The sequence below is a fragment of the Phragmites australis genome, chromosome 1 (genome assembly GCF_958298935.1).
Source record: "Phragmites australis chromosome 1, lpPhrAust1.1, whole genome shotgun sequence".
In the NCBI taxonomy this organism is placed as follows: Eukaryota; Viridiplantae; Streptophyta; class Magnoliopsida; order Poales; family Poaceae; genus Phragmites; species Phragmites australis.
This window is the reverse complement of record NC_084921.1, coordinates 50147666-50211379: the sequence shown is the minus strand read 5'-3', so window position 1 is coordinate 50211379 and position 63714 is coordinate 50147666. Positions and strand designations below refer to the sequence as shown.

Genomic DNA, 63714 nt, shown 5'->3' with positions numbered 1-63714 from the left:
TGACACAAATGAGCAAAAGGGCTGAGGTGGTGGCTGAGGTGGATGGGTGACATGGCATGACTGCTGATTGTGTTAAGTGGCCACACATGGCAGCTACTGATTGGTTGACCGAAGGGGTACGATTAGATCTAATCTGGGTCGATGAGGTTAGATCCAACGGCTGAGCTCAAAGGGGATGGTCGGAGGAGAGGTTTTCGGCGGAGCCGAGCTCGGGCACGGCGGCGACTCACCGGCGATAAGCGCAAACCTCGTCGCCGGTCTCGGATCACGACGACAAGCGGCGGAAAAGCATCAGGAGGGAACGGCGATCTCGTTTTGGAGCTTACCGAAGGCTGCGCGGCACGGGAAGGTGGTCAGCGACGGAAGGGGGCTGCGGCGGCTTCGGGAACTCGTCGGAGAAGACTCTCCGGCGGCGCAGAGATCAAATCGACGATGGGAAAAGCTTCTGTGGTGGCAGGCACTCGCGATGGTGGGCTCAGGATGCACTGCAAGGCTCTGGAACGGCGTGGCGGCGAGCTCGGTCGAAGCGGCGACGAGGGCAGCGCGGCGAGCTTTGAACTAGGCGTCTAAGGCTCGGGTTTTGGCGAATTCTGGTTGAGATGCGTTCGGGGTGGGATGCTCTACTTATATAGGAAGCTCGGGGTGTCCAGGGCGACAGCGCAACGCGTTTGACTCGGTCACGGCGGCGGAGGACCAAATCCGAGCTCGGTTTCCCCGTTTAAACGCGGAATCCTTAGAGATATGGTAGGTTAGAGATAGAGGGGATCCCGGGGTTTTGATTTGGCATCTCTCTAGAAGCTCTCGGGTTCGGTTTGGCCTCGGATTCGGACAGAGATCGGCGGCAAGCGCGTTCCCGTCTCTGAGTCGGAGTCCGACTGAGGAGGAGGAAGGTCCTGACATGCGGGACTCGCATGTCAGCGACTCGGGTGTGGGCTGCTCGGCGCGGCGTCTTCGGCTGGCGCGCGGGAGTGGGCCGAGGCAGGGCACGGCCCAGGCGGGAGGGGAAAGCCGGGGCGGCTGGGTCGAAGCCGAGGAGTTGGGCCGAAAAGGAGAAAGGCAGCCCAGAAGAAGTTTTATTCTTTTTCATTTTCATATGAATTCAAATCCAAATTTTAAATTCAAAAACCAGGCAAAATCTCTTCAAATAAATTCATCAAAAATTCAAATAAAATACTACTTGCCTAATTCAGCATGAATGCAAAATATTCACTTATATCCTATGTCATTTCCTTTTTCTTTCATATAAAGTAGGGTTTTCTCTCTTTTAAAATAAAATATTAAATTCATTTGAACTTTAACAAATATTGAGAAAAATTTGGAATTAGAAAAATTAGGGTGTTACAACAAGCTTGTAGACTCGGAGACGACCTTTATACGACGACCACCAATGTAGCTTAATCGGAGGTAGCCCGAGAGATGAGCATAATTAACCAGAGGCTTCACAAGGCCAAGAGAACTAGGATGACGCAGTCACTAGATCGGAAGCTCTAGTTTGATAGTGTGTGCGTATGTGTGGAGCAAAATGTGTAATCGACGAAACTTGTACTTTATGAGTTCATAATGAATGAATGAAGTTCAGTGTTTCTATTACATTGCTCTACTATTTCTTTCATATACTTTACGTATATTGGCCCGCCCGTAAATGATCTATTCCAAGTTTATACAATAAACAGTTCGAAAGTTGAGTTTCAAATCCGCGAAATAGATTTCGAATGAGCGAAACACCCACGTCAGAGTCCTTCGGCACGTCTTCTTCTCCAATCACCTAGTCAGCCACTTGAACAAGGATTGTCTCAACTGCTTTTGATATAGCCTCGTCAACAAGAGAAGCCATATACCCCTCCGTTACAGGAACAGATGAATCAGCGGCTGATGTGATCAACACTGCAGTACATGCACCATCAACTTTTTGCACGACATCCACCGTTTGTAGAATTTAATCATCCTCCTGCATAGCATCTTCCTTGTGAGTATTCTTCTGTGACTCTGAAGAGTCTCACTTTTCATTGGTTTTCGGTCATTTTGGATCTCCATCGGAATCCTTGTAATTGTCTTTGCCATTCGGATCTTCCAGGTCATCGTCTCCATGATTCAAGTCTGGATCAACAGACCCACCACCACCATGAACAATCGATTCCACCTTGAAAAATATCTCATAGATGACATCGTCCACCATAATGTATGTAGCTTCTAGAATATGTTTAGCAACTGTTACCGTAACCAGGAGACGCACCACTCCAATATTTCTAGTGGTCACCATATCAACCTTTTGTGTGGCACCTAAAATGGTGCCAACAACCCATAAAGATAAGAACGATCGAATTTCAAATGATACCCCATACATTGTGACCCAAACCTTCTGCAGATACTCAGTAGGCTCAATCTTTTGATCCCATTCCTCAAAAACCATTACGCCTTCATCTTTGTCTATCTTGATTTTCTTGACTGCAATCATCTGTTGGAGTTCCACTTTGCATAGAAAAGACATCACATGCATATTTTTACCATGCTCCTAAACCTACAATTGCCATATTACAGGGATCAGCCGCTTCTACTCCGCCTTAACCAAAGCAACAGGTACATCCCCATCCATAATGTGAATCAAAGCCGTAGCTAACTCCCTTTTAGGTTTCTTTGCAGCACCATTGTATGGAATTTGGAAGAACCCAGGCCATCCCAGCGAATCCATAGAAAGTTAACACTGGTTTTGGCCCATGCAACAAAGGACAAGTTGGGATAAAGTGTTTCTCTTCACATATGTCGTAGTAGATCACGAGCTTTTTCTCCGTGCCCTTATTGCCCTGCTCGAAGTTATCTCAGGCCTTAGAAGGAACATCCAGACCAGAGCCTGCGCCTTTCTCATTGTTGGCTGCCATCGCCATACCGTTGCTTCGGTCCCTGCCAAATGCATGCAAGTGTGTAAACTATAGTACCACTGTTCGTGTTGACATTATGGTATCAGTATTCGTAATCATTGATAGCTCAGCTGCTAGACAGGCACTCCGGTGGACGGTGGTCTATGGGCACCATGTACGATCAGGAGTCCAGGCGTCCAGCACTACTACGTACCGGCCGCCATATGCATCTGCCATGTTGTCTTTTACTCTACCACTTCTTTACTCGATCCATCGCGTAGTGCTCAGTTCGCTAAGGCAGATATGATGGATGAATGCTCTGAACCCTGAAGCTCTCAAGTCTCACAGAGTCAGCTCATGCAAAGTGTTAATCCGAATAGCAGGTGAATCAGTATAGGTACGTGGATCATCTGGACATTTAACACAGTACACAGTACTTAAGCATGACGAAATTAAGACGTCCATAAGCAAACAACGGAGGTTAGTTTACCTAAATAGAAGATAAGAGGTTATTATTACACGGTGAGTACTCCAGCTTTTGAATCCTTCTCCGGCACCTCCAACTCTCCTGCCGGGAACGTGCAAGAAGAGCTCCGGGAAGAGCATGCCTCCCGAGCTGGGTCGGCTATGGCGAAGACGACGTCGATGAACGCCGCCACGATGGCGCAGTGCGTGTCCTTGTCGTTGGCGCGCAGATACCACCCCAGCATCTCCTCCAGCCAGTCCCAGTCGCCGACCCCGTGCGCGGCCACCATCTCCTCCATGGACGCCCGGAAGTCCACGTACGGGTCCGCCGAATCGAACGCGACCGGCACGCCACCGACGAACGCTTCTCTGGCGCCCGCGCCCGCGGCCTTCTCCTCGAGTATGGAGCTCGTGGCTGACGCGCCCGGGTCGAAGAGGAGCCGGTCGGAGCGGAGCCCGCGCACGACGGCGTCGTCCGCCGGGTCGCCCGCCGCCGACGCCTCGGACGCCGTGGAGAGGCTGTCGGAGCAGTCCTGCCGCGCGGAGGAGGTCGTGAAGGAGGACTCCGCAGAGTCAAGGAAGATGGAGGCGATGGTCCTGGCGCCCGGCGGCTGCGTGGCGCGGGTGGACTGCGTTCTTGGGTTCTTGCAGGACGGCCACGGCCACGCAGCCGCGATGGCCGTAGCGGGAAACGTCGAAGTGTACCTGGGCTTGCTATAAAACAGGGAGCTCAGGGCCAGCCTCCTTGTCACCATTGTGGTAGTGTTCGAGCTAAGCCGGAGTAGGAGGACGACGAGGGACGAGATCGAGGAGCTAGAAGGAAAGGTTAGTGCGTGACTTCAAAAAATGGGTTGGCATGGCGTAGGCTGTGCAGCTTGGTTTTAAAGGAGTTTGGGAGGGAAAAGGTGAGCAGGAAATGGGCGAGGATCTTCTACGACAAAGATGCACGGTTCCACCTTGAGAATCCTGGGCATGCGTGCACTAGTAGAAGTTCTGATTCACAGCTCTAGTGTACCACTAATCTTTATACAGAGGATCCAGACTACTGGGAGGCAAGACCCACACATGTGCATGCAAGTTGCAACACAAGCAGGACGCAGGGACAGGACAATGCTGATATGCAGCCATTGAAGCTTGAAAGGCTACCCTGTCTCGTAAGCAGAGAGACAGCATTGTCTTTTTACCATGATGCATGTAAAAGGGCTGACTTCGTTCAGCGAATGTTCGTCAAACCTTCATTTCAATCCCTCGCAAGAGCTTCACTCCGGCTGCATTGCTCTTTCATGGGCTTGTGCAAGATGGGCGGTCATGACGTTGCCTTCTACACCATTTCAGCGATGTTGGAGTATGAAAACGTGTCCCAAACAGAATACGACGAGAGTCTCTCCTTACAAAAGAGGCTGAAGCTTAGAGAAAATTAGAGAGCTGAGATTAGGGAGAGAGAGGGGGAGAATTATTGTAATAGGTGGAGAATTGCGACTCCTCTTCCTCTACCGTGTGAGGGCATATTTATATATTGAATAGGCGCAGTTATTACCACCTTGCCCTAAAGATATAATGTATAATCATGTGCGTAGGAGGGCATTCTGGATATTTTACCCTTTTACATTCACATGGTAACAGGGATATTCTGATCGTTATAGTAATGCCACATTAAACAATCTAAATATCTTAGGTTGCAGCGTTTCCCCCACACTACCCCATCATCCGATGATTCTAAGGTTTTGAGGTACGAGCGGATGCACAATGAATTAGCTCCATTCTCTTTCGGAGACAGAATACCCTGGATGGCCTTCTGTTGCTGCAGCACGGACATCTTGAATCAAGAGTGAGGGTAGCAAGGTTCGCGGGTGGTGCGGATGAGACTCGATGGAGGCGACAGAGTAGACATCGAGGAAGCTCAACGGAGGCAATGTCGTAGAGGTTACAAACACCGCGTAGTCCGGAGCCTCGCAGTTGTGGCCGAAGGCATAGTTAGAGGCGTGGCTGAGGGAGGAAGTCTGCGACCCTCTCAGCGCTAGCCACGACGAGCTCGAACGAAGACAGTGCCATCCAGAGCTGCACGACGATGGCCGAAGATGAAATTGACAGCAAGGCTGAGGGAGGAAGTCGCGACCCCCTCAGTGGTAAACGCGACAAGGCTCGACGGAGGTAGTGCCATCCGGAGCTTTGCGGCGGAAGCCATAGATGAAGTCGATGGTGAGGTTGAGGGTGGTAGTCCGCTACCACCTCAGCGGGTAGACATGACGAGGCTCGACGGAGGCAGGGACGTTCGGAACCCTGTGGTGGAGGCCGGAGGCAAAGTTGATTGCGAGGTTAGGGGAGGCAGTTCACTACCCTCTCAACAGGTAGACACGGTGAGGCACGACAGAGGTAGTGTTGTCCAGAGCCCCGCGATGATGGCTGGAGACGAAGTCCACAATGAGGCTGAGGGAGTTGGTCCGCTACTCCCTCAGCGAATAGACGTGGTGAGACTTGACGGAGGCAGGAGCCGTCCGGAGCCTCGTGACAGAGGCTGGAGGTGGAGCTAACGATGAGGCTAAGGGAGGAAGTCGTGACCCCCTCAGTGGTAAATGCGGTGAGGCTCGATGAAGACAAGGCTGCCCAGAGCCTCAAGATGATGTCCGGTGGCATAGTCGGTGGCATGGCTGAGGAAGGAAGTCTGTGACCCCCTGAGTGCTAGCCACGGCGAGGCTCGATAGAGATAAGGCCAATGGAGCCGCACGACGATGGCCGGAGATGAAGTTGACGATGAGGCTGAGGGAGGAAGTCACGACCCCCTCAGTGGGAGACATGGTGAGGCTCGACGGAGGCGATCGTGACACCCTCAATAGTAGACGCGGTGAGGCTCGACAGAGGTAGTGCCGTCCAGAGCCCCACGACGGAGGCCGGAGATGAAGTTGAAGGCAAGTCTATGGGAGGTAGTCGGCTACCCTCTCAACAGGTAGATGCGACAAAGCTTGATGGAGGCAGGTTCGTCCAGAGCTCTGCGGCGAGGCCGTAGATGAAGTCGACAGCGAGGCTAGGGGAGGTAGTCCGCTACCCCCTCAACGGGTAGATGCGACGAGGCTCGACAGAGGTAGGGTTGTCCGGAGCTCCGTAGCGGAGGCCGAAGATGAAGTCGATGGTGAGCCTAGGGGAGGTAGTCCGGTCCCCCCTCAGTGGGTAGATGCGGTGAGGCTCGACAGAGGTAGTGACGTCTGGAGCTCCACAGTGATGGTCGGAGATGAAGTCCATGGTGAGGTTGAGGGAGGGAGTCTGCTACCCCCTCAGCAAGTAGATGTGGTGAGGCTCGATGGAGGTAGGCTGTCTGGAGCTCCGCGACGGAAGCCGAAGGTGGAGTCGACGACAAAGCTGAGGGAGGAAGTCACGACCCCATCAACAATAAATGCGACAAGGCTTGACGAAGACAAGGCTGCCTAGAGCCTTGTGGTGCTAGCCAGAGGCATAGTCAGTGCGTGGCTGAGGAAGGAAGTTTGCGACCCCCTGAGCGTTAGCCACGGTGAGGCTTGACGGAGATAAGGCTGCCCGAAGCTGCATGGTAATGGCTGGAGACATAGTCGGTGGCCTGGCTGCGGGAGGAATTATGCGATGCCCTCAGTGCTAGCCATGGTGAGGCTTGACAGAGACAAGGCTACCTAAAGCCGTGTGATGATGACCGGAGATGAAGTCGACGATGAGGCTAAGGGAGGAAGTCACGACCCCCTCAACGGTAGACGTGGCAAGGCTCGATGAAGACGATCGCAGCCCCCTCATCGGTAGACACAACGAGGCTCGACGGAGGCAGTGCCATCCGGAGCCCCGTGGCAGAGGCTGGAGATGAAGTTGAAGGCAAGGGTAGGCGAGGTAGTCCGCTACCCCCTCAACGGGTAGACGCGGTGAAGCTCGATGGAGGCAGGGCTGTCTGGAGCTCCATGGCAGAGGCCGGAGATGAAGTCGACAATGAGGTTGGGGGAGGTAGTATGCTACCCCCTCAGCGGGCAGACGCGGGGAGGCTCAACGGAAGCAGGGCCATCTGGAGCTCCACGGAAGAGGCCGGAGATAAAGTCGATGGTGAGGTTAGGGAGGTAGTCCACTACCCCCTCAATGGGTAGACACAGCGAGGCTCGATAGAGGCAGTGCCGTCCAGAGCCCCTCAGTGATGGCTGGAGATGAAGTCCACGGTGAGGCTGAGGGAGGTAGTCCGCTACCCCCTCAGCAAGTAGACGCGACAAGGCTCGACGGAGGCTGGGCGTCCGGAGCCTTGCTGGTGGATCTCGATTCTTGCACGGGTCCTGTAATTGCTTTGGAAATAAAGTGTTTTGACAGAGTTAATGTAATCCTAAAAATTGTGCAGGTTTGGTCAGGCTTTTTGACTCCCTGGCCCCTTAGTGCTTTTTGGCCACAAGCGAGCAAAGGGCGCGTCTCGCATCTTGTGCACAATGTGTATCTTGCGCAGAGCGCGACTGTAGGGACCCTTAGGTGCGACTAGAGCAACTACATAGCAACCCAGTGTTCCTATTGTGAGGTTCTTGCCCTCATAGTTGTGGATCAACGTGACGTAGGCCTACAACGTTCGATGTGGTGAAGGAATTTATGCTTGATGCGATGGAGGTCCACAGCCTTTGAGGTTGCAGAGGGATTTATGCTCGATGCGACAGAGACATACGACTTTTCGAGGTGGTGGAGCTAGTGCCTTTGTGATAGAATTATTTATGCCATCATTGTGGGCTTTTATCGAGGCACATGGCCGTTGAGGCAGTGCGTCACATGATCGAGGCTCATAGCCTACGAGGTGCGGTATTAGTGCCACTATGATAGGCTTATTGCCATCATCGTGGGCTTTGACCGAGGCACAAGGCCATCGAGGCAGTGCATCACGCGACCGAGGCTCATAGCCTACGAGGTGCGGTATTAGTGCCACTATGATAGGCTTATTGCCATCATCGTGGGCTTTGACCGAGGCACAAGGCCATCAAGGCAGTGCGTCACGTGATTGAGACTTATAGCCTATGAGGTGCGGAGCTAGTGCCACTGTGATGGGCTTATTGCCATCATCATGGGCTTTGGCCGAGGCACAGGGTTGTCCAGGCAGTGCATCACGCGACCGAGGTTCATAGCTTATGAGGTGCGGAGTTAGTGTCAATGTGATGGGCTTATTGCCATCATCATGGGCTTTAGCCGAGGCACAGGGCTGTCGAGGCAATACATCATGTGACCGAGGCTTATAGGCTAAGCGGTGCTGAACTAGTGACACTGCGATGGACTTATTGTCATCGCCATAGGCTTTTGCCGAGGCATGGGGTCGTCGAAACAATATACCATGCAACCGAGGCTTTTAGCCTGCGAGATGTAGAGCTGGTGCAACTGTGATGGGCTTATTTATGCCATTGTCATGGGCTTTTGATTTTTGCTGCGTCTGTTGGGCAAAAGTATATGGTGCGTGTGCATGAGGTACAAACAACTAGCTACAACCGACAATGAGCAACCATGCGGAAGCTAGCACATGTGAGTTGGAGCTTCCGTATTCATGCAAGACAAGAAATCACTTCAAACATGCACATAGGTGCAAGCAATGAGCCAAGCTAGCTCTCATGCATATATTTAGAGTTTTATACATGCATGTAAGTAATAGCTACTCTTTAGTGAAGGAAGTTCTAGCAGGTGGCTAGATTTTGCACCTGCCAACCTTGATGTAGGCATGAAGGATGTAAATCTGATGGCATGCAGCAGGATTTGTATTAGCATCTATGTGGGTGGTAGGATCCAATCCTCTCTATTAGTGTATATTAACATGATTATGACAGAGCACATGCATAAGACGCTAGCCTACAAGGAGGAGACCAGCCCACACACACTTGCATTCATGCTGTTGGCGGGTAACAGAAAGGAAGTCTACCGAGATAAGAAGGTATGTTTGGTGATAGGGATACCTGGAGAGGAGATGGTATGGTCTTGCGTCTACTGTCCAGGAGAAAGACTCCAGAGGAGCTTAAGGCGGTCTAAGGTTGGGTGGTTGCTCCGCCTTCTCCCGGGCTCCAGAGCCATAAATGATGCTTGGTCCTTTGCAAACGCGCGGAAACCTTCTACATAAATAATCTTGTTTATGGCTCTATTGATATAAATGATGAAGATTATTTGGTTGGAAATATGTGGAGTGCCTTTTATGAGCCACATGGGGTTGTTCCAAGAGTCACACTTGGGACAGTGATTGGATTTTGAAGGTGATGTCCGCTACGATCAATAAGATTGTAAGAGCCACTTTTGCTTCAAAAAGTAGAAACAATGATGTTCTTCGATATCATGAATAGGAGAAAAATTGATGTGGTCAAGTATATTTTGAAGGCTATATGATATCATAGTGAGTATAATCCAAAATCTTTATTTTGCTCCATTTATAATGTCTTTTGTTCTCATGATGACAAACTTTCGTCAAACATTTTGTGATATAAAACATATAGGATACAAACCTTTCAAAGTGAATCCCCGCATTCCTGAATAGAGGTCAGGGAGATCGAGATATTCCTGCAGCTCATGGAGGTCAGCATGAGGAACCTCAAGATAACATTCCTCCTCAGTGGACACCTCCAGCTGATTTCTTTGATCCTTACATGGCATCCATCCAGTAGGGTTTTCAGCAGAGTTTGGACTCTTTCCAGGCTAGCTTTCAGCAGAACTTCTATCAGCCTATGATGACAGAATTTTAATCTACTCGTATGTCCATCTCCCTGGCTCTAGAGGATATTGCCGCTCTCAATGCTCAGAACCAAGAATTGAATGAAATATTTCACAACCTCTCTCTTGGACAGCTATGGCTTGATGATCAGTTCACTACCTTCTTCGATCATTTCTACAATATCTATCCTCGTCCTCCTCCACCTCTTCAGAATGACTAGACCTTTTGGTATTTGATGCCAAAGAGGGAGAAGTTAGAAGAAGTGAAGAAGACATCTATCTTGCACTGTATCCTTGTTTCTTTAAGCATTGTAATGAACTACATTGCATCTTTATTTCTTTAAGTATTGTAATGTGATGAAATATGTTTATTTGCTTATCTCCATATTCATATCTATCTATATTTTCTAATTTTGTTGGATGTCTTGAGAAAAATGTTCTTTGGTGATCTTATTGATTATATTGATCATATCTCTTTCCTCGGATCCATATATACAAGGTAAACTCCATCAAATTTTTTTTATTATTATTCAAAATTTTAACTTGTGCCATTTATTTTACTCTAAATCTTATGGGCACATATGTAGTGGTGCTTACCTTGACATGAGTTTTTATAACAAATTATCTCTATTTAATTTTATATCCTTAAAATTCTTACTATAGAAACTCACATTCGAGTCTTCTTTATGCTAATTGCTATAAGTGGGCTCAAAACTTAAATCATATCACTTCTCAGTGTTATTATCATCAATTACTGTCGGTGACATGGGAACCGGGGGTCCCCGAGTCCCGAGGCCAGGACAGCAGAGTACCACGTGGCGCCTTCCCTCGAGGACTTCTCCCCGAGGTTTGAGAAGACCAAGTTCCAGGAGAGGGTGCTCGGGGTCATGAACAGTGGTCCCCGAGTACTCGAGTTCCCCGAGGACCCGAGAAGTACAAGTTCTGGAGAGTGCGCTCGGGGCCATGAACAGTGGTCCCTGAGCACCTGAGTTCCCGATGACCCGAATAGACACAGTTCCGGAAGAGGGCGCTCGGGGCTATAAACAGTAGCCCCCGAGCGCCTGAGTTCCCTGAGGACCAAGAAAAGGCATATCCGGGACACAGTGCTCGAGGCTATGAACAATAGTCCCCGAGCACCCAGAGTTCCCCGAGGACTTGAGAAGCCCCTTGCAGGTGGACCCCACAAGGGCTTAGCGGTGAGGTGTCAATTGGTGAGGGGCCCGATGCTACATTTAAGAGGGAGAGTGGCCTGTCACTTCCAACCACTCCCCCCACGCTTGCTGTCAGTCCCTGCCGCTGTCTGATAGGGAGGCGTGGTGATATTTAATGCGGCGGGTTCCATCGCGCGTCATCCGGCGCGCCTCGGATATCATCGCAAGGCTTGAGGCATATCGCTTGCCGCTCTGTTGTGTTAGGCTCGCTCAGACCGGACGGGCCAGCGTTTTCAACCCCCCCCCCCCCCCCGTAGTATCAAACTGCAGCCCATGATGGTTTCTTTCCATTTATGGCGCCTTGGAACTCGCGCCATCTTTTCTGGGCACGCCAAGTCCCCCCAGAAAGTATAAAAGGATGCGGCGCGTCCCGACGGCGAGGACAAATGACACAGAAGACAACGACTTCTTCAGGACCGAAACCAGCTGACGAAGAACAGAAGCACGAAGCTCTAGACTTAGACAAAAACACTTGTAACACGAGAGATCCTCAGAGAGGTATTTCCAGAGCATTTATAGCATTCACACAGGAGTAGGGTATTACGCTCCGTACAGCCCAAACCTGTCTAAAATCCCCTGAGCATTTATTTCCTCCTGCATCTGATCATCCAACCCACCTGCATCTCATTCACTCCCATTTATTTCACATACGAGGTAGATTCAGAATCATCCCCCCGGCCGAATCTCAAAGGGGGTCCCTCCGGATCCCCGCTTGTAGAGTTCATCCTCCGACAATTACCAAAAAGGAGAGATTGAAGCATCTAGACCCATAATTCGTATTTTGGTAATTAATGATAATATGTCTTTTGTGTTCTAACATGTTTGAATGAGTTATAAAAAGGTTAGTCACAAAGATGTTACGAAGCTAGCAAATGCATGAGTGGAAAACATAAAAATAGCTAGCTCAAGGTAAAGTATAATTGTAGGGCATTTTCTTTACCGGTCAAAGGAGATTAGAGAAGAGAAATTAGCCGGATTGATAGGATAAGTGTCGTACTATTAAGAGGGGTTGATGTACATTTACTTGAAATATCCATAGTGCCACAGTTGCTCAAACTTGCATTTTATATAGAGTGGGAAATTTAGTTTGAGAGAAAGGAAATGTTGTCTTTGGGATGTTTCTGAGCTGTGGCAATCTGACCGCCGGAGAGGCCGGTCTGATCGCTGTATAAAATTAGTCGATTCTTAGTAGAAATCAATCTCGGTATGACCGAAGAGTGTGCCGGTCTGACCGCCAAACGAACAGAGGGGTTCAAACCCCATGGTCTGGCATGGCTGATCTGACCGCCCTGAGAACAGAGAGTTTTGGCACTATGTTCTCTGCTCGCAGTCTGACCGTGAGGGATCACGGTCTGACCACCAGACGTGTGTCAGAGTCATCATCACGCCTTGTAGCCATTTTATTTACGACGGTCCGACCATTGATTGAGCTACGATCTGACTGCATAGTGTGTAGAGGTGTCAAATCAACAACAATAGCCATATTTTTTAGTGTGAGCTATAAATAAGAGCTTGGCTGGTTCAAAGAATGGCTCTAGAACTTCACTACAACTCATTGGATCTCTTGCCTTCCTCCTCTCCCTCTCTTAGCTTAGTGGTTGCATTTTTGAGTGTGTTAGACTATCTAGTGTATAACTTTGAAGAGTTTGAGTATTGGAACACTAGTGATCCTTCAAGCAAGCGTCATCGACTTGTTACTCTTTGAGGTTGCCGCCTCCTAGACGGCTTTAAGGTTGTTACGTTGTTGAGCCCTTCAAAGAAGATTGTGAAGGAGCCACGGTGGTGTTTATGAGAGGCTTTGAACACGCCTTGCCGAAGAGGTTAAGTGATACTCAAGTGGAATCGAAGTATTAAGTAGTACTTGTTCTATCCCAGCTTAAGATCAAGTTGCTCAGTGTGAGCCCTTTCTCATGTGATAACTGGATACTTGATAGAGAAACGATTAGAAGGTTGAACTCACCTCAACGTGAATTAGAGGTGATCGGCAAATCACCGATACCACGAGATAAATTTCGTTTCTCATCCTTTGAGCAATTTACTTTATGCGATTTATCTTCCTATAATATAAATTATTGCATATCACACTAGGATTCCAAACCTTGACATATCTCTTAATTGTTTTCATATTGCTCTAGTGATCTTTAGTTTATTTTCGTAAGTTTCATTGATTACTTAGCAATTAGTTTTAAAAACCGTCTATTTACCCACTCTAGTCGGTATCCTAGATCGTACACCTACACAGCTAGGCTGCCCAACTCATATCGTCATGTACGGGGCTCTAGGAAGGAAAAAAGGTGGAGCACCATGCCGTAAAAGTGGCTTCTTTTCCATTCTTTGTTTTTCTTGTTAGAGTGCCCATACCTGCCTAACACGTATATACTTGAAAATCTCCTCTCATTTAGCTGGAGATGGAGGGTGAATGAATTCTGCTTCGCATGACAAGGGTGACTTTAGTTTGAAGCTTAAAGTTGAGCCCCAACACGCTAGTTACTGGTGGTTGGGAGGCGTCCACGCATGGAGCGTAACAGCAATGGCCCTAGGCGTGTGTTCGGAGGCTCGGCATGGTGGCAGCGAGCCCATACACCCACAATGGCACGGTGGCGGACCCACCATGCCATAGCCTCAGCGTGACAGCTCTTGCCTGGAGGAGGCAAGCTCACCTAACAGCGGGTCTGCCCGCACATAGCATGACGCGTACTGGCCAGCACAACGGCGGTCCATTGCGAGGGGCGACAGAGAGTGAGGCATGCTGCGCCCACCGTTTGTGCACATGTGCAACATGCGTTGGTGAGCTCTGAGCCCGCACGCAAGTGGCAGTGCGATGACCACCACCTCGCACCGCGACCACAACGGCGAGGTGCCAGGCTCACGTGTACTGCTCGGCGCGACAATAATCCTCCGCGGGCATTTGGGCGCACATTGACGGACAGCCCAACGATGGTTCCACCACGTCAATCGTGCAAGAAGGATGCTTCTCTCTACTCCTCATGCCCTCCTCTCATGACTTCTTGTATCGAGATCCCAATAGATGGCGCGAGGCACGGAAATATGTCCCGGATAGAGTGGCGAGAGCCTCTCCGTATAAGTAGAAGCTCAAGCTTGGAGAAAAGCAGCGAGCTGAGAGGAGGGAGAGAGAGAATTGTTGTAACATGTAGAGAACTTCGAGTCCTCCTATTTTACCCATCAGAGCATATTTTATAGAGAGAATAGGTAAGAAAGTTACCATCATGTTCTTAAAATGTTATGTATAATCATGTGTATAGATGATATTCTGAACATTTTACTCTTTTACATTCATATGGTAACAAAGATATTCTAATCGCTATAGTAATGCTACAGTATACCGTTTAATTATTTTAGGCTAGGGTGTTTCCCAACAACGGACTTACCTGTTTCGTCTTATTTTCACACGTTCGTGGCTCCATGCCAAGGTTAAGGTTACCGATCGGAGCTCGGTCGGTAACCGAAAATTCGCGATAACCGCGGTTACCGGTCAAAAATTCAAAAAAATTCGGAGAAAATTCATTTGAAAAAATTTGAAATTTGGAAAAAAAAATCGCGATTTTAGCCGTTCGGTAACCGGTCGATTTGGACCGGTTACCGAGCGGTTTTTGCAATTTATCGAGCGGTTTTCTCGAATTTTCCGCATTATTGGTAACTGCTCGGTTTTGTTGGTAACCGCTCGGTTTTCTCGATTTATCGAGCGGTTTTCTCGATTTTCAGTGAAATTTAACAAAAAAACCTAAAAATTATCTCAATCTTGTAAAATCAATAACTAATTCATTTGACTTTCAAATAAGTGAAACAATTTTTGTTGATTTCCGTGTAACATGATCTACATGATAAAAGTATTTATACTCATAAAAAAGTTCAAAATTTTCTGTGAGAAATTGTATTTGTTAAACCAAGTTAAATGCATAGTTTACTCTTTGCTAATCCAAAAATCATGAAACTAATTTTGTTAGTCTTCTTACATGATCCTATGTCTTTTAAAAATACATGAACTCATGAATTAGTTATTGTAATATGCATGATTGTGTAAATGTGTTACGACTAGATTAATTCATAACTGACCCATCACACTTCAAAAATGAGTGAAACCACTTTCATTAGCTTATTTATACTATGATTTATGTAGGAAAAATAATAGTAGACATGAAAAAGTTAATTACAGTGATGTTTCTTAACATATTCACTTTATGCTTGTGAACTTTGTAAAAATTATAGAGAAATTAATAAAACTCTAAATAAAGTGAAATCAATTTTAAAGATTTTCTTAAAATACGTTTTACACAAGAAAAATATGTGTTTACATGTTAAACTTTTCCTTAACATGAGTTAATAATTGAACCGCACGCTTCAATTTTTTTTTTTTTAAACTACCTCCCTATATAATATGATGCAAACGATATTATTTTTTTAAAAAAATTCACAGAATGTCTTAGAATTGTGTCTAGTTTTTTCTAAGATTTTTTTATTTTTTCAAAATTTTTAATTCAAATCGGTTACCGTTCGAACCAGACAAAAAGGTCAGTTATCATGATTTTTAAGCGGTTACTATCGGTTTTTTAACCGTGCTCCATGCAAATGAAAGATTCGTAGCAAACTCACTTGGCCTGACGGCTAGCAGGAGTCGCTACGTCGCAGCAGTGCGTAATGCTGGATTGGTTATGCAGCTGAAGCAGTAACGCACTGTCAAGTCTCGGGGGACAATGCGTGCATGAACTCCGCCGCAGCTGGGCAAGTTGGCCAGACCCAACATTTATCCTGAGGTGAAAGCACGAGACGAGCAGAAGCAGGAGCAGGAGGGTCACTTTTACTCCCTATCGTGAAGAGCTAGCTTTGTTTCGATTTCTCTTCATCCTTCTCAAGCTCTGGCTGACTGGCTCTTCGTCATACTTTACACGGTCTATCCCGTTTCTCTGTTTCGTTTATTGTAGGAAATTGGATGTGGCTCTGCCGCTGCAAGTTCCGATATCGTTGCCGCCTGTGCGTATCGGTGTCTCTGCGCCCATCTCTTGTCGCTGTTGCTGGCAAAAGGAATTTTTGGTGGATTTTTGCCCTGTAGGACGGCCCCATCTTAATCTTACCACTTGCCGTCTAGGTGAGGTCGCTGTCTGGACCATCCAGATTCTGTGCTATCCTACGATCCCAATTTGATGCATGCCCGTCTGCCTCTATCTTAAGGGTGTGTTTGGTTGTTCGAATATTCTCAGTCTGGTTCGTACGAGTTATGCAGGCTGAGTTGAGTCAGGCTGAGTTGATGCATGAGGGTCTGTTTAGTTGGCTGTACGTGGTGAGTCTACCTGAGAAAAGATTGTGTTTGGTTGCCCGCATGAGTATACGTTGCATTACAAAGAAACTCACTTTTTTTACTAAATAACCTAGGTTGGAAATATTTTTATAAATTAGTACATCACAGGATAAGAATATTAGTGAATTTTTTATAATTTTTGAAGAATTTTAATTAAATATTGACTTAGATTTTTTGAATCAAATTAATTAAAATGGGTTGCTAAGCAAAAACGCATTACCTGAATTGCATGGGGTAAATTGCTACTAACCTGCTGTGCAGAACACAGATATTGTAAGGGTCCTCTTGCATTACCTGAATTGCATGTAGGTCTCAAACAAATTCGTGCGCAGATTAAACATGGTGAACAACTGAAATGGACCAATGAAATTGGGATTTGACGAGAGCCAGGCAAAACGGGTTACTAATACTGAAGTACTGATGATTCGGTTATCTAGGAATGTGGACAACGATCCACGTAATTGCTTGGTCAGCAATTATTGATGATCCAGTTCGCATCGAGTTCATGATTTATTAGCTAGTACGAGTACGCACGGATGATAGACGATAGGAGAATGTACCAAGATTCAAGACAAATTCTTTCGCCCTGTTTCCATCTGGAGGTTCAAGCTGAACAATCATATCGAGTATTCGAGTGCACCCGTGAAAGCTACAAGTCTACAACTCGTCTGTTTAGTGGTATGGCATCCTATGAAGTGTTAAAGCGGTTGTCTAGAAGGAATCTGAACAAAAATATTTTTTCTCCCCAGAGTCGCACAGGAGCTCATTTTTTCATCAGCCTACGTTAGGTTCTCTGAACAAACACTACTTCATCTAGTTTGATCTTGCTCCTCTAATGAAAAGTTTGATCATTCTATGCCGTGTTGTGAAATCTAATCAGTTGTGAGAACACCTTTACTGTCTGAGTAGAAGGATTCCACAGTTACGTCTGAAGATATGCTTTCAACTAACTTCGTATTCAAAACAAGAAACAAACAAGTGCTTATAAAGCAATTTCAAGTTGTAACTCCAAACTAGATCATTGGCCAAAGTCTCTAGGCCAAACATTTAAGTGTTTTACTTTCTTCTTTCTTGAGATCATGTCCGTTCATACATGAATATGCATGTTTGCCGTCTCGTTCCTGACAATGTGACATTGCAATCCTACTTCTGCACCCTTCCTTCTCGCTGCCCCTGGCAGGGACAGAAAGACGTTTTTACCCAACTGGAGCACAGGGCGCAGGAACCACAGAGACGCCCAAATCTACCGAAAAGATTGCCACTGTCCACACGAAGGCCAGCCTTGTCTTGCTCACTAGCGGTAGCAGCTACAGGCCAGGAAACGGCAACGCGCCAAGCTTTCTTTTCTTGTTCCCTTCCTTCAATGCTCCCTGGCTCTCTGTCATGATTACTTTGTGCATAGTTGCGCATTTGCGATCAGTGCCTGCGGCCACGATCAGAGCTCTGTCCCTGATGGAGAGAGAAAAAGGAAGGGAAAAATGGTACTATCAGAGTGGGAGCAAGCCACTGTTTGAAATCTGTCAATCCATATTTCAAAATAGTCTGCATGTTTGCACACAGTGTGCTTGTGCAGTGCTGCACTGTTTCAAAAGAAACAACCCAGAAGGGCACTGATTACTGCAGCAGCTGGAGACATACAGTATACTCATCGTGGCAGCGCGCGCAGAGTGCAGAACAGTTCATAGCTGCCTGTGCAGCAGCGTGCCCAGCTAGCTCGCAGGCTACTGTGCGGCTTGCACGGTGCGAGCGCTGAGGAGATGGCCGTTTGCGCGCTGTGCCGCTGCTGCTGCACCACCTGAGCAGCGGCAGCGGACGTAGCCGGCGCGGCGGCCGACGCGCGGCGCGACTCATGATGGCAACCGTCCGCGCGCGCGGCCGCATTGACCTGCTGCCAGGTCCCGACGCCGTGCGGTGGACTAGCACGGAAGCTTTGCAGACTTTCGCCATGCCCTTTTTGGACGCTTCGGCCATCTGTACCCCGGACCGGCCAAACCGCTGCGACGGTGCGTGGACGTGTTTGCCCGTTCTACTACTTGGATTTGGGTCCAGATCAAATCAAAGGTCAGGAACGAAAGGCTTTGGTATTCGTTACTACCCTGAGGTCCGGTCAATTTGCGTCGGGGAAGGCCCGTGTGAGATCTAAATTTCAGGTGGTAGGATGGCAAAGGCATGTACGTGGACAAACCATGCAAGATTGTCAGATTTACCAGTATGGGCATGGAGGAGAGTTTCACAGGAGAGCTCAGGTACTGTTTTTCGTTTACTTATCATTAGTTTTTTACTATAGCAAATTTAATATTATATTTTTTCTATAAAAAATTTATAGATATCTAAAAACAATTTATTATTAGATTCGTCGTGAAATATACTTGATTAGTATGATATATTTTTAACTAATTCTATTTTAAAAAAACAAAAAAATTAAAATTGCTATAGTAAAAAAATTATGATAAGTAGATAAAAGTAGAGGTAATAATATAGACATGGCGATAGCAGAGAGCGCAAGAACCGAAATGGACTGGAGTGGGTGGTCCGTCGGCTACAAGCCTCTAAGCTCTACCTGCGAGGCTGCGACATTGGCGGATTGCTAGTATGTGCATGGAGCTAAGTTTCAGGTGATAAAAACACGGCGACTCCAGGAGTCCAGAGAGCGCGAGAATCGAAATGGACCGGGGTGTCTGGTCAGTCGGCTACAAGCCCTAGCACACGCTTGTTTGGTACAAACTGGACCATCCATGGTAGCAATAGCAGTATAGCTTGCCTCTCTTCCGCTGTGGTACTTTCTTTCTCAACTCGTCAATGGTGGTCCTCTCGTTAAGGGCATGTTTGGTTTGAAACCGATGCTCGCCCCACCAATCGTCAGCACACTCACGCGTTTTTTATTGATGTTTGGTTTGACGTCTACGCTTTTACATGCACACGCCCACGCAACACCACACTAGTTCATTTTTTGCGCGTGCGAGGGTGGCGAAATCCTCCGCCAAATCATTGACGCACCCGTGCGTTGGCTTGGCGGGCATGCGCTCAAACCAAACGCGCCCTAAGCCTATTGCTCACTCTCGTTTGGTACAAACCGGCCCATCCGTGGAAGTTTGGAAAGAATTCCATGGCGCCTATCGAAATGGCGTACCTCACCTCATGTATTCAGTGTTGCACTTTTTAGATGAGAACACTGAAACGAAGTAGTCTCGGAAAATAGCAGGTGGGGTCCGTCAACAGGCTAGCTGATGTTATACAGACAGGACGGAGTACAGAAACCGGCGGTACATGGCCGGCTCTTCGACTGGTGTCCGTGACCGTGAGCTGGGGATTTGGACGGCACGGCCCCGAACTTGTGCGGCCACACAGGCCTGGGCGCGGTGCAGAACCATGAACCGACGGCACGGCACGGCACGGGCGCACGGGGCGGCACCGCAAATGGAACCGTGGAGCGGCAGGCGGAAAGGCAACGTCGCCGAACCGCGGACCACGGAGTTTTGCGGCCGCCGAGCCGTGGTGGGTTGGTGCTCCTTGGGCCGTCAGATGTGGGCCGAGCCCAGTGTTGCAAGAATGGGGCTGAACCGATGTGTCAGTTTCTGTTCCTTATTGCGGCATTACTGGGACGGACCTCTTTATACTGGGACGAGCCACATAACAATCTGCAGTTTTTTCCTCTACAAAAATAAATCTGCAGTTTTCTCCAGAAAAAGAGTGAGGAACAAAAAACAGTATGAGGTCTGCTCGAGTTGTGAGTTTGCTGCGATCACATTCACACTATCGTGCTCACTAGTTATACTATCAGTTACTATATTGATACCACCGTGTTCTTGTCCTTCACTCTTGCTAATTTGGAGCTTGTGTCACTGCAGGTGGTGGTTCCTGTACACTTTCATTTACATGGACAGATGCCTGAAACTGGAAGCGTAGAACATGTCATATGGATCTGTAGCCCTGCCCATGCAACGACCGCTATTCATGAGCACTAAATTGTTTTCTCTAGGCACTATAGGGCATTCAAGCCTTTAATAATCGTGGGGTTTCCACCTGATTTTTTAGGAGGAATCAAGGAACAGTGGTTGGTGCTTCGTTCATCGCGCTTCACTTGCGTGGCCATGGTGCCGTGCTGTGCACAGAGCTGCGTAGCTCTGCTCGCGCCTTGCGGTGACTGAAATTGCAACCGTAGCATCTTGGACTCTTATGCCCAGTGCTTCTTCTGATGGCTTCGATTGGTCACTTTCAGATGGGTGGGAAGCGAACGGATACCACTGGCTCAACTGTTGTGTCAAGTGAAATACCAATCAATGTACTCCAGCTGTGTGTGTGTGTCTGGAGCGCGAGTCATTTCGATCTTGGCCATTCCAATTTGTACGGCACAGGACTGCTTCCAGTGGCGAATTGTTTGGCGAAGGACACGACTTAATTTCCGTGTGGTGCAGGCGCGGAACAGGGCAATTAGAACGGCCATCTATCGCCCCTGGCGAGCTTCGTTCGCAACAGCAGTGCATTGAAGCGAAAGGGTTGGGGCGCGCGGTTTAATCGCCTGACTGACGCCGTCCCCCCTCCCCCTTATAGCAGCACAACTGTCGCCAATTACTCGGGCATTTATACGGATTAAAAGCGAATTAATCGGCAATAGGCCTTCCTTTGAATGACCCTAACCACCGAGCATCCATCTCCCTTCTCGCACCATCTCTTTCGTTAGCCAGGCCGTCCGTCTTAGCTGAAGGAAAGCAAAACCTACGGCTTCGAATACTTGCTTCACGCGTTCTTTCGGTTTCAACAGGTTCGGATCATGAGAAATGATGACTGTTGGAGGCATTTGATAATACTGAACTGTCCGGATCAACGTTGAGAGTTGGACGAAGAGAAGGGGAGCTATCCTAGATTGACTTAATCATGTTTCTTCTTCTAACTGTCTTTATACTCAAGCGAGAACTTAAACTGTAGTCATCATTGAGAGGGATACAACTATACAAGTTGTTTATTTGATTGTTTAAGAGGCCTCATTGTCGTTGGTATTTTACCAAGAGAAGGTAGAGGACCTCAACTTTTTATACACATATGAAGTGCACATGTGGCAATGCCTTTCGACCGTGCACACGTGGCAGTGCCTTTCGATCGTTTCATATGTAGTACACGAATCTTGATGCACATCCAATGCCACTGGACATGTTACCTTAAATGCACCTCAATGCACAAGCTTTATCCACAGTTCCACACACACACAAAAAAAAAAGCATATGCATTTCATCAATCGCATTGCATGTCGCTGCAACATATTTAGTACTCTGAAGAAAGGTGACAAGAACATAACTTCAATTAAAATGTTCATAATTTTCATCGCAGAACAGACTTGATGCACATAATTTCTCAACAGAACACTTGCACATCACATACTAAAACACGAAATTATTACCTAGACCGATCCCTTTGACAGCGCAACGCGCGGAAGAAACAGGTCTATGCAATAATTCCTTTCGTAACCCAAACAAACTCGATCACAAATGGTAAAGCTACGACGCCGACGCCGACGGACTTGAAGGCAAGAACTCAGCTCAGCAGACTATTCGATCGATCAGATCAGCTCGGTCACGTGTGGTTTCACCGGCGCTGCCGCGGGAGGCGCTGGTCGCCGTCGTTGAAGTCGAGCAGCACGGCGCTGTGGCACCTGGGGCACCTGGGGTCCTCCCGGGACAGCATCACGTACATCATGCACCGTGGGCACCCGGCCAGGACCATGGGCGCCGCGCCGCCGGGCGCAGCCGTATCCGGGCTGCCCTCGGACGACACGCACGAGCTCGGCGGCGACGCGGTGGACGACGACGAGGACGACACCCGGCGCGGCGACGCCGTGTTGCCGTTGCCGTTGTCCCCGCCCGGTCGTGCCGTCGTCGACGAAGGACCGCCCCGTGCCCTCGACAGGCCCAGCCTGAGGAACTCCAGCTTCGACGCCTTGCCATTGTTCCTGCTCATCGTCACGGCCACCGCTCAGGTTCTGATCTCGCTAGTCAAAATTGCACGATGTTAGTGTCGCAACTCACAAGTTGCATAATCCGCTAGCTGATACTGTTGCGCTGAACAACATGCATTACCTTGGTAAGATGGTATGCCGTGCGAACAGAGAGCGATCAGTATATGTTGGTGGATTGGATCTCTCCACTTGGTTGCATATAGCTGTTTGCTAGGTGCGAGTGTTTGTCAAGCAGCTCTGATCCTTGTGTTATATAATGAGGGACGGGTTGAGGAAGAGGCAGAGGAGCTGGTTTCCTTTAAGACAAGAACAACCACATTTAAACTCCGCTGAATTCCCTCCAAGACTCCAAGTCTAGCTCTGGTCTCTGGGTGGTGTCCCGCCATATTTAAATATATTTTTTACAAAATATTTCCTCTCTCTTCTTCGGTAATATAGCATGTCTTTCCGTGGACGGAAACAGACACAGGTCAAGTCGGAGCCAGAAATGGGCAACGAGCTAGGTTGAGCCAGCTCTTTATTTTCCTCCAAAAATACGCCAAGAGCGCTGCCGTTCAGTTAAGGTATAGAAGATAACGGATAGCTCGAGCTCGAGCCGAACGAGATTGCACTTACTCCCTGCCGGCTTTGCCAACTCTCAATGTAACTTTGATGGACTCAGGCGCAAGCCTGAAGCCCTGGCAGGCCCAAGGCCTAAATCCGCTCCTGGAAATAGGTGCATGATAACACGAACATGTCAGTGTGGTAGTGAGCTGGATGTACCTCATCCCCTAAACCCCTAGAAACACAAGGCACTCACTCTATTCCTAGATCAGTACACAAGTGCACTAGTAACCCAAGACAATCAAGACTACTTTTAGGGGAACATAAGACAAATTAAAGGCTAATCGCAAGAAGCCTTTTATCTTTCTCCAACCAAAAGGGCCTAGCTCCGTTTTGATCTTAACGAATGAAAAATCCATGCCAGCTAGGTTCGCAGCTCATCTATACCCTGACCTACAAGATCATAAAACCTCACATCACACTGGCAGCCACTGTTTGCACAGTACTCCTACATACCGGAGGACACGTACCCTGCTGCTGCTGCTACCGAACGGCGCCCTCAGCTCGTTCCCTCCTCTGCTTACCGAGACCTGAACGGATTCACATCTGTGAATGTGAATGGCGAAGGCGCCGTAATTTGGCCAGACGAGGGTGTTAAGACACATAAATGGTTCCTATTGGTACTGACTCGCTTGCCACGACTCGGCACAGCACCGATCAGGCAAAAACGTAACCACGGCATGTGCCGGCCTTTACGCGTCGCCAGAAGCATTGAATCCAGAATCTGATGTGGCCAGAAACGACCTACGGTAACAGAGTAGCACACACTTTCAGCGGGGCTCCTGCGAAGAAGATTAACCAGCCCCGTGCGCGCCGCAACGGACGTACACTGGCGGTGTCTGTCGCCTTCCGGCGCAGCACGCACAGGGTTTGCCGGGGTAGTGAATCGCCGAGTTTTTTTTTATTTTTATATTTTTTCGAATTTAAATTTAAATAAATAGATTCCCGGGCGAAAAGATTTGCAAAAGTAGGCGCCCACCGCCCTCTCAGAGGGCTGCAGCCCTCTCAGAGGGCGGGTACGGGTGCTAACCGCCCCCTGAGAGGGCGGTAGGCCTAACCGCCCCCTCAGAGGGCGGCAAGAGGGGGTAACCGCCCTCTCAGGGGGCGGTTAGGCCCTGGAAGGGCGGTTAGGCCCTAGCCGCCCTCTGAGAGGGCGGTTAGGGGCTTTTTTCATGTAAAATTAATTTTTTTTCATTTTATCCTATAAAAATGTATTATTTTTTAATTAAAGGAAAAAAAAAGAAAGGGTGTAAGGAAATTAAGAAATTGAATTTGGAGTAAGTTATGTAATAACGGGAGGAAAAAATCAGTAATTAGTAATTGCAGCATTTTACGTGGGTATGGGGTGCGAACGAGGACAAACATAGTATTGAACACATGGTGAAAACATTACAATACACTGTAACCGCGACGACACGATGAGAAAACAAAGGTGGCATGTACGGTTCGCACTAAGACCTTATTAGTGCGCCGATCCTAATCATAACATGCCTTAGGGAAGGACAGTATGTCGGGTTACATTAGGTACTCTCTACTGCGTGCATCTAGGATACTTTCCCTTTCGGAGGGCATCGTGACCTGCCGCCTTAGCACGGCGGGCTCTCTCCCGCTTCCTTTCCCTCTCAGCCTCTCGAGCCTGAGCCACGGTACGGTCGTGCGCCGCCTTCCTCATGCACTCTTCTTCCTCCCGCTTGGGATGAAGTTCCTCTTGCTGTTGCTCGTACTCCCGACGTGCGTACGCTTCCCTTCTCCACCTCATGTTCATGTCGACCCACAGCTTCTGTGAGTCATTTTGCTCATTGTCGAGCCACTGAATAAAATCACAGAGCGGTGGAGGGGACTGAACAAATGGAACAAGATGAGCGGTTAGTAAAAGAGGGTGCGTAATCGGAAGAGATGAGACGAACATCTGTTACCGTACCGGTCGATAACCAGTTGTTGCATTGCGAGGCTTGTCATACTCGTAGTTGGCACACATGAAGAAGCGTAGTCCATAGGTGTATGAGATGTCCTGCGACTTGCGGAGCTTACAAAGGTCACCACAGAAGCACATTGGTGGTTCGAGACCTTCAGGTACGGTAGTCCCCTAATGTTTCTTTGGTGGGCTTGATGGAGCTGTGGAAGACATTGCACTTGAGATATTTGAGAAATGAGCGATGCTTCTCCGTAAGGAGGTTTGGCTACTTATAGTTGGGGGAGGCAGGAGCATTGGATTCGCTCTTAAAGAAAGGAATTAGGCATGGGCATAGCTGGCGGGAGGAGCATCGGATTCCATATTGAAGAATAGGACAGTTTTGTCGTTGCCCATGGTCAGAGATTCCACGTTTATTGGTACCCGTGTTGTCATTTACTGATTTGAAAAAGCTGGGTAGTGTTGTCACATCTTGTTTAAAGCCTGCGGCAGGAGGCATGTGTTGTCAAGTCATGGTTAAAGTTTAGTGGTGTGGTCACTTGTTCATTGAACGTGTCTGAATATGAAATTTATTTACGAAATGGTAAGTCGACCATACAAAGTGAACGTGTCTTAATACATATGAGCACATCACGAAGCGAATACGCATATGTTAGTTACAAAAAATGTAAAATGCTACTCATGCCTCCCTCGTTGCCGTCGTCCGTGCGCCCCATCGTGGTCCCGATGCCGCTGGTTAACCCTCACGTGACCCCTGGAGTAGGTGAGGGGGTCAGGTGGGCCGACGTGTCTGCTAGGCCTAGTAGGGACCACCGGTGTCGAGGGTCGTCATGCGTGGGCTGGGTCCGAAGCGGTGCACTGGAAACCTGGGACCGCTGAAGGACGTCGTAGTCAGGTGTGCCCCCGAAGAAGTCACGGACGATGTCGTATGCGGTGTCGGGGCCAGCCTCATCCTCCTGACTAGGGTAGGAGGACTGTGAAGGCTCGGCAGGCGTCCATGTGTACTGGCTGGAGGGGCCTGTGAATAAATAATCACGTTAGATACGAACAATATGGTATTGAAAGTAATAGTAAAAAATGTATAATTATACCTGCGTGGTACGACGGTGCAGCAGAAGAAGGCCACGCTGACGTGCCGTAGTACGTTGTGGGGGGGGGGGTAGGGTGTGGGGCCGCTGAAGACGGACCGGCCTCGTCACCGAAGTAATCTGAGCAAAGTTGTAACTTATTTTGCTGAAAGTACTAGAAATTAGGAAGAAGGGTTCCCGGAGTACCTGACTGTGGACGTACAGGGCTCAATCTGCGAGGCTGCGTCGGGACTTGTGCAGACGGACCTAATGAATGTTTAATAACAATAAGTAAAGGATATTGATCAATAATTTTCAAAAGTATAATTCGTACCATGTTGCTCGGACCCTCCAAGACGTGATAGAAGGGGTCGTGTGGGTGTCGACACTGAAGATCGGCGGTGCACGTCTGACGGCCGAGACGACTCGGCGTGTGCACCACTCGTCCTGGGAGGCGGCCCTGCTACATCTGTGGTAGATCGGCAGGAGGTGAGTTTCAGGGCGCGCGTCGTCTTGTCGAAAACCCGTCTAATGAAGCTCGCAACATCCGACGCACTTAGGTGATGCCCTTGCCGGACGCGGTCCATGGCAGCAACTGCATCCCTATTTACATCATAAATGATATCTGTCTGCGGATACGAACAATAGTGAACAATTAAAGTATACGGTTATGTTCATTCAATATGTAGTACGGACTTAAAAAAAATGACTTACTGCTAAAGCGGCGTCCTCGTCCCAATGCACCGGGTATGTCTCCGTTGTCGATGCGACGTGGCCCCGGACATCATCAGGGGTGTAGGTGACACGAGTCCGCGTACGAGGTACGTACCACCGTAAGTACTCCCTAAAGTTTCCCTCGGTGTGGGGACGCGCCTCCTCTACGACGTCCTGTAGCGCTTGGGCCCATGTTGCCACGTAAGGGGCCAAGCGGTCCGCCCAGAGGTGGCCAGCTGGCTGGCCTTTCCGTGTGTACCTGCATTGAAACCACGGTAAATGTAAGGTAAACTGAAACGAAGGTTGCTCAAACTAAAATTTATCAAATGTACCTGTGGACGTGCAAGGGGATTGTGCGGATGGGGACGAGCGGGAATGTCTGGTGACGGCCAAACTGCCGCATGACGCGCTGCGGTGAATACTCTTCGACGTAGATGTCGAAGACAAGGGGTGCCTTGGTAAGCCAGTACTCCTCGTCACGGGTGCACAAGGGTGACAATCCCGACCCTGCACGTGTATGAATGGCCCGAACGTTGTATGGCTCCCATACCACATCGTTAGGACGTAGCCTGTCAAACTGGGTACGAAAATGCTCGTACGCGCTGCGAGGCTGCTCGTGGGCCCAGTGTGGCTGAGTGACAAACATCGATACAGATATTTAGAGAGTAACATAGTACGAACGAAACTGTTAATGTAAATTACGTACCCGTCGACGACACCACAGCGAGGCCATTGTCGGCGCGTCCTCTTCCATCTCGCCGTACCACTCCTCTGGGTACGGAGAGCGATCCACCACCGGCCTACCTATGGCGAAATGCTCGTACGACCATAGCTGAAGAAGAAGTGGACACCCGTCAAAAGTGGCTAGCGCCTCCTTCTTCATGCATGCGTCGCAGAGCGCCCGATACGTCGCAGCAAGAACAGCTGATGCCCAGCTGAACTGCGGTACATCCTCTGCATGTGCGTCAGCTATCGACCGGGCGTACGGCACAAGGGTTCTCGTAACCAGGTGGCCTTGGCCACTAGTGAACATCACCCACCCAAACAACCAAAGGAGGTAGGCCTCCAAATGTCTCGAGATCGCGTATGCGTTGGCTTGTGGGTGGATGTACGTCGGCTGCATATATGACTGGTGTTAGAAATAATCATTACGACATAATTTGTTAGAAATCGATAGGTTGCATGTTACCATACCTGGAACTGTAGGATCCACTTCTTCGTTGGCCCTCGTGCATCGGCTAAGAACTCAGGCACGTACGGGGGTGCATCCGCCTTTCGCTCCACCGGCCCAAATCGCTGATGCATGTCGTTCATCCAGTCAGCCTGCATATCGATCACCCCAACCGCAGCTCTCGCGCAAGGAAGGCCTAAGAGGTAGGAGACGTCCTGCAGGGTCGGGGTCATCTCTCCGCACGGTAGGTGGAACGTATGTGTCTCCGGCCTCCAACGGTCGACCAGTGCTGCTATCAGCGACCGATCGAAGTAGAAACGACGAGCCGCAACCTCGGGGTTCTCCGTCGATCGGGCCTCGACCAACCGGCAAAGCGTTAGGAGTCCGGCGGCTCCCAACCTATGTACATCAATAATCTGTAACAACAGCAGCGAAATGATATGTAACACCATCAGCTTTTCTAAGTACCTGTGGGTCCAGCGCTCGTCTACCGTCAGCAGCTCTCCAGGGCCTCGTGGGCGAAACACTCCTAGGTCCGTCTGGTGCTCGGCGGATAAGAAGCTGCGATGCTTCTTGTCCACGGCAGGGTCCAAAAGCTCTGGGGTCGAAGGCTGAGCCATCTCTGCATTTGAAAGACATGTACATTAATACATTGAGAAATAAATACAAGAACAACATACTTCGAATGCAAATTAAGCGTACGTGAAATTAACACATATTAAAATGGTACAAAACTAGCTGACCTAGACAACAGGTGCATCACCGCCTGCACTTTTGGGACAATATTTGTAAGTGTGACCTACTTCATTGCACTGACTGCATCGCTTAATCCTAGGGCCAGCCTCGGATTCATCCATATCGTTACGAATCCGCCGAGATTGTCTTCAGCCCGGTGCGTTCTTCATCTTTCCCAAATCAGGCACATATATTCTTGAAGGCTCTGGGTTACTTGTAAATGTCTCAACAATGCTGTAACCATACAGCTCCTGGTTCCAGGTGTTCAGTACTTGATCTTTCATGAAATATTGTGACACATATTGCCTTGGAAGCATATGGTGCTCCGCGCACGCAGCTATGACATGTGTACAAGGTTTGTGGAGTAATTGTGGCTTCTGACAACTACATATGCATGTCCCACTCCTTAGCACACACTCTTGAACATGCCGCTCACGTCTACCCCCCCCTCCGACCCTTATCCCGACACAGGACACTGAACCTGTGCTCTGCTGTGCCCTCTTGATTTGCGCGATGCATGTGGGCCTTCCTATTTGCCTTCTCCATGTACTCACATAGCATCCGGCCATAAAGCATACGATTGTCCTCCATTACAACCTTAGCAGCTGCAAACCGATCAATGAAGTACTTGCAGGTGCCATGCAAAATGCCTTCTACAATTCCAACTAGTGGTAGGGACCTCATTCCTCGTATGACCCAGTTATAAACCTCTGCAAGGTTTGTAGTCATTACTCCATACCTGGCACCACCACTGTCGTACAGCAGAGCCCATTTTTCATTGGGCTCATTGCGTATCCACTGTGAAAAGCTCCTAATAGATGCGCTAGATCTCCGTACAATCTGCGGAGTATCGGTTGGGAGCCGACCGAGAGCTATTGGTTCCTCACGGTTAGGTGCGGCCTCCACAGTTTGTTTAAGAGTCAGTTCATCAAGTCTTGCCCATAATGCATTGAACTTACGTTGTTGGTTCTGACTGCACAACTTCTTAAAGAGCTTCATTAACTCTTTGTTTTTAAACTGTCTGTAGAAGTTCGCATCCATATGCCGCATGCACCACTTGCTTTTGAGATCTGGCCACTGTACTGGTACACCCCGTCGCACGCTACTGTGTTGCATATCCAGCAAAGCCTGCAACAATCCTGCATGTCTATCATGAATGAGACACACAGCTGGTCGGTCAAGAACAATTGCATGCTTCACCCGCTCTAGGAACCAATACCAGCTGTCCCCATTCTCACTCTCCACGAACGCAAACCCTAGTGGCAGCACTTGGTTGTTACCGTCGACCCCTATTACAGACAATATCTGCCCTTTGTACTTCCCAGTTAGGAATGTTCCATCTAGGCATATGATGGGTCGGCAATATCTAAATGCTTTGATAGTTGCACCGAATGCAAAGAAAGCACGCTGCAACACTCTTTTTCCGTTGTACTCCACATCAGTAGAGGGGTAATGCTTGATATCATAGTAGCTGCCTGGATTTCTTGCACAAATTGTGGCTAATTGACGAGGTAGATTGTAATACGAATCTTCATATGTACCGAACCTAATCTCAATAGCCTTTTGTTTCGCCCTCCATGCCTTCGCATAATTTATTGTGTACTGGAACCTTTGCTCAATAGCACGGATTATTGATCGTGGCTCATACCTTAGGTTGTCCACAATCTCTCCGTACATAACATTTGCAATGAAAGCAGAAGACAGGTTCCGATGGACGAACTCTATTTCCTCAATATGACAATTATGTTCCTTAACTATTGAGCATTGCCAGTAGTCTGCCCATTTCCCTCTAAATGCGTGCACCCGCCAAGGGCACTCAGGAACCAAGCACTTCACATCGTACTCTCTTTTACTTGATTTAACAACCTTGAATTGCCTACGGAGAGACAACGACCAGAATTTCACAGCATCAATAACTGCCTCTTTTGTAGGGTACATAGCACCCTGTGACACCTCATTCTCATGGTATGGCCACGGTGTCTGGTCAGCCTCGCTAACCACCAACTTCGAAAATTCTTGATCCCGCCACTCCGCAGGAACTGCAGCATTACCCTCCTCATCAGAAGAATCCCCATCGGCAAGGCCTTCCTCCAACTCTTCATCCTCCAAATCCATATCTTCAATGATGCTAGGGATGTGCTCCCCTTCATCAGCTACACCCATCGGCTCCAGGTCTGGAGCATCACCAACCTCCTCTCTGGACCCTACATTAGCCGCCTCTGACTCATCTTCCACTGCCTCACTTGGTACTGCTACTGCTTCTTCAGAGTTCACCTCATTTTGATCATTCAGGTACGCCGCAGCTAATAAAACAAGCGGCATGCCACGTTCACAGCATATATCTACATACTGCCTCCAAGTTGATGTGGCTTCGATGGGAACAAGCTCACCAAAGTATCCATGACTAGCACGGCTCATAACACCTTTCAACTTCAGCTCATATTGCTGCGGATCCAGTTAGAAAAACCGCATGAGCCATTTGCACACCCCCACAATAGTCCTCTCATTAGCCTTACTAAGCCCCTTCATAACATGGCGAAATCCAGAGAGATCTACACCGTTGGGACCGTACATAATTTCACCCTCACCATAATATATCTGAAAAATTAATTTATCTCCCATTCCTGAAAACACCCGCAAACATAACACATGTTAAGACAACAAACTATATTTCTGATTATCGGATAAAATAGTTTTTAAATGCTACTCTAGGTTCGCAAATTATCATCTACTGTTCACTCATACGTCTGCATGTACAAGTAATATACTATAAACTATATACTACAAACAACATACTGAAAATAATATACTACAAATAATATACTACAGGTAACAAATTGAAAATAATGTACTAAAAATAATATTCTATATTCAACTATTATCGTGCAATTTTCTAACTAAATTTTACAATTTTCTAAACCGTAGATCTAACTATCTAAAATCTATGTCATATACTACTACTGCACTAATTAACAACAATAAAAAGGATAAAAAGATTGACCTGAATTTTTTTTCCAAATCCGCAGCCCAAATGCAGCAGGGCTTCGCCGATCTCTCTTCCTCCCCTCTCCTCTCCTCTCTTCTCCTCTCTCTTCTCAACTTTTCTGGTTTTTTCTCTAATTTTCGGGGTTTTTATAGACTCAGGGCGCAGGGGGGCCGGCGCGGGGCGGCGGGCGGGAGGAGCTCTTACCGCCCCCTCAGGGGGCGGTAAGGATCTCTACCCGCCCCCTGAGGGTGCGGTAAGCAGGGGGGCCCGGGCGGGAAGGCCTACCGCCCTCTCAGTGGGCGGTTAGCCCCGTACCCGCCCTCTGAGAGGGCAGTGGGCGCCTACTTTTGCAAATCTTTTCGCCGAGAATCTATTTATTTAAATTTAAACTCGAAAAAATATAAAAATAAAAAAAACTCGTGAATCGCCCCCGAGGCACGCCGACGCGACCTTCTCCGCTGCTGGGAGCCTGGGACTGACGGGCCGGGGCAGCCAGACGATGCGCCTGTCGACGTTGTTGTTTCATGGACTGCTCTGGGCCCGGCATATTAGGCTATTTGTGGGCTTTACGAGCCTGTGTGACCCATTATTCATCTGGGCCAATTTTGCCCGACACAGGCGTTTGAGCAGATTTTTATTTTTTATTTAAAAAAATAAAAAATTACAAATATAAATATATATCTATTTTTTAAAAATTAAGTCTAGATTCTTGTCTTCTATTGGAATTCAAAACTCTATTAAAATTATCATAAAAATTTCTAAATAAGTCCTATAGTGTAGAGAATACTATTATCTAACTCTTGAAAAAAAGACAAAAAATATGACTTTTACAATAAGAAACAAATTTTTTTTTTCCAGAGATCCTAAAATTTGTTTTTTATTATACAAATAATTTTTTGAGTTAAGAATTTTTGGAGAGTTAGATGATTTCATTCTGTACTATATATAATTTTTAGAAACTTTTATGACTATTTCGGTAGTACTTCAAATTTTGAGTGTATTTAATACAACTTTTTTTTAATCCGTCATTAGTTAGAAGGGCGGCGGATCCTTTACAATTTTTTATTTAAAATATAAAAATAAAAAGTTCGGCGTTTGAGGACGCAAGAAGAAGAATCCAGGAGTCTCGCCTGAACAAAAAGGGAAAAAGAAAAAGAGAATAACAGATAAAATAAAGAGGGAAAGAAGGAGAGGTGGCCAGGTGGTGGGGGCGGCGTCGAGACTCGAGAGGCAGGGAAAGTAGTGGCCTGGACGTGCCGGCGAGCAGGAGGGGGGCGATGGAGAAGGGCGCGACCACGCGGCGGCGGCGGCTGGTGGAGAGGGGATCCGATCGCCTCGCCTTCATCACCGGCCAGACTAGCAGCCTTCCTTCCGACCCGCCTCCAGGTAACCCGAGGGAAAGCATCCAGCAATCCCCGATTCTCCTCTGCCTGCGGCTCTTGGGACTCCTCTTGTGTTTGCATCCAGATTGAATGAGATGTTAGTTGTTTTGAGGCATCCGAATTTTTCTTGAGGAACTTATGCGCCCGTTGATTAACAAACACATGCGGAGTAGGGTTGCAGCAGATGCCTGCCCTGTAGATATCCCCGATTCGTTGTTGAATTCTCGGATGATAAATAGGAGCTTCCTTATTATACGGTGCGTTTTCTGGGGTTCCTGGATCACGGGTCATGAGATAAAAAGGTGAAAAGAGAATTTGTGACTTAGAATGTTGACAGCGGACAATTGGGTAACTTCCAAAACCTCACTAGAAACCAGTGTCCTTGCCACTCAACCCCCTGAAAGTTGATTTGGTTTATTGGCAGTTCGGCACACCCATAACTCAATTTACTAGCACTCTGTAGCCGGTTTTCCTGTGTATGACTCGTCATGTATGCTAATGTCTTGTGCCACCTTATTTATGAAGCTAGTTGTTATCGCATTGCTGTGAGTTGTTTGCCGTACTGTTAGAAGGGTTATTACACGGCGAGAATTCAGTTCGTTGTACCAAGAAAACATGGAAATGGAGCACCGCTTTGGGCAGTTATTCCTAGGTCAACTGCAGTACACGATGCAGCAACTTATGGTTTCACATTATGAGTGACACTGCAGTACACGATGCAGGAAATTATGGTTCCATATTATGACTGACGCTGCACCCGAGCACCCCCAGCCAAGTTCTCAGGGCCATCGATGCACGAGCCACACCGTTGTTGACTACTGCTCAGTGCACATGTACAGTACACAGCTGGAAGCTGCGTTGAGGACACAGAGTTTGCTGTTCTTTCTTTGGGAACTTTTATGTGCAATGCGCTCCCGCTAATAGAACACAAAGATGCATTTAGATGGCTCAAAACCTTCGTGAGAAACTTATAAAATTGAGTAATATTTTATGTGTATTTTGCCAAATTGACTGATGCATAGCTTGAAAATTCATATCTATCGTTGTGCCAGCTCATTGCGTTACAATGAGGTCAGATGTATGCTTGTAGGAAAAGGCAAGGTGGCAATCCTCATAAGCTATCTGTGTTGCCAAGGCATCATACATAGTTTATCAGTTACTACACATTCCTTTTCTGAGTGTGGACACTTGATAGTTGTCAGTTTAATGAGCAACTCTGGGGTTTACCAGTTACATATTAATTCCAAACATGGGGATGGTGTCATCCTTTACTTATTATGTTGTTTTCTTTTCCATGATTTCCCTTGTTCATTTCTTCTAACATCTCTATCAGAGCATACTTTATCACCTAAAGTTTTCCTTGTATATCATGTTCTTGAGTGATGAGAGTTAATCATATTAAATTCTGTTTTCCTGGACCAGCTTCTTAAACATTATTGTTTGATCAAAATTGGTTGCTGTTCTGCAGATTCACCACTTAGTATGGTTGATGCTGCGTCCACTCAGCTATCTGAACAGCAGCAGGTTGAAGGTGGCATTGGTGGTGAGAAGTTCAGCGATAGAACTCAGTTGCAAAAGTCAGAACCTGGTGACCCGGTACCTGAATTTCAACGAGCTGATACTCGTGAAGAAACCAAGGCTAAAACCTTGAGCATTGAAGATGAACTATTCCTAAAATTTAAGACAGGCAGTGCTGTTCCTGAAATTCAGCCATCTGATAAGGCCCGCCAAGAAACCAAGGCTAAAACCTTAAGCAATGAAGATGAACTATTCCAAAAATTTAAGACAGGCCGTGCGGTTACTGAAATTCAGCTACTAAATGAAGCACCGTTACATAGGCATGATCAGGAAACCCTCAGTAAGAAGACAAGTCACGATGGAGCAGCAAGTGCCCAACCTAGGAGAGAGATGGAAATGAGACCCAGATCGTCTCCTCCAAGCCAATCGAACCAAGCAGACAGTGCAGGTTGGTCTGTGGAAAATCTTAAGGAAAATTTGAACTTCACTCCGCAGGAGATTACCAAGGCCATATCAGAGACCGAGAGTAACCGCCTTTTAGCATCCATTGCCATTGCTTTTCTGGTTGTTCTTTCAAGTTGGGGCCTGGACATTGGTGGCACGATCACCAGAGTATTGGTTGGTACAAGGCCACTTCTATTTCTCATTATAACGAACATTATCATCGTCCTCACATTGTTGATGGAGAACAAGGACCCCAATGCGAGGGGCAGACCGGTTGGCAGCAACCTAGGTTCTGCTGATAGCTTAGGGCAAATGTTGGAGATTGGGCTGCTGCTTCAGAAAGCCCTAGGTGCTCTGCTGATGGACTGCAGTGTTTGCGCTGTTATCATGATCTGTTTTCTTGGATTCTGAGGGAGTTTAGATAGGAGTTTCACAGAAACCCTTGTAAAAGTTTTCTTCCTTCTCTGTACGGAACTATTCCGTCTACAGTTCATTTTTGTGGCTGAGTTTTCATTTATGTATTCCGGTTTTCTGCGCGTCTCTAGTTAATTAGAGCTTACTTTAACGAGCTCCATGGGATGCAGGTTTGGCTGATCTTGTATGTTGAACAATAATTTTTAGAGCATTTTTACAAACAAAGAACCTAAGCTAGTCTCTGTTTTACTTCAGCCTCTACAGTGCAGCTCGGCCTCTGCTTCTGCACGGTCTGCAAACATGCACAGATTTGTTCTCCCAGATAGGTGTCGTACGGATTGTCACGCATGGATGACGATGTCAGAAGCTTGTGCTTCCTGTGAGGCAGGTTCAGTGTACGGTGGTCGGTTGGAGACAAAATACTGTCAAGCATGGCTGATGATTGATGGCAAAAGAAGCTTGATGTCATTTCGAGGAGTTGAGTGTACGGCGGTGGGTCGGAGGCTGGACACCGACAAGTGTCGCCCACCAGTTAACCACGTGCCGCTCGAGCCTTGGAGTCGCGCCCGTCCGTTACGTGGCCGTCGACCGAGGTACCGAGAGCTCGAAGCACTAGAGACACATCACACATGTTTTTTTTTTTTTGAAATGAGACACATCACACATGTTGACCAGCATCCAGCAGCATATGCACTGTATCATTTGAACGCCCCCCAACAACTACTACTGTACAAGCTATACACCATCATATAAAAGCACCATAAAACTATGGAACAGTGACAGGTGCAGGTGCATCAAGTCAGTCTGCATCCACCTAAACTAGACACGACGTTGACGCGTTAAACTCATTAAGATATTTCGGACTCCTAATTATGCTATGAGCTAGTAAGTCTAAACCACGTGCGGCTTGAACCATGTGCGTCCACAGTAATGCAGAGACCCATGGGCCCTGATAAAGGATTTCACCCTAATTTAAGATGCTGATAAACTATCATTATGTGGATGTCATGCACTAGTACTAATACTTCCGTTTATCACGAGAAAGAGTGTCGCCGTCGGCGGCCGGGTGGGTCTAAGGGGTGGTGATGTCGTGGATGCTCTTGCGCTTGGAGTCGCGGCTGGCGGGGTTGGCCTGCCGGTTGAAGTACTTCTGCGCGTGGCTGGCCACCTGCGTCGGCGTCCGCGTCCGCACCGCGAACCGCGAGATGTTCCGCCAATCCCCGCGCCCGTACTTCTCCAGCCCTTGAAGGAACAGTCTGCACACGCAACGTCAAGCAACGAAAAGGACGGCGTAAATTTACGAGGAAAAACAAGCTGTAATGTGTGGCTGACGAGCGGGACCCATGCGCCAGCTAGGAAGAACTCCTTGGCTTCTCCGCTTGACAAGCGGATGCGGGAAGATGTTGAGGGGTCTCTAGAACACCCTAGATCAATGGAACCACGGCGACCTCGAACGCAAAGTGAGATCGGAAGGAAGGGAGGACGCGTAGTACCTGTGCTCTTCCTCGGTCCAGGGTATCCCGGGACGCCGGTCCTCGCCGCGGGTCCGGCTATTGCCAGAGCGGCGGCCGGGGGCGCCTTCCTCGCCGTCGTCGTCGGCGTCCCAGCAGCCCGGGATGTCGACCGCGCCGCGCTCGATGAGGTCAACGTCGGCCACGAGCGCCTCGTAGCGCTCCCAGGCCTCCCGCGGCGTGCGCCCGGGGACCTGCGCCGCAACGAGCGCCCACCGGTCGGGCGCGTGCTCCGGCCACGTCACCAGCGCTCTCTCGAACACCTTGTCCTCCGCCTTGCTCCAAGGCCGCCCCGCCGCCGGCGGCGGCCCCGCTGCGTGGACGCGGTGGTGGTGGTGGAAATCCATGCCGTCTCCCCTCCCCCGGCTGGACACGATCGGACGAAGCGCGTCGCGTCGTTAACAGCCACGGTGTTGGCGCGTTGCGTGCGGCGTGCTGCTCGTGGTGGACGGACGGATGGGTAGGTGGCTATGTGGGCGGCGCCGTGTGCCGTTGGTTTGTTGCGCGTTGGGACGGGATTTATAAACTCTGGTTTCACCGTAAGTTTTAGAAAAAAAATTCACTTTCGACCATATATAGTGCACTAGTGATCTTTGAACCACATTTAATAATAGATGTCACTTTAAACTATATTTCTTATACTAACTTTTTAGTTTGCATCATATTTAAGAATTGAGTATTTGACCATGCTTATATATCCAGCAATTTCATCCACTCAACTTTACGGATTCAATTGTGAGGATAAAATTTATTTTCAACCTAAGCTTTCTACCTCTCAGTTTGTTCTCCGTTGTCTCCTTCCTCTTCTAGCCATATCTACCTTGCCGCCATCTCTCCTCAAGTTGCTATCTGCACTATCGTACCACTCAGCTCATGTCTACCTCATCGCTGGTCAATCACCTATATCTACGATGCTAGCAAATATGTAATCAAAGAGTCAAAGTACGCATAGGATGACATCCCAGATGAATACGTGAGGCTAACGTGAATGAAACAGCTCGTCACGTGAATATAGCCAACGCTCATTCGTTGAACATGGTGTAAATTAAAATATTAGTATCAAATATATGGTTTGAAGTGAAAGTTATTATTATAGTGGCTCAAAGTGTATCGAATACACCGATACATAATGGAAAGTAAATTTACTCTAAGTTTTATGATAATTTTTTTATCACATATCAAATTACAAATTAGATCTAAGTGGTAAATACATTAGATTAGTCTTGTAGGATTATTTTAAACCGTACACGTGGAATCAAATCAATCCAGCGGTGGTTGGGTTGGGTTTGTTTAGCGCGCGCACACGATTTGGGCGTTCGGCGTGCGGGAGCCGGCGCCGGCTCGGCGGACGCGTGTGCGCTGGTGCGCGCGGGCGCTGCCACGGCGGTAAACCGAGGTGAACAGACGTCGGGCGCGGTACGGGCGCACGGTTTGCGCTTCGCCGGATCCTCGGTTTGTTTTTCCGTTGGTTTCGCGTGCACCTCTGGTTTTATGCTTGTGCGCGGCGGTGGGTTCATTGGCATGGGTTAAAAATTGAGCTGTTTGTTTGTTTGTTTTGCGGCTGTGCCGCTGTGCGTGGTAAAGTTTGTTGGTCTTGGGTAAGTCAAGGTGGCGTTTGTGTCTTGTGCGCGACAAGTGCCCCTTGCACAAGTTGAATTTGAAGCTGTGGCTTCGGCCAATAAATCACAAGAACGTTATGCTCAGCCCGTGGTCCGGCCGCAAGGCCCGCGTAGCTGCATTCATGGCCGGGTTGACACTAAATACTGACTTCATGCAAAATACAAGAATTTTGTAAAAAGAAGAGTCAAATCCAGGTTGACTAGCACCACCGTGCTAGCCAACAGATTCCCTTCGCGATATAAAATCTCTTCGTGAAGAGATTTTTGTTACATTCAGCGTTTCAATAGTTTTTTTTCACAGTTCACTTTATGAAAGGATTTTCAGAGTTATTCCCTCTAGAATGAGATTCTCTCTCATTTCTATTTACGAATTTCTTTAAAGTAAATTGTTGGAGATGAGAAAAAATAAAAAAAATAGAAATGAAAAAAAGAATCAAGAAAGAAATGAAATAAAGAAAAAATAGTTGAAGATGATCATAGAAGAAAGGACAAAAACATATGTGGAGAGATTTAAGATTTTTCCACTGCCAAGATATGGCTCCATCAAAATGTCACTCTGAATATGATACATTTTAAAATGTCATTTTCAACATCGCCTCTTGCTTATTTGCCATTATTGCTAATTTTAATTCATTTCATTTTCAATGTGGTTCTTTGACGTGGCTGGAGAAGGGAAAAATAAAATTAGTTAAAATGAGTGATCATGGCAAATAGACAAGGAAGCAATGCTAAAAAAAATAATGACATTTTAGAGTGTACCATCTTGAAAGTGGCATTTTAGCAAAGCTATATCTTGGCAGTGGCAAAATCACAAATCACTCTGCGTACGTGTGATTCGCCTGAATCAACCGTTGCCTTTTCTCCCCTTTCCGGATTCGTTCCACCACGCTGTGGAATGTCGTTTCGGTAGATTCGGTGTAAGTTATACACGCTACGTTTCTTCCGCAATGTGATAGAAGCTGGCAGTCTCTCTTTATTGAGAAGAAATAAGCATCACACAACTTACAGCTATACTACATCTGCTGCGAGCTTTCATCGTTGAAGTTGAATACGCAAGTCAAAGTATTTGGATACGAATTTCATGAACCTTATCTTCCAGTAACTTTAGGAATGAAATATCATATCGTGTGCTGCGATGCGACGACCATTATACTGTAGCGTCTCAGATCTTTCGCGACCCCTCGATTGGGCATTGCACGGACTTGCTTTTGAGAAGCTAAGTATAAATATATCTGAATTTATTTTAATAAGTGATGGTTAAGATTGTAGTCTTAGTTTGATGAATTTTGGTTGTATAGCATGTCTATATATTGTAAATATAATCATGTCTAATCAAAGTTCGAAAGAAAATAGAGTTTATGTTTTTTTCTTTGAGTCTAAGGAAACTATACTCACCAGATAATCCGATGTGTAAAAAATTGTACATATCGGCAGTCCGGCAGACCAATAGCGGTCAGACCGCCATGAGTATGCTCTTCTGGTTCTAAAGATTTCTAAGTGCAATCCTTTGAGAACAAACTTTCCATTCAATATGGTGATGCATGTGAGATGCTCCAATATGCAAAATTAGAACGATATTCACAAGTTCTCAAAAAGTTCAGGATATTCGAAGCAGATTTTATCCTCATGCTCCTAAGTTGCTTCGTCTTTGGTGTGATTGCTCTATTGGACCTTGATGAATTTAATAGAATGTCATCGAGTCTTGCATTCCGTTTCATCCAAGATTCAAATTGGCTGCTCACAATATGAGAGATTTAGTTGCAATTCTTGATTTGCATCATCAATGACCTTGGTTGAAACTCGAAGGTATTTCTTTAGTTGCGAGACGTGGAATACATTGTGAACGTCAGAGAGGGACGGAGGCAAGTCCAACTGATAGGCCACCTCTCCACGCATAGCAATGATTTGAAAAGGTCCCACATATCGGGTGCTAGCTTCCCCCTGACTTGAAAGTGTCGAACTACTTTGAGAGGAGAAACCTTGAGATATACAAAGTCCCCAATATCAAACACGAGTTCTCGTCAGTGGCAATCTGCATAGCTCTTTTATCGGGACTGAGCCGTGAGGAGACACTTCCGAATAGTTAGAACATGCTCTTCTGCCTCGTTGACCAAATCCGTGCCTAGAAAGCCCTTTCACCGTATTCAAACCAATTTAATGGTGTTTGGCATCTTTAACCATAGAGAGCTTCAAATGGTGACACTTCAATGCTTGACTGATAACTATTGTTGTAAGAGAACTTGGCAAATGGCAAGTAAATTTCTCACTTCTTCCCATATATGAGAGCACAAGCTCACAACATGTCTTCTAGAACCTGATTCACCCTCTCGGTTTGACCATCGGTTTGAGAGTGGTAGACGGTGCTATGGAAGAGCTTGGTTCTCATGGCTTCATAAAAGCTCTTCTAGAATATGAGGTAAACTGAGTGTCTCGATCGGAGATGATCTTCTTCAGAATCCCATGACGGCAAACAATCCGAGTGAGATATAACTCTGCATATTGCTTAACCAAATACATGGTCTTGACAGGAAAGAAATGAGCAGACTTTGTCAACCGGTCCACAATGACCTAAATTTGAGTTATATCCATGAGAGGTCTTCGACAATCCGGTAATGAAGTCCATTCTGATCTCCTCCCACTTCCAGGAGGGAATATGCAAAGATTAGAGCGTAACGGCCGGCTTAAGGTGCTCTGCCTTCACTCTTCAGCAGACGTCACACTTCACAACATATCGAGTGATTTCTCACTTCATGCTAGTCCACCAGAATCTTGGTTTGAGGTCCTAGTACATCTTGGTACTTCTCGGATGAATAGATAACAAAGAATCATGAGCTTCATCCAGAATCTCCTTCCTTAGTGCCTCAACCTTCGGAACAACTAGTCTCTTCTCAAACCATAGGTCATACACCCTGATCATCTTTAGAAAAACATGTATCCTTGCCTTCCTTCATTTTCGCTCGAATGAGCTTCCTTGATCTCATCCAGGAGGGTGGATTTGATCTACAAGTTTGCAAGAAATCCCTCCGGGACCATTTTGAGTCCAAGCCTTCAAAATTCATCACAAAGTGTGGCATTTTTGGGCTTGACCATAATACAATTGCGTCGAGCCTTTCAACTCAGTGCATCGGCGATCACATTTGCCTTGCTGGGATAATAATGAACTTCAAGCTCATAACCTTTGATTAACTCGAGCCATCTTCTCTGTCTCAAGTTCAGATGAGCTTGAGTGAATATGTATTAGAGACTTTTGTGGTCCGTATAGATACGACACAGATTTCCTAGCAGATAGTGGCGTTAAAACTTTAGAGTGTGGACAACTGCCGCAAGCTCTAAGTCTTGGGTTGGGTAGTTCTCCTCATGGCGCTTCAACTGGCGTGAGGTATAAGCAACAACCCGACCTTCTTGCATGAAGACACATCTGAGGCCTATGCGGGAAGCATCGCAATAGACGTTAAAACCCTTTTCCACTTCAGGTTGAGCAAGAACATAAGCGATCAGAGCAATTTTCTTCAAAATTTGGAAAGCTGACTCACATTCACTCGAGCACCTGAATACACTTCCTTGCTTCAACAACTTAGTCATTGGCTTGGTAATCTTGGAGAAGTTCTCAATGAACCGACGGTAATAACCTGCAAGTCTGAGAAAACTTCGGATGTCGGTGACATTCTTGGGTTGAACTCAATTGAAGACTTCTTGCACTTTGCTCAGATCAACGGCAACACCGTTCTCGAATAGAACATGACCAGAAAAGTGACTTCGTTGGGCCAGAACTCACACTTGCTGAACTTGACATAGAGTTGGTGATCTCAAAGTTGGCCAAGAATAATAGTCTTGAAGTATATGAGAATATCATCGATGAAAAGCAAGACAAATTTGTCGAGTTTCTCCATAAAGATCGTGTTCATCAAGTACATGAAGAATGACGGTGTATTGGTAAGGTCGAAGGACATGACGGTGAATTCATAAAGCCTGTAACAGGTAGAGAAAGTCGCCTTTGGAATATCTGCCGGTCAAACCCTTATTTGGTATAGCACAATCTTAAATCAATCTTGGAGAAAACCCTAAGACCGGTCAGTTGATCGAACAGAATATCAATCTGAGGAATCAGATACTTGTTCTTGACAGTGACTTCATTCAACGGATGGTAATCAACACACATCCGAAGAGTTTGGTCATTTTTCTTTACAAAGAGCGCCGAGCATCCCTAGGATGAGGAGCTTGGGAGAATGAGAACCTTTGAGAGCAACTCTTGAATCTACTTCTTCAACTTCGCTAACTCATTTAGTGGCATCTTATATGACCTCTTCGAAATCGGGGCCGTACTGGACAAAAGATCAATAGAGAACTCCACTGCTCGGTTGGGTGGCATTTCTGGCAGTTCTTCTAGAAAGACATAAGGAAATTCACAGACCACATGAATTTTCTGGAGATCTGTGGTTGTGGCAACCTTCAGGACATACAAGTGGAGACCACCCTCTCCAAGGTGAAGAGAAATCCACACACCACTTGGATTCTTGAGAGAAGGCACTCTCTTATTGCAATCAATACAAGCACCATATTGGGTTAACCAATTCATTCCTAATGTGACATCTACTCCTCTAGTGTCAAGGATGATCAAAATTGCAGAAAATTGTACTCCCTTAATGAGAATCTTGGCCAATGGAACAAACTGGTCGGCTTGCAACTTAGCACCAGGTGCATCAATATGGAATGAAGAAGGCAGAGTTTGGGTGGTAATATTGTGACTCAAAACATACCCTTCCTTGATGAATCAATGAGATGCCTCAGAATCAAAAAGCACTATTGCAGGGTAAGAATTCATGAGTAACATACCCATCAATACATTAGCATCCTCGTGAGCTTCCTTGGGGGTGGTGTAGTTCCCTCGGCCATGCTTGGGAACGTGCATCATCTTGGAAACTTGGGGAAGGGGTTGAGCTTACTGTGAAGGCCTTGGAGCAGTCACCACGGCTCCAGGCTTCGAGAAAGGGCAATCCCACGTATAGTGACCGACACAACTACAATTGTAACACGGGTCGCCGGGGCCACCTGTAACACTCCCCTGAGATATGGTAGGTCTTGGAGGTTGTCTTTGCAAAGCGAAGAAAGATGGACGCCGTACTATCCACATTGGTCGTGGAGCAATTGAGGCTGACATGTGATATGGAGGAGGTTGACTCTCCATCTGTGTATGTTGAGAGCTCCCGCCCATGAAAGGCGACAGAACCCTCTTGCGCTTCTTCTCCTCCTAGTGGCCCTTCATCTTGAACACAACCGTGAGGGAGGTGCTTACCAACTTGTTGCAGTCGGTGAACTCGTGAGTCAACAGCCAGTCTTGCATATTTGCGGAGAGGCCATTCACAAATGGATATTTCTTCTTCTCATCGGTGTTGACCTCATCCGTCGCATATTGTGCAATGTGGTTGAACACCTGCACGTACTCCGTGATAGGTTTGCCTCCTTTCTTGAGGTCCAGAAACTCCCACATTTTGATCTCCATCAACCCCTTGGGCATGTGAGAACCACGGAAGGCTCAGCGGAACTCTGCCTAGGACACCCGGTGGTTGGTGGCGTGTATGGCCAGAAAGTTAGACCACCACGCACCAGTAGCACCCTGAAGCTGATGGGCGGCAAAGAGAACCTTCTCATGGTCCTTGTCATGTCCCAAAACGCTAATCACGTGATTGAGCATCCATAATCATCATGGCATTATTGTTTATGCGTATTCGTTTGATAATTTGAGTTTAAAACATGTTTTAAAAGTACTTGGCGATAATTTAGAGCCCTTTTGGAAACCCTAAATACCTTGGGGACAAGAAAAGAAAGAAAATGCGGGGAAATTGCTTCCCACAATCTGACTAGGACTACCCGTGGTTTGACCACCGGGGGCAGCCATGTAGGCTTGCCACGTGGATTTCTCGCGGTTCGACCAGGACTTCCTGCGGTCTAATCACCAGAGCGCAAAGGCTCGACTTAAGTGAATAGATCACTCTCTCTTGCTCTCTCTCTCTCTCTCTCTCTCTCTCACTCACTCACTCACTCACTCACTCACTCCCTCACTCTCTTCTGCACTCCACCTTAGAGAGAGAAGGAGAGCTCCACCTCAATGTGTACGATGACCAGAGATTGATTGTGGGAAATCCTCAAGCTTCTGGAGGACTTCCTCAAGCTCCTCCCATCTTGTCCCTCGCCGAAGGCACGCTCATCCAACCTCAAGCCCGCATGCCACCCCGAAGCCTGATCTCCAAATCGGAGCTTCTCCGGAGTGGATTGATCTGCTAGGAAGCTGCTATACACTAAGATGAGGCACCCCCCTACCATTTTCCTTTTGTTTCTGAGCTTGATTCGACCCTCATATCATTTAAACCCAAGCTTAACCCTAGCCTTGGGTTTATCCATGGGGTATTTTGAGTTTAGCTCAGTGAATGTTGTCCAAATCACTCTAGAAGCACTCCACTAGTTTCATAGAGCATTTTCTTATTTTCATGATTGAAGGCCTCGTCAAAGCCTTCGCCAATGACCTCACAAAGGTGCTGCAAGCAAGGTCTCGCGGTTTGACTGCCGACTAGGCTGGTTGGACCACTATTAAGAAAATCAAAACCCCAGTCGAACCCATAGTCAGGAGTCAGACCACCGTTGGCTAGTCTAACCACAGAACCTCATGGTCTGACTGCCGGTTGGTCCGATCTAACCACCAGAGGCTAAAACCTTCTACACGTCGGCGGTCTGATTGCCACTTCAATATCGGCCTGATCGCCAGCCACTTAAAGCTATATGCACTTGAAAGTGCATCTAGGCCCCTTGTGGGTTCTAGCTAATTGATGATAAATGATTAAGGGACCAATGGGTTTATCATGTTTATGAACAAGTTTTAGTACCATTGAAAAAGGTTAAAAGAAGTCAATGTTCCTCAAAAAGAAAGGAGAAGCGGCATGAAGAAACTCATAGAGTTCAATTCCTTTTAATTTTGAATTTGAGTTTAGGAATGTCGTACTATAAAGAGGGATGTTGTTTTAGTCTTGGTAGTGTCTCAGTGCTCAAAGTATTTTGTGAAAACTAATTTTGAGAGACACCATCACTCACGAACACCGGGAAAATAGGACATAGTTGTTTGAGCCTGGAGTCTCCGAGTTGGTGCGGAAACTTCGGATTCTGTTAGGTGCCCCGGAGTCTCCGAGTGAGGCTCCAAGAAGAGCTCTCAGTTTGGCTTTAATTCTGAGCCCGGAGTCTCCGGGATAGCCCGGATACTTTGGACTATGCAAGTGTTCCGGAGTCTCCGAGTGAGACTCCGAGAGAGAGAGTCTCGGTTTCGCTTTAAAATCAGAGTCCGGAGTCTCCAGATTAGTCCAGATACTCCAGATGCTGTTAGTGTCCCGGATTCTCCGAGTGAGACTCCGAGAAAGGCTCTCGGTTAGCCAAGGTTTTTTAGACGGAGTCTCCGAGTTGGTTCGGAGTCTCCGAGTCCTGATGCTTCCGGACCTTCCGGGCATCCTCCGAACTAGTGTTCTAGCCGGTTTTTCTCAAAGTGTTACCCGGAGTCTCCGGGTGAACCCGGATACTCCAGGTCAGTGTAACGGCTAGTTTTGACAGGTTAGGTGCATGAGTTTCTGTGCTACCCGGAGACTCCGAGTCTGTCTGAATAGCACAATAACGGCTAGTTTTTTGGGGAAGGGTATAAATACCTCTTCACCCCTTTCATTTATGGTTGCTAAACCACCAGTGAACAAACACTCGCTAGAGCATTTAATAGCCCTCCCAAACCCCTCTAGTGCCTAATCTTTGCTAAGATTTTTGAGTTTGGTGTGGGGAGTGAGATTTGGAGCAAGTGAGCAACAAGAAAATCTTTGAGTATTTTGAGTTCTTGCCAAGCTACGATTTGCGATCTTTTCTCTTGAAGCTTTGTGCTTCTAGACGGCAAGAGGTCACCTGTAGAGCACCCAATCATTGTGGAGTGCCACGGGGAGTTTGTATCACCCACGAATTGAGTAAGAACCCTAGCTCGATCTTTGTGGTCGCTTGGGTGAGGATAGGGTTGAAAAAGACCCAGCTCTTTGTGAGCTCCTCAACGGAGACGTAGGCACTTCTTTGTGAGGTGACCGAACTTCGGAAACAAATCTTGTCTCCATTTAATTTCTTGCAAGTTATTCGTTTAAATTGTTATTTGAGGATTTGCCTCAATATTGTTGCTTGCGAGTATTTGAGTGAAGGATTATTGTTGAAAGGAACATATCCATCTTATAGAGATAGTGGTAGCTCGTAGACTTTAGTAGATTCACTTAAACTTACTTTAATTTCGAGTTCCTGTATAGTCCGGATAATCTGGGTGAACTCGGATACTCCGGAACCTGGAGTATCCAGATTGAGCCGGAGTCTCTGGACACTGTCTGATCCACTGTTGAGTTTTAAATTTCAGAAACAACTATTTAACCCCCCCCCCCTATTTGACATCAAGGACTTTCAGCACTTAGGTTGCCTTATCTTGGGTTTCAAACTTCAGAATCCTAATCGTTTGGTGATCTTTTGCAAATGTTTTCAAAATGCAGCACTCTATTGTTGTCCAAGCATTTATCATTTGCACATTTTTATATCGTTTGTTTGTTTACGCAATGCATTCTTGATCGTTTAGAGAGCATTACGCCGATGGTCAAGCAAGTGAAGGCGACACCAATCTATTGGAGTTTTGTGAGTGTTGCGTCGGGAGTATCAGGCAACCGTCGAAGCAGTAATGCAAGCATCTAAGCATACTCAACCTACTACTTTAGATCTCGTATTGTATAATTTGATAAATTATGCTTTATGTATGTTTGCATGAGTAGTGAGTCCATTGTTGGGTTTTTGATGGGTAGAACCTATGTTGATGATTTGTATTACCTCTACCTTGAATTGTTGATCATCCGTATCCTTGTAGCCTTGATAATATTGTTGATGTTTAACTCACAAGTTTGTTCGATAGGCTTAGAAATGCTTAGGTCATCGGTAGAAGATGAGCAATGGTTTAATCATTGTTCATGAGCTTAGGACTTAATTTATTGTTTCCAAACACAATGACAATGATATGGGTTGTATGAGATGTGAGAATGAGGCGAGATATGGGCGATGCTAAGGGTATCTTTTGCACTGAAAGAGTTCCTTGGTGTAGTTCAGGAGAGGAGCTCGGATGCCATAGACCGTTTGCACCGTTTGAGCATCGTCCTTCGGTGTAGTTGGATTTAGCACTTTTCGTACTTACTACATATCGCATATGGATATGATAAGCTAAATACTTTTGTAGTTGTGGCCTTTTGGCATGTGAGTCGATGGTGTCGTGGGCATAATAGATTTGTAGGGGTATCCAGTTTGCTCCGAAAGTATTTCTGGATGACCCCCGCACCTATCGGCGCACGATCAAATGGTCGAGGCTTATTAGAAAAGGTTGACATGAGTACCCCCTTACGTCAGCCTGTGTGGACACGTGATCCGTATGGTCCTCGAGTCGTCTAGGTAAAGGAGTACACCTGTAGAGCGTAAAAACAATTCGGATTATCACGCTCTCGATCATGAGCTTGCTTATGTCCATTTGCATCGGTCGTAGAGTTCCCGAATTCAAGGATATGTGATATGAGATGGTGTGTTGGGGATGGTCGAAAATGATTATTGATTGCATGAGATGGTTCCGGTTACATTTATGTTCTAGTTGTTGGTTACATGGTAGAAAGATACTTTTGGTTAAGTATAGAAGCTCACATGTGTATGTCAAGTTGCATTTCGCTTGTAAAATTTACTTAACCATGTGGCTGATTCCTTGCTAATAACTCAATGCATTCTCCTTGGAATTGGGCTATTATATGTACTTATTATGGATTAAGTCTTGTGAGTACCTTCGTACTCACGTTGCTCTTTCAGGTTCTACCGGTGAGGAAGAGCTCGTGTTGACTACTTCACCCATGCCGATGTAGGTGGCGAGAATGAGTAGTGCAAACAACTCATGTGGCGTGCTTTTGGGTGGAGCCTAAGGGAATGTGGTTTCACCTAGCTTTTGGTGTTGATAGGTGTTACTTTTTCACTACGTAGTTTTTCTAATCTTTGTTGTAAATTGTTGTAAATGGTCGAATGCTTAAAAACTTGTAATATAATTTAATTGCTCGCTCTTTCTTAAGCTTTGTTGTGATGCTATATGTTGGAAAGACATGTGTTTCGATCTTGGACATAAAACACGTGCCGGGACTACCAGTATAGTATTTCGGTTAATTATCATGATCGTGATTAAGTAAATGATCGTTCTGATGATTAATTGGAATAATTTTTGGATGGTTCCTCATAGTCCTCACATCGATGAAGCGCGCGCTTCTGCTCGATGGTTCGGAGCTAGTGGTCGGCATCAATAGGATCCTCAGCCCGCGTGAAGGTGGGTGACTGAGTCCTAAGGAAATCCGAGAAATCGTCCCGGCGTTCAACTCCACCTACTCCTTGAGGAACTGTTTTATGCACGAGAGATTCAAGGAGCATCGTCTGAGCTTAACAGTTTTCTTCTATTTGCATGATAACTTCCGCCATACTCAATGGTGGAGGGTTATTCTCATTAGAACTCTAGAGAAGATCTCGAGATGTTGGTGGGTTCTCATCCTATTGTGGTGATAAGATGAAAAAGGGAAAGACCAAATTCTGACGTAGCAACATAGCATTAGCCGGATATCACTCGCTTGGATGCATAATACCATTTTTTTTTGAAAAATACATGCTATATGAGCAATAGGGAAATGATGACATGCTCAATCCCTATCTATATGTCTCTTTCCCAGCCATATCTTTCCGCAATAAAGATCAAGATCACAGGTACTTATATACACAATGACTACCAATCATCACCCTTTGTGCTACCTTTTATTTCTCGTGTGAACGGTGCTTGTGTATCTTGCCGCACAAGCGACATTTCATATATTGTTGCCAACTTATTCACTTCCCATATCATCATCTCACGGGACACCCCATGTAATCGCCACATTGGTAGACGACCATAACTACCATCATATGGTAGATATTCATACATTATTACTAGCGTATTCACTTTCCGTGCCATCACCGTACGGAACATACCAGACATCTGTCTCGCTCTGGTTGAGCCCCCAATATTTGCCACCATCAGGATACGTTCCTTACCTTTTTCATAGATGCAACATGATTCACAAAGACATCATAATGCAGAAACAAACAACTTAAATGAAGCAACCAACCGTACATTACACTTAGGGGTCTGGTATAGCAATTTATACATATTAGCATGAAGAGGTAAAAAGAAACTTTAGTGGGTTGCAATAGTAGATTCGACACCTTACTAACCCACGTCTTAAGTGTTGTTAGGCTACTTTATTAAACCAAGCTCTGATACCATGTTATGAGGAACCGATCAAATATTATTCCAATTAATCTTCAGGACAATCTTTTGCATAATCACGACCATTATGATTAACTGGAATACCATCTCGATAGTCCCGGCACATATTTTATGCTCAAGATCGGAACATATGCCTTTTCAACATATAACATCACAACAAAGCTTAAGAAAGAGTAAGTAATTAAATTATTTTACAAGTTCTTAAGCATTTAACCATTTACACAATTTACAACAAAAGAAAGCTAGGAGGATAAAAAACAGTTCACCTCCTAACCAAAACTAGAAACTATTTAGTGGAAGATTAACATATATGAACCAACAAAACCTAGGTGAAGCCATATGCCCTTAGGCTCTACCTAAAAACCTTACCACATGAGTAGTTTGTACTACTTATTTCCACCACCTACATCGGCGAGCGTGAAGTAGCCAAACACGAGCTACTCCTCACCGGTAGAATCTGAAAGAGCAACATGAGTACGAAGGTACTCAGAAGACTTCAAGGATTATGCATTGAGCTATTAGAAAGGAGTAGACCACGTTAAGTAAATTCACATACGTAAGCAACCTTAACACCTATGTGTGAGCACCTAAACTTAACCACATATACCTTTCTACACTACGACAGAACAACACATTAGTAATGGGTAATAACCGTCATTAGTGACGGTTACCATACCCATCACTCTTATTGCGTCACTAATAATAAAACATTAGTGACGAGTTGAGATCCGTCACTAATGACTGTCACAAGTGACGGGTCATAGTTGAGATCCGTCACTAAAGTGTGTCTCCTATGGCTTAAGAGGGCATGTTTTCTATCACTGTGACCATCATTAGTGACGGGTATATTTACCACCCGTCACTAATTATCATGTCCTAGTGACGGGTAGCCTTCCAATCCGTCTCAAAGACTTACTCATTAGTGACAGGTGGTAACTATAACCCTCACTATTGATCGAGTCATCAGTGACGAGTCTATTTACCACCCATCACTAATGATCCCAGTGGTAGTGAAGGGTTCATTTAGCACCTGTCACTAATAACCGAGTCCCACTGAGGGATTGAAAAGCTACCCATCATTGGGACTCAGTCATCAGTGGTAGGTGAATTTACCAACCGTCACTGGTGGCCTCTGTAGTGACGGGTGAAGTTTTCACCCGTCACTAATGGTGTCGTCCTCCGAAGGGATTTACCTATTTCATAGCTACATCCTGAAGCAATGTCAGAATTTATCAGCCGTCTTCTCCTACAAACAAGACACATCTAGATACCCACATCAAAATCACTCAAAAATTCATGCCACACCATATATTTCAAGATACCCACATTGTAGGAACCAAGTCATGAGATATGCACATATACATAATCAAAACATACAACGACGCAAGTTCACATCAAGATAACTACAAATTACATAAGTTGAAAGTTCAACCACAAATTACATAAGTCAGGACTCCGTGCCCCTGCAATAGAACTCACCTTTCGAAGAGATGACTTCGGTCATTATGAACTCGGCGATCCGTCCTCGAATGTTAGAGAGTGCAGACTCCTCGATGTTGTTGTCCGATAAGCTAGATGCCTATTGAATGAAAGTAGTTATGGAAAAAATATGCAATTAGCATGAGCAAAATCATTTTATCATCGGATATTAGTAATGAATAAAAGCAGTTATGAAAATACTATGCAATTATCTTCCATATGGTGATTTCATATCCTTGGCTGTCATGGTTAGCAACATGTGACGCGCAGCATAGAAGCCGCAGGCGTTGCTCGGTGGTTGTTAGTGGCACTGGAGAGGGAAAAAACTGTCAGTTCAAAAAAGGTAGTAGTAGAGTGTTTGCAAATATGTATGTTGGCACTTACCGTGAAGACGGTCTTATGTGTCAGTGCACGGGCCTTCTTCGGATCGTACTTTGGATCACAGCGCATATACCTATCAAAAGCACTACATGCAAAGAGGGATCCAATAGTCAACATTTGGTGTGAGTTTGAAAAGTTCATATATAACCTAAGTCATGAAGAACTTACTCATCGATGATTTGTTTCACTAAAGTATAGTCACATACTCCCAATTCGTCAATAGGTCCTACTACTAGTCTTGATGAACCGAGGTACCACATGAACTTCCACTTAGGGGCAATGACCAGTAAGATCCAATGGTCACTCATGTTGTGGGCGGCCATCAGGTAGTCCCTCTTCGAAAAGTGGCTCATTGCATTAGTCACATTTGCCACAACGAATTCCATTTGTTGTTCCATCACAGTAATCATCATAATTTGGGGGTAAGGAATGTGAAGGGCTCCTTCTTCCTCGTTTCTTGCATCAAGTGTTTACAGATAAGAAATTAGTTAGATTGGAGATTTAGTGGTAATAATTAATGAATGTCTAGTTTGAAAGGGTTTATAAGGTAAAGCATCACAATAACCCCACGTCCAGACCATTGAGGTTGAAGAGATCGTATAAGTCGTTGAAGCCCACAAGAAAGTAGTCGTCCCCTTGCAATAAGTGACGATTTTTGTAATAGACAACAATGGAATTACGACTCCCAGTGCCGCAAACCTTTGTAGGATGTCTTGATAAATGCTCTCCGTGATTGACAAAGTCAATACTTGCACATCGATTGGGATGAACCTCTTTCCCTTCTTATACATCCCGACATGTTCGGGGAAGTCTAACTTCTAGCCCTGGGAACTGGACACGCCTCGAACGCGACCTGGGTGCCTAGGGTTTCCCAGCGCAGTAGAGAGCATGTCATGTTCTGTAGCATCTAGCCCCCTGGGTAAGTGGTAAGTGCTTTGGTGATTAATAACGATTGTATCATTATGACTAATAATTCGTTTTGAAGGAAATTAAAAATTCAGTTCACAATGATGATTGGGTGTTCTTGGTCCCTAAGTTGACTATATGGACAATCAAAGGACATTTGCAAGAAGATGAAGGATTTTCTAGTTCTAAGCGTCACAAAGGAGATGAATGACACTTAGAGTAGTATAGGTCTTTTTTCTTAGTCTTTTTTACCCTACTATAAAAAGGGGCTATGAGTAGTAGCTTGACCTAGCTGAGTCTAGACTTGGTTTGATGCATACTTGTGAATCTCTAGCGCTAGGTAGCTCAAGAAAAGGTTGAATTGGACGAGCTCAGTGAATTTAGCTTCACCAGATGGTCCGGTCTTGTGAAGCGTGTTCTCACCGGAGCATGCTTTGTTTATCAAGATAGAAAAAATGTGAGTTCACCTGATGTTCCGATGATTAAGGTGATGGAATCACCGGATGCTTCTCTTGGTGACATGTGTCCACAAATACTAGAAGTGTTTCACCGGATGGTCCGGTGTTAGTTTGGAAAGAGCACTGAACTAATTTCAGCAGAAGTGGAATTGTCCAGGAAAAATGAAGTTCAACTCACAAGATTATCCGGTGATGCAATGATGAAAGCACCAAACTATTTTTCCAGAGGCGATTCCAAGTGATGAAGTATGAAGCTCAGTTCACGGATGGTCTTGTGATCATGGTATGTACACTGGAGCTATTCTTGCAGAGAAGGCTTATTGGTTCTAGAAGAAGCTATACTCGCAGGATGGTCCGGTGATGTAAAGAGGAATCACCAGACTAATTTTTGTAGAGAAGGTTGCAACTGTTTGAAAAATGAAGGTTAACGGAATGGACGGTCCGGTGCTAAAGGTATGCTCACCGGATGCATACACCGAACTATCCTCAACAGTAACAACTAATGACAGTTGGCACAGTAGGGCTCTAAAGTTTGTACTCACTGGATTGTCTGGTGATTGTAAGGAGATATTCATTAGATTGTCCGGTGTTAATAGAAAAAGTGGGTTGTTAGGCAACAGCTAAATTTTTATCTCTAGCCTATAAATATCCCCTCACTTGGTTTCACTTGGCACTCTTGTGAATCCAGAAGAGCTCATACACTATGTGTGTCATCAAGAAGCAAGAGAATGCACTTGAGTGAATTCCAAAGTTCTTAATTGAAGGTTAAGGATATATTTAGTGATTGGAGAGTAGCAAGTGTGCATCTTCGTTGAAGTTTTCTCCATCCTTTTCTTTGGTTCTTATTGACTTTTGAAAATTATGTATGCTATAGCTGTTTTGGCAACTATTTGCAAATTAATGTTTGATAGGATAAGGATTTCACTCAAACTAGTCTAAACATGTGTTTTTGTTGTGTGTTTGTTTGAAGTTTGGACTCAGTAAGAGATTTTAGTTCATCATATTCTTTCTTTTCTCATTGGATAGCTTGGTGATCCTCTCTTTCTTTTCATCGGATCATCCAGTGCTCAGTGCTTCTGGCAGTATGTTCAGCTTATCCCAGATAATGGTCTGGTGCATGTGTCATGTGATCAGTTGACCAATAACGGATAATCCGTTCTTTGAAAATGTTAATTTTTCTCTCAAAAGGTCTGATGTTTTTAAGTGTTATGGATTGGATCTTCTGGTGTTCAGTCAGTGATAGCAAAAATTAGTAGGTCTCAATTTCAGTTTGGTGGATCCATCTGGTGTTCAATGCAATGTCACTAGAAAATCAAGTGTTCAGAATTGAAATTTCTCTAAGAGTTTGTCCGGTGGGTCTGCCGGTGTTCAATATATTATCATCAGAGCATATGGTGCGTAAGTTTGGTTTCGACTGAAGTTTGACATGCTTTCTACAAATATTTGTTTGGTGCCTTGTCTGGTGCTATACCTAAGCTTTACCGGACCTTCTAGTGTTTGAAATTTCAGCGGAACCCACCTGTCATATAAGCTTTCATTCTCAACCGGCTCTCTCTCTGTTTCGATCCGCACCATCGTTCGTACCCCACTCGCCTCCACCTGCCTCACCGTTGTCGTGCCTCCCACCATTGATGAGGTATGCCGCCCCTGCTCTGCCACTCCACCGCAGCAGCCGCACCACCCTGAGGCGTCGTAAACTCGCCCTGCGCCGCCATCGCCGCGACCAAAGCAGCCTCCTCCGCTATCTAGCATCATCGGCCATCGAGCTCCTCCCTCACCACTGACTTCTCTCTCTATTTCACAGCGGTGAGCACAAATTCAGCCAGTTCCTCAATTTTTTGCAAACCCTAGAACAATTCTCTAGCAAATTTGCCTCAAATTTTGATCAATTCAGTGCAAATTTACTACAATGTGTTGCAATTGCAATCATTTGTCATGAATTGAGGGCATGGTGATCAAATTTTGTGCTTCAATTGCTATTTTTTTTTGAATTCATGTAAATTTGCCTCAAATTCATGCCAATTTTGATAAATTTTGTTCAAATCCTAGTCAAATTCTCTAAAATTGATCAATATATGTTGTCACAAGCTCGAATCCATAGCATGTTCATCCCAATTTGTATCATTTTCATGCTTAGGGTTCAATCTCAAGTAAATTTCATTTCAAATCCTTAAATCCCGAAGCGCTCTCTCATTCATTTTCATCTTTCTACATGTCAAATGGGTCATGATTGCAGTAATAAGGGCAAGGGAAAGGCCATTGAGCAGCCAAAGAAAAATTTGAAGGTTCAGAAAGAGATTGATCGTGCCACTGCAGTGGCAAATGCAGTAGACGCTCAGCGAGGTTTTGATATTAGAGACATCGCTTCACCTTCGTGTCTATCCACTTGCACCCGTCCTGCCACGGGGTTAGGCTTGACGCCTCCCGGCCAGTAAGGCAACCGGAAGAGGGTTCGTCAGGAGTCAGAGCCAGAGGATGAGGAGGATGAGCAGTTTGAGCCAAAGCAAACAGATCGGCCTCATCCCTAGGGAGGTATCCGTTTGCGTGACTTGACCTCTTACTTGTCTTCAAAAATCAAGAAACTGAGGTTTGTGACAATCGACGAGTGGTTTCCCCGGTCAAATATGAGGGGGTAAATCACATGTTCTACACCATTGTGTAAGAGAGCTTTTTTCATTCTTATCTCAGGAAGAAGGTCAAGTTGAGCCAGCACAAGACGCTCAACTGGCACTCTTCAGTTGGCTGCAGGGGGAGTGGACACGAGGGAGCACTTTGAGACCATCCCGGGTCTTACAGCTCTGCTCACAGGTGTAGATATATATGTTGAGGAGTGGGTCAGAGTCTTCTACACCACAATGTGGATTGCACCAAAGAGGAATTTCATTGAGTTCATATTTTAGGGAGAGTAGATCAGATTATACAGGAATAGGATACTTGAGGCTCTGGAGATTCAGGCGAGTTCCAAGTTTCTTCACGAGTCGTTATTCCGAACATCGAGCTATAAATATCCACTCACTTTATTTCGGTTGGCACTCTTGTGATCCCAGAAGAGCTCATACACTGTGTGTGTCACCAAAAAGCAAGAGCGTGCACTTACGTGAATTCCAAAGTTTTTAATTAAAGGTTAAGGACATCTTTAGTGCTTGGAGAGTAGCAAGTGTGCATCTAGCTATAGTCTAGGCTTAATCTTGGTCAAGTGAAGTTATTGGCTTGTTACTCTTGGTGGTTGGCAACACCTAGCCAGTCTTTAGTGATTGGAGGTGTCTTGGTGAGCTCTTGGAGTTCTTGTGGGAGTCTCGGGAAGAGCTATGTGCTTAGTTTGATGCCCGCCAATCCAGAGATAGAGAGGTGGCAATCATGAGTGAACACTTGAGACTTCGTGACTCAAGGGAGAGCAATATCCCTTGTGGATGCTCCAACGAGGACTAGGAGGAGTGTAAACTCCTCGATACCTCGAGAAAATCTAGTATTCTCTTGTCCATGTCTTTACTGTTCTGCAATTTAATTTGAGCATTTACTTCCTTGCAAACTTTCCTTTTTGCTTTTTCTTAGCGTCTTTGCTTGTTTGTTTTGTTGCCCTCTCCTAGATTGTTTGTATAGTCGTATTTTCTTTCTTCTAGGCTAAGGTTGTTATTTGTTCTTGATTTTGATAAAAGTTTTTAATTGCCCAATTCACCCTCCTTCTTCGGCCATTCGATCCTTTCATGTTCCCTAACCCCGGTGAATGAACCTTTGGAGAAGTGGGCTACTATTTCTTTCACTGTTTCAGCAACTAACTCGGTTTCGCTAGATTTGAAGCTGATACGATTATGATCATCCTAGGAATTGCAACCAAGTATTCGCGCGGTCTTAGTTGGTTATCATTTTTGCCCACGTACCCACATGTGCCTAGGTTGTGATTCTTCTTAGGGATGGCAGTTGGCCCCGTCGGATCAGGTCCCCGCGGGTTTCAGACCCAACAAGGCCAGGTTTGGGTGAAAAAATGGCCCCGCAGGGTTGTTGTGTCAGGGCCCCGACCAGACCTAGGTTTTGGTCCGAGTCTAATTTTTCACCCATGGGGCCACCCGCCCACCCTAAACCCGAAGATATGATAGCCGTAGAACCACTCTGCCCGCTCATTCATCGTCCACTCATCCCTCTCCCTTATCTCTCATTCTCTTCCTCGGTCCCTCTGTCTCTCACTCCCTCATCACTTCTCGTTCCCCCACGCCATGACCCCCACTCCCCGAACGTCCCTTCCCTTTGGCCATCGGTGCCGATGCGCCACCGATCGCCAATGCTCGCCCTTGCTCCCTCCCGTCTCATGATCCCGTCTCTTCCATCTCCACCTCCCCGCCTCCCCCACCATCTCCCCCCTCCCTGCCTCCCCACGGCCCCCTGCCCCACCCTCCACCGATGCGAGGTCGATGAGCAGCATGCCAAATCCGTGAGCCCCTAGTACAGATCCGCCCCCTCCAAGCCACGAGGAGCCAAGGGGAAGGTTGCACGATGCTCCATCAACCAAATCATGTCGTCTCCTATTGGATTTCGCACACTGGAGGGTTAGATCCATCGGTGGTAGGTGCGGAGAAGGCCATTGCGAGCACCTGTGAGGCGACGCCGGTCGACAGGACGGTGCACGGGTGGTTGCGGACCGCTTGGTGTAGTGGTAGCGAAGTACGCGACTACGGGCCGATGGAACGGCGTGACGATGCATGGTCCCAGGGCATGATGAGTGGCTGCGAGTGCGTGGGATGGGGCGTGGCAGAGCGTGGGTAGGTGTTGACGGCTTCGAGCAAAAACAAGCGCAGAGGAGGGAGGAAGCTGGAGCTCATGGCATCGACAGAGAGTGGTGCACTAGCGGGCGGCAACAACCATGACAACATGCACATGTAATATCACCTATGTGCTTATGTGATAATGAAAATGAGCGGTCCTCCATGTTTGATGAAAGTTCTATGTTGATTGTGATCCCGAGCAAAGCTCAATTCGGTTGCACATTTGCGATTGATTCATCGACATATGCACCGAGGCACTAGGGTAGCCGAGGTGAGCATAAGCTCATCAAGACAGGTGAGTGTGGGCGTGCAGTGCATTGGGGAGGGAGAGGTGGGTCGGGGTTGCTCGGGTCCCCAACGGGTCTCGGGTCCCTGCTAGGGCTGGGGGCTGGTGCCGTTTTGCACCCGATATCTATTTTGGGGCCTTGTCAGGTTTGCGAAATCAGGTTTTGGGTCTGGTGCAAGCAGGCCAAACTCGACGAGGGCGAACCCGTTTCCACCCCTAATTCTGCTTGTTCTTTACCCGAAGCTGCTTCTTTGCTAAACTCTCTGTTTGGAACGCACCCTTTTGCGATATATTCGTTCACAAGCTTGCTCTTATGGCTTCTCTAAAGTTTGGCGATCATTTTCATAGCAGTCTTGCAAGCTTTCGCCTTCGTGTTCTCCGGGAACTCCAGAAACGTATTTAAACCATCATTTAACAAGGTGTTCTTTTGATCCACAGAGAGATCATCGAACTTCGGAAGGGTCAATGGCACCCTCTCCCTAGTATTAAGTCCTACGAGCTTCCGCAATATCTATAGGGCCTTCTTCTTTGTAGGCACACCGTCATCATCGATTTCCATGACGGTAATTTTATCCGTCGACCACTTTGCTTGTGCTTTTGGCCTTCGTACTGTTGCTCCATTGGGACCTAGTTGCGCAGATGTCTGACTGGGAGCTTGTGCTTCATCAGAGGATCTCGAGGAAGACTAGTTGGCAGACATCTAATAGATACGAATATGCATATACAATTTATCCAGGATTAGTAACCATATTCACTTTTATATGAATTTATGAAAATAGGATGTATTTCTTATCTAAAGCGAAGGATCCTAGCTAATTTCTAATATGTACAGATATGTCCTAATGGTTCTAGAGAAAATTTTGATAGTATCTTCCCGCTGTTCTCCAAATATACGTCTCGATAATAAGCCGAGAGGGTGTGTGTCTAGAGAACAATAGGGAGACACAACCGAAATTCTCTCTAGGACCATACAAGAGCACAGGAACCTACTACTCGGGCCACATATCATCGAACTGTCCAAAGTACGTGGATAATTCTGGAGCATCTTCTTATAAATATGCCGAGTTGGCAAATCATATTTATAATCAAACATTCTCGAACGAGAGACGACGTAATAGGTTATGCAACCTAAATTCATTTTTGGATTTTATTTACAAATTTAATTTTAATTTCCTAAATGTCATCATCAAAGCAAAAATGTGTAACAACACTAAACACTAAAAATCAATGAAGATTGGTAAACAGTGTTAACTTACTAGCCTTCAATCTAACACTAAAAATCAATGAAGCTACAGTACTCAAGCAAGCAAGTAAGCACATTTGTGTGGCCTCACACAAATAATTGGTTACAGTAAGTGAGCTAGGAGGCCTACCTCGACGGATGAGGATGATGGCGACAGGCGTTGGTGAGAAGGGGACAACGGGAGGCCTACCTCGATGGATGTGGATGATGGCGGCACAGAGCACGGTGGCGCGGGCTCCTCGGCATCAAGGTTCTCTTCGGGGAGGAGGTGGCAGGCTCCTTAGCATCGAGGTGCTCATTGGGGAGGAGGTGATGGGCTCCTCGATGTTGGGGTGGTGGCCCTCGGTGATGGCGACGTGGGCTCCTCAGCGTAGGGGTAGTCAGGGACGAGGGCGCAGGGGAAGATGGCGTCGGGGAGGAGGATGGGTACAGTAGGGAGACAGCGATGGCCTTAGGGATAGCAGGGAGAAGGAGTCGAGGAGGAGTGGGCAGCGGATGCGGCAGCGAAGAGGAGGGCTGCGGGCGTCGAGGAGGGAGATTGGACATCGGGACTTAGCCAAAATCAAAGGCTAGGGTTCCTAGGCCCATTTTATATACACATATCATTACGGACGAGTCATATATATGACCCACACTAATGATTAGGTCATCAGTGACGGGTTAATTTACCACCCGTTACTAATGACTGGGTCACAATGACAGGTGAATTTATCACCCCATCATTGAGACTCGGTCATTAGTAACTAATGGTAAATTCACTCGTCACTAATAATATATTTAGTGACGTATGAATTTATCACCCGTCACTAATATGCTGATCCCTCTAAGGGATTTACCTGTATATTGGATGCATCCTAAAGCAAAGTTAGGATTTGGTAGCCGTCTTCTCCTACTGACATATCACACTGTGAAACATATATATGCACCATTTGAGGTTATATTGATTCATGTATCCATTCGTTATGGTCGGAACGTAGGTATGGAGTCTTAATTGAATATTGTAAATATTACAAATTTGAGGTTATATTGAAATTCAGATTTAACCGAATATTACAAATATTACAGATGTTACATTGATTCATGTACCATTTGGCAAGTACTTGTCTTTTTCGTGCTTTCTTGACATGGATCCCTTTGTTATGGTCCAAACGTAGATATGAAGTCTCCTCGTTCTGTGCAACATGTGGCATGATTGCAGTAGTAAAAGGGGGATTTCATCAAATTAATTGTACTCATCCTCATCAACCACGTTTTCAACTTCGATGATCCGTCTTTTCCCAATGAGAACCGCATGAAGTTTCTTATTTGCCGTGTCAGTCACATAAAACACCTGGGCAACTTGTTTAGTGAGTACGAAAGGTTCGTCCTTATATCTGACAAGTGTAAGATTAGCGCTAGTGAATATGTACTTGTCTTTCGTAACGCCCTTTGTCCCATGTACCCAACGGCACCGAAGCAGGGATACCTTAAATCCCAAGTAATCTAGTTCCTAGATCTCCTCTATCTAACCATAGTATGGGCTCATGTGCATGTTGTTAACATAAGCATCTATACGAACACCGCTGTCTTGGGATGTGCTTTTCTGATCTTGGGCAACCGTGTAAAATATGTAACTGTTTATATCGTACCCTTGATATGTTGTAATTATGTATATAGGGCATGTTCCAAGTTTCCTGATCAAATCACTTGTAGAAGTACTCGATTCATTGATTCAATCTCGAAACGAAGTGTTAAACCTTTGCATATGTTGCTTCGTAAGCTAAGCTTTGGTCCGCCTTGGATTCTCTTGAAGAAGCAACTACATGTGCTCTTCAATATATGGGGACACTTCACTCATTTGTTGCAACACGAGAAAATGAGCTTGGACATATGCCTTCGGCTCAGGAGTAATTGCATGTTTCCTAAGAATGTCTTGCCCTAAGAGCCTACCCTTGTGGCGAGAATGAGGCACACCAATTGGGTTATCTGGGTCCATGTAATTGACACACCACTCCACTACCTCCTTTGTAGAGTAACCCTATGTGATGTAACCCTCAGAAAAAGCTCAATTCCTTACATACGACTTGAGAATGCCCATGAATCACTCATATGGATACATCTAATGCAGGAACACGGGACCGAGAAAATAAATCTCCTTCACAAGGTGAGCTATGAGATGGACCATGATATCAAAAAAGGATGGTACGAAATACATCTCGAGAAGACATAGAGTCTCGAAGTGTCATTTTTCTAGCTCGGCTAGCGCTTCTGGATCGAGTACCTTTTGACTAATTGCATTGAAAAAAAAAGCGCAGGCTCATGATAGCCTCTCAAACACCAATTGGCAACATGTTTCTAATTCCAACTGCAATCATTTGTGCCAACATCACATGGCAATCATGAATTTTCATGCCGCCAACCATTTTTAGCCCTTTCACCAAAATAAATCTTCTAATGTTGGAAGAGTAACCGGAGGGAACTTTCACACCATGCAAGAACTCGCAAAATTCTTTTTTTCTCCTTCTCAGATAGGGTGATGCAAGATAGGGGTAGGAATTTCCCTTTATCTGTATCCTTGGTATGAAGCTCCGATCTTAAGCTCATTTCTTTAAGGTCAACTTGTGCGTTTTTATGATTCTTTGTTTTCCCCTTCATGTTGAGCGTTGTACCAAGGAGACTATCGTAGATATTCTTCTCTACGTGCATAAGGTCAAAATAGTAATGAATGTCTAAGTATTTCTAATAATCAAGCTCCCAAAGAATTGATCTCTTGTTTCACATTCCATTTCATCACTCGTGGAGGATCATTTTTGCTTACCAAGGACAACATTGATATCCTTAATCTTATCATAGACATCTTGCCCACTGAAATGTCTTAGAGTTGATGCTTTCTCCCTTGTATTGTCAAACTGAGATTTCATTTTCCGGTATGGGTGGTTCCTTGAAAGGAAACATCAATGCCGCATGTATAATATTTTCTTTGACTTGTTCAACCACATACTCTCAGTGTCATCTAAGCATTGGGGGCAAGCTTCACCTTTTCTTTTACTCTGCCCAGACAAGTTACAAAGTGCTGGCAGATCATTCATGGTGATGAACAACCTTCAGATCAGAGTGTTTTAAGATCATCCAGCAAAGGCCTAAGGTGCACATTGATGTCGTTGCTAGGTTACCTCGGACCAAGAATTAAGGTCGACAACATAATGTATTTTAGCTTTTTACAAAGCCAAGGTGGAAAGTTGTAGATAGACAGTACAATAGGTCAAGTGCTATGTGAGGTACTCATGTTACCGAATGGATTCATGCCATCTATACTTATAGCAAACCTAATATTTCTTAATTATTTAGCAAATTAAACAAATATGGAATCAATGGTTCGCCACTAAGCTAAATCTGCAGGGTGACGTATCATTGCGTTATTCTTACGGCCCTCCTTGTGCTACTGCATCAATTAGGAGTCTTTTTTATTCTAGAACAAACGCTTCAAACGAGGAACTACAGGAAAATACCACATCACCTCTCTAGGAGGCCCTTTTCTCTTGGTACCTTCCTCCACATAGCCACCATCATTTCTACGCTTGTATCGATGGGTTTCACAAACAGGACATTAATCCAGGTCTGCATACTCTCCACAAAACAGGGCACAATCCTCCTTACATGCATGTATTTTTTTTCTACCTACAATCCCAAAGGATAAATTAACCTCTTCGTGTCGTAAATGGTCTTGGGCATCTTGTTCCCCTCTGGTAGCATGTCCCTTAGTAGATGCAATAATTCTTTGAAACTCCTATCAGACCAACGATGGGTTGCCTTCAATTGTAAAAGCGTAAGCACCACAAACAACATTATGTATTTCTCCTTACAGCCCGAATAAAATGGTGTCTTCGAGTCTTGCACCAATTCCTAGAATTTGGCAAACTCACCAACACTATACTCATCGTGCCCCTTGGCATCGCCCACCATTTGGTCCACATTCTCCATGAAGTCCACGTAGTAATTATTAAATCCTAATATATCTGTGTCCCTGAGATAATCATCCATATCACTGACTGGTGGGAGTCCTTGATCTATACTGCAGTCTGGGAGGACCTGATCCAATTCCCCTTCGTTAAGGCCTTCCTTGCCGTGTTTGTTCCTAATGTGATATCTCTCTTTGAATCCACACCTTAACAAGTGGTTGTACACATTATCAAGTTTTGGAAACTTCTTCTCATTCTTGCAATCACAGCATGGGCACCACATTGCCATATTACCCCAACTTCCATATCCATCACCACGGCACTTATGAAAGACTTCACCCTGCTCATGTACTCGTTACAAGTACAGCAA

General features: G+C 46.2%; 5 protein-coding genes across 6 annotated transcripts; 1 reads left to right on the top strand and 4 right to left on the bottom strand.

Moving 5' to 3' along the window:
• Nucleotides 1-3370: 3370 nt before the first annotated feature.
• LOC133885808 (transcription repressor OFP13-like) lies at nucleotides 3371-4139 on the bottom strand. Its single transcript, XM_062325559.1, has one exon. The coding sequence runs from the start codon at nucleotides 4073-4075 to the stop codon at nucleotides 3371-3373; it is 705 nt and encodes a 234-aa protein (XP_062181543.1). The 5' UTR covers nucleotides 4076-4139.
• Nucleotides 4140-21781: 17642 nt separating this feature from the next.
• LOC133890536 (protein GL2-INTERACTING REPRESSOR 1-like) lies at nucleotides 21782-22796 on the bottom strand. 2 transcript variants are annotated; one of them, XM_062330949.1, is made up of 2 exons: nucleotides 22571-22796; nucleotides 21782-22482 (listed from the first exon to the last, which is right to left on the bottom strand). In XM_062330949.1, the coding sequence occupies exon 2, from the start codon at nucleotides 22449-22451 to the stop codon at nucleotides 22080-22082; it is 372 nt and encodes a 123-aa protein (XP_062186933.1). In that variant the 5' UTR covers nucleotides 22452-22482; nucleotides 22571-22796; the 3' UTR covers nucleotides 21782-22079. The 2 variants fall into 2 exon arrangements, with proteins under 2 accessions (XP_062186933.1, XP_062186924.1); XM_062330940.1 differs by having other exon boundaries at nucleotides 21782-22473.
• A 2762-nt stretch (nucleotides 22797-25558) lies between these two features.
• On the bottom strand, nucleotides 25559-26383 carry LOC133890529 (uncharacterized). The gene is made up of 3 exons (XM_062330931.1): nucleotides 26239-26383; nucleotides 26056-26172; nucleotides 25559-25982 (listed from the first exon to the last, which is right to left on the bottom strand). Exons 1-3 carry the CDS (start codon nucleotides 26366-26368, stop codon nucleotides 25708-25710), a joined length of 522 nt encoding a protein of 173 aa, XP_062186915.1. The 5' UTR covers nucleotides 26369-26383; the 3' UTR covers nucleotides 25559-25707.
• Nucleotides 26384-32811: 6428 nt separating this feature from the next.
• LOC133925067 (uncharacterized) lies at nucleotides 32812-35553 on the top strand. Its single transcript, XM_062370893.1, has 2 exons — nucleotides 32812-33023; nucleotides 34488-35553. The coding sequence occupies exons 1-2, from the start codon at nucleotides 32915-32917 to the stop codon at nucleotides 35390-35392; spliced, it is 1014 nt and encodes a 337-aa protein (XP_062226877.1). The 5' UTR covers nucleotides 32812-32914; the 3' UTR covers nucleotides 35393-35553.
• A 509-nt stretch (nucleotides 35554-36062) lies between these two features.
• On the bottom strand, nucleotides 36063-37416 carry LOC133925076 (transcription factor DIVARICATA-like). The gene is made up of 2 exons (XM_062370904.1): nucleotides 36889-37416; nucleotides 36063-36651 (listed from the first exon to the last, which is right to left on the bottom strand). The coding sequence occupies exons 1-2, from the start codon at nucleotides 37251-37253 to the stop codon at nucleotides 36468-36470; spliced, it is 549 nt and encodes a 182-aa protein (XP_062226888.1). The 5' UTR covers nucleotides 37254-37416; the 3' UTR covers nucleotides 36063-36467.
• Between the last annotated feature and the right edge of the window lie 26298 nt (nucleotides 37417-63714).

What these genes read in the sequence shown, in the direction of transcription:
- LOC133890529 (XM_062330931.1), bottom strand. Translation starts at nt 26,368, where the DNA reads ATGGTACGAATTATACTTTTGAAAATTATTGATCAATATCCTTTACTT. An exon ending in CCCTGTACGTCCACAGTCAG is followed by an intron (nt 26,173 to 26,238) that starts GTACTCCGGGAA and finishes AACTTTGCTCAG; the next exon opens with ATTACTTCGGTGACGAGGCC. An exon ending in TGCACCGTCGTACCACGCAG is followed by an intron (nt 25,983 to 26,055) that starts GTATAATTATAC and finishes ATTTATTCACAG; the next exon opens with GCCCCTCCAGCCAGTACACA.
- LOC133925076 (XM_062370904.1), bottom strand. Translation starts at nt 37,253, where the DNA reads ATGGATTTCCACCACCACCACCGCGTCCACGCAGCGGGGCCGCCGCCG. An exon ending in TGGACCGAGGAAGAGCACAG is followed by an intron (nt 36,652 to 36,888) that starts GTACTACGCGTC and finishes TTGCGTGTGCAG; the next exon opens with ACTGTTCCTTCAAGGGCTGG.
- LOC133925067 (XM_062370893.1), top strand. Translation starts at nt 32,915, where the DNA reads ATGGAGAAGGGCGCGACCACGCGGCGGCGGCGGCTGGTGGAGAGGGGA. An exon ending in TCCTTCCGACCCGCCTCCAG is followed by an intron (nt 33,024 to 34,487) that starts GTAACCCGAGGG and finishes GCTGTTCTGCAG; the next exon opens with ATTCACCACTTAGTATGGTT.
- LOC133885808 (XM_062325559.1), bottom strand. Translation starts at nt 4,075, where the DNA reads ATGGTGACAAGGAGGCTGGCCCTGAGCTCCCTGTTTTATAGCAAGCCC.
- LOC133890536 (XM_062330949.1), bottom strand. Translation starts at nt 22,451, where the DNA reads ATGAGCAGGAACAATGGCAAGGCGTCGAAGCTGGAGTTCCTCAGGCTG.